The sequence below is a fragment of the Sciurus carolinensis genome, chromosome 16 (genome assembly GCF_902686445.1).
Source record: "Sciurus carolinensis chromosome 16, mSciCar1.2, whole genome shotgun sequence".
Classification (NCBI taxonomy): Eukaryota; Metazoa; Chordata; class Mammalia; order Rodentia; family Sciuridae; genus Sciurus; species Sciurus carolinensis.
In genome coordinates, this window is record NC_062228.1 from 27,931,987 (window position 1) to 27,997,933 (window position 65,947).

Here is a 65,947-nt window from a genome sequence, read left to right on the forward strand (position 1 = left end):
TAAATGTGGGCATATACATTTGTGAATTTCCCTTAGAGCACTGTTTTCATTGTACTCCAGATCATGCGATGAATTGTGTCTTTGTTTCCATTCCTCTCAAAACATTTTCTAATTGCCATGTGATTTCTTTTTAGATCAACTGTTTAAGATTGTTTTGCTTACATTTCACACGCTTGTGAAATTTATTCATTTATTTTGTTATCGATTTCTGGTTTCATTCTGTTCTGGTAGGAGAAGTTATTTTAGATGATTTCAAACTTTCAAAGTTTATTGCAGCTTGCTTTGTACCCTAACATGGTACATTATTTTAGTCAGTTTTTTCATGGTGGAGACTAAAAGATCTGAAAAGAACAATTAGAGGAGGAAAAGTGTATTTTGAGCTCATGGTTTCAGAGATCTCAGTCCATAGATGGCCAACTCCATTCCTCAGGGCCTGAGGAGAGGCAGAACATCATGGTAGAGGAAAGCAGCAGGGACATGGTAACAGGAAGGAGAGAGAGAGAGAGAGAGAGAGAGAGAGAGAGAGAGAGAGAGAGAAAGAGAGAGAGAGAGAGAGAGAGAGAGAGAGAGAGGGCTTCCCTCACAAAATACAGACCTGAAGGGCATACCCCCATTGACCTACCTCCTCCAGCTGCACCCCTACCAGCCTAAAGTAACCACTCGGTTAATCCCTATCAGGATTAATTCACTGGTTGGGCTAAGATTCTCATAACCTAATCATTTCACCTCTAAACCACTTGCACTATCTCACACAGGAACTTTTGGGGACACCTCGTATTTAAATATAACATGTATCATGGAGAAGTGTCCACATTCACTTGGGAAAAACATGAATTCTGCTATTGTTTATCAGAGTGTGCTATATAAATCTGTTAGGTCTTGTTGGTTTACGCTATTTTTTAAATCTTTTTTTTTCCCCCTTGACAGTTCTGTCTGAACTTTCTATCCACTATTGAAACTGAGATATCAATTATTATTAAAGGACAATTTCTGTCTTCAATTCTGTGAAATTCTGCTTCATGGATTTTTGGACTCTTATTACGTACATACGTGTTTAAATTTTGGTATCTTCTTGGTGATTGATTGTCCTTCTTTGCCTCTTAATACAAATTTTGTCTTAAAGTCTATTTTGTCCCACATTTATATAGGTACTGTGATCTTCTTTGGTTACTGATTGCATAGAATACCTTTTCCCACCAGTTTATTTTTAACCTATTTGAGTCTTTGTTGTGAAGTGAGCATCTTTTGGGTGGCACATAATTGGAGCATATGTTTTTATCCATTCTTCCAATCTCTGTTTTTAATTAGAGAATTTAATCCTTTTATATTTAATGGAAAAATTGATAAGGAATGATTTAATTCTGCCATTTTTCTATTTGTAGTTATGTTTTTTGTTCCTCTGTTACTGACTTATTTTGCATTAGATAGATGTTTTTTAGTGTACCACTTTGTTTCCCTTTTATTTTCTTCTATTATATTTTTTCCCTTCATTTTCTCAGTGATTTTCCTAGGGATTACAACTAACATCTTAATTTATAGCAATCTAGTTTGATATCAACTCGGTCGCAATGGTATACTAAACCTTTTCTTCTATATAGTTTCATCTCCCCCTTTGTTTATATTGTTGTCACAAATTAAATCTTTATACATTGTGTGTTCATCAAATCAATTATAGTTATTACTCTATAATAATTTATGTAGTTTGTCTTTTAAAGCATGTAGAAAAGAGAGGCATTACAGAGCACTTTAATATTAACTTTAACACTTACCTGTGTAATTAACTTCACAGGCATCATCTCTTCATGTAGATTTGAGTTACTGTCTAGAGTCCTTTTGTTTCAACCTCAAGAAATTTCATCATCATTTATTGTAGGATGATCTACTGGTGACTCTCTTTGTCGTTGTTTATATGGGAATGTTTTAATTTCTCATTTCTGAAGTACAGTTTTGTTGTATATGGACCATTTTCAGAGTTTTCAGTACTTCATGTATGTCATTGCCATTGCCTCCATGATTTTTAATAAGAAATTAGCTATTGATCTTATGGAGGATCCTTGAGTCACTCTATCCCGGTTGCATTCAGTTTTCCCTCTTTATCTTTCAACAGTTTCATGATTACATACATCAGTGTGAATCTTTCAGTTTATGCTTCCTGGTGCTTGTGTAAAGATTCATATATTTTATTAAATTCAAGAAGTTTTCACGCATGATTTTAAAAAATTCTTTGTATTTCTTCTAATTAGTTGTACACGACAGTAGAATGCATTTATACATAATTTTTTCAACTATTTTTTAATGTGCTTTTCTCTTTATCCTCCACTTTGAGGATTCTTTTTATAGGTATGTTGGGATGCTTGATGGTGCCCCAGAGCATCAAGTTTTGTTAATGTTTCTTTTCTTTCGTTTTCTCAATTTGAGTAAACTTAAGCGGCCTATCCTCAAGTCTGCTTATCTTTTTGCCATTAAATTTTATTGGAATTCTCCAGTGAAATTTTCATGTCAGCTGTTATACTTTTCAACTTCTGAATTTTTTGTTTTGGTTCCTTTTTAAAGTTTCTATATTGTCACTGATACTCCATATTTGGCCAGGCATTGTTCTTATGATTTCCTTCAATTCTGCATACAGTTTTCTTCAGCTCTCAGGGCATATTTAAAATAGTTATTCAGTCTTTGTCTTGTAAGTGCAATATTCAGGCTTCCTGAGAAAATGCTCTTACTCATTTCTGTCCCCTGCCCTATCACCTTCTTATGGGCCATACTTTCTTTGTATGCCTCAAGATTTCACTGAAAACTGGAGATTATTTTGAGTATTATAATGTGGAAGTTCTAGAAATCACATTCACACCCTTTCTAGGGTGTGTTGTTGCTGTTTATGATTGGTTTTGTTTGTTTAATAATTTTTATAAAGTAACATGGTAAAGTTTGTGGGTGATCTCTCTGTGTTCCCACACTCAGCTGGCCAGTTTATAACTGCTTTAACCTTCACTTTGCACTGTGCAGAGCTTGAAGGTGAACGAGATATGACAGCTTGGGCTTTTATAGGTATTTTCTGAGTGTTTGCCCACCCTTAACTGTGCACACAACTTTCTAGCTTCCCAGGAATATGTGGGAACTTTCAAAGTTCATCCTCCAAAGTATCTGCTTCCCTAGGCTATCCTCCCAAGTTTTTTCATAAGTGTATTATTTCCCCCAACTGGTATCTCTTGCCCCAGGTGGCAAGCATTTTCAATTTTTTTTTTTTTAAACAAAAGACCCCTGGTTAGCCATCTGTCCTCCCTGGAAGCATTCTGAGTTAGGTCAAATAAAAATAAGATTTTTGAACTAGCCCTTTGGGAAACTACCAGGGAAGTCCCCTCTGCTCTATCTGACACAAGAGACCCATACTGGAAACGTAGGCCGCCACCTTTGAGATTGCCAGAGAACTGGGGAGTGAGGAGAACGTCAAAAAGGCCACAAAGTTCCCCTACCAAGACTCAGCCACCTTTTTTTCTGAATAGATGTTTGTCTGATAACTGTAAAGCTTTTAAGTAGTTTCCAGGGCTCAGATAAAATGGATTCTGACAGCTTTCGTCAGTGCATTTAGTTTTTGTGGAAGAATGGGCCCTTGGAATCCCGTGCCATTTTCTCTCATTGTCACTCCATATCTTTTGAGAAACATTCTTTATTATTTCTTAGAGTGAGTCTGCTGATAACATATTCTCTCAGCTTATTTCCCCCAAATATGTCTTCTTTCTTTATTTTTGTAAGTTATTTCCCTGATACAGAATTTAGATAGGCAATACCTTTCCTTTCATAATCTTCTTCATCTTCCAACTTCCCGTTTCTAATGAAAATAGTCACCATTCTTAGTGTTTTGTTTTTTCTATAACTCAGATGGTTTTTGTTTCCTGGATGCTGGCAAGATTATTTTTTCTAGGTTTATTTTTCAGAAATTTACTACAATGTACTAAGGAGTAATATTTTTTCTTCATAGTAATTTTACTTAGAATTTCCTGAGATTCCTAGATATGCCAGCTGATGTCCTTCCTCAGTTTTTTAGACAATATTTTTTCATATAGCTTTGCAGCTTCATTCTCTTTTTCCTCTCTTCTAGACTTGAATTATATGTTTGATCATTATATATTATCTTATATTACTGAAGCATTTATTTTCTTTGCTATTATTGTTTTCAATTTTGCTGATCCTTCCTTTAGCTCAGTCTAGTCTGCTATCAAATCCCCTTCAATGAACTATATTTTATGTTTTATTTTTTAGTTTTGGAATTTTCATTTGGTTTCTTATAGGTTTTTAATTTCTTCATTGAAATTCTCTATCTTTTCACTCAGTTTGTCTGATTTCCCCTCTAAATTTAATGTGTTGATAGTAGTCATTTTTAATTTTCTGCTGAAACCTCAATTTTTGTCGTGTATCAGAACTGACTCTGTTGACCTTTTGATTATAGGCCACATTTTCTTGTTTCTTTTCTTGATTTTTTTTTTTTCCTATTTTGTGCCAGAGATTGCAATTAGGGCTGATGTGATCAATTTAATCAGAAGCTGAGCTGAGTTGGGGTTGGGACTTTGAGTAGTTTCAGCTGACCTCTGATTTCAAGTATCTTGAAGATGGAATCAAGTCTCTCCCTTGAGGGGGCTTTGATAGGCAGCCCTGTGAATGTACAAGATTTCTCTCTGTTTTCCAGAATTTCCTTCAGCTTCTCAGTGTCTCTTTTTTACTCAGCAAAATTCCCAAGGGGGAGAATTGGCTGCCAGGGAGCAGAATGCTTATCTTAGGCACTCTTCCAGACTTTACTGTCCTGGGATAAACCACATTATGCTTTAGAAGCTTAGATGGTTTGTCCTTTTCCCTAAGGAACTCCACTGTCAGGGCTCAATTCCCTCCTCTACCTATTTGTGACCCTAACTTGGCAATTTCTCCTAAAGATAGAATTGTATTTATCCATATTCATCAATACTCACTTAGAACAACTTGTTCCGCCTGTGAAATTTAGTTCAATTAAGGTTCTCTGTGTCCACAGTTCTTTGATGGTTTTAAAAATATATAATTTGAGCAGTTTATCCAGTGTTTTCTTCTTACTGCTGGAGGGTCTAAAATAAGCTTTTTATGTCCTACCTGGAAGGAAAAGTCCATGAATGCTTGAAGTTTTCATTTAGTTTCTTATAAAGCAGAAATATTTTTTAAAAGAAGTTTTTTTTTCAATCTTAGAAAAGCTAAAATGAGGACTACTTAAGTTCTAATATCAAGACAGAGCATTTTGTAATGCGGTAAACCACATCGATTATTTTCAAATATTAAGCCGACCTTGCATACAAGTGTAACCGAGGGAAAACCTAAATAAACTCTAGCTTCACTCACTTTTCGTTGTCTTCAAAAATCACTCATTTTGAAGACCATGCTCATGAACAAGGTATTATTGGTCTCCCACTAGTTTGGCTGTAGATGGCTCTTGTAGCTGAAGTCCTCCTATTGGTCTAAAACTATTGCCTTTTCCTATCTCTCCTCATTCTCCAGTGAATGACAGCTTCTTCATCTTAATGATCAACTTCGAGGTTAGCTGTTCCTGTAAAAAGAAAATAAAAATATATGAGTCATAAAATGTACTAATCAGTAACTTTTTTCTCTAGTTTTACAGAGTGCTTGGGCATCTGATGGTCCTCAGATAACATCAAAGTTTTGGTCAAAGACTTGCTCATCTTGTTCTTTAATATAAAGTGAAATAATGTTTAACTTTTAGGAAGATGATGTCTTTATCTAAAAGAAATTACAGGGACTTGCCTAGAAGACAAAGGTTAAGTATTGCAAGGACATTCCTGCAGAAAAGAGAAATAAAATCATCCACTGAATACAGAGATGGCTCTCAGGCCTGAATGAATGACTTAGTACACAGTCTTCCCACCCATTGGGACCTGGGTCCTCCTTTCCCTCCCTATAAAAGCCCTTCCATGTCTCTGACTCCCTAAGAGGGTCTTGGTTTTGGGGATGGTAGCTTTCAACTCCATCTTCTAAGGACTGGCCCTTGAATAAACTGATTTCCTTCCTACCAACTATTGTCTCCTGACCATTGGCTTTTCAGTGCTGAGCAGGTGGTCTTGGGTCTGGTACCAGAAATAACCTTCATTTGGTTGTGATGTGTGCTTTTATATATCACTGTGTTTGAATTACTAATATTTTAAAGGATTTTTTTACATACATTCATAAGAGATATCAATATTTAATTTTTATTTTGCCCTTGGTAGGCTTTAGAATCAAGGTTATACAGGTCTCATTAAAGCATTTGGGAAGTATTCCTTGCTTTATTATTCTCTGAAAGAGTTCCTGCAAGAGTCACATTAATTGATTTTTAAATGCTTACTCAGAATTATCTTCCACCTTTGTCTCCTCAAATTCCACAAACAGTAAAATAAAAGAATCATTTAATTTAACTCTGTTTGAAACATTATGCCGTCTCAAGCATGTTTGAACATTTCTTGAAATTTGAGATTAGGTGATCTTATTATCATTTTTTAAAACTGAGTATTTCCTGCAATCAATAAGTTCAGGTTCTTTCTTTTTTTCAGATTGTCTTAGGATACTATCTAAAGAAAGCTGTCTCTCCTTTGCACCCACCCCATCACCTTTTTTTGGTACTGGGAATTGAACCCAGGGGCACTCAACCACAGGGTCACATCCCCAGCCCCCCTATTTTGTATTTTATTAGAGCAGGGTCTTGCTGAGTTGCTTAGGGCCTCCCTAAATTGCTGTGGCTGGCTTTGAACTTGAGATCTTCCTTCCTCAGCCTCCTGAGTCTCTGGGATTACAGATGTGCAACACTGTGTTGATTTCTTTGCCCCTTTTATCCTCCCACATAGTTTATCTCTTCTCAGCCTGATGGAATGTATAGAGGAAGTCCATCCTTCTTAGGTGTTTGTAGGACTCCCACAGACTCAGTTTATGCTACTGCCAGAGGCACTTAGATGAAGTTCCTTTTAGTGAGTGTGACTCTGATCTCCGCCTGGTTGGAAGGCCATTATGATGTGGTTCTGAAATCCATTCAAGAGTCTGTAAGGAGCTTCTATTTTAAGACCAGTGTACTGTGATACTGTTAAATATATATTCAGTCTTTATCCCCCATTTCTTGACATGCAGGTCCTAAAACTCTTAGAATTCCCAGAATCATGAGCACCTTTTTTATGTTACTGAGGTAGCTGATAGCTGGTGGTTCCTGGGTAGCAAATGATGCAGTTTGTTGCCAGGGAAACCAGTCATGTAACTAGAGAGTTAAAACTTTCAGTCCTCCAACCTCTGGGGAGGTAAGACAAGCTGAATGTTGAGTTGATAACCAATGACCAATTATTTAATCAAGAATACCTGCATAACAAAGCCTCCCTAAGCCATAAAGTGATTGTACTGGGAGTATTTCTGGATAACTGTGCACATGGAAGCTTCTGGTGGGTGGCGTGCCTAAAGACAGTATGAAAATTTGTTGCTCCTTCCCAAATACCTTGCTCTATTCACATCTGGCTGCTCATCTGTTCTCTTTCTGATAAGTGGATAAACATAAGTAAAGTGTTTCCCTGAGTGCTGTGAGCAACTTTGCAAATTAATCCAAGCAATAGAGGGGGTCATGAGACCTCAGTGTATAGCTGCTTGATTGGTAGCCTAGGTCATAATCAACTACTTGTGACTGGCATCTGAGATAGGGTTCAGTCTTGTGGGACTGAGCCTCAACATGAGGGATATGATGCTATCTCTAGCTAAGTATTCGGAATTGAATTAAAGAACTTTCAAGTAGTGTCCACTGGAGAATTGGTTGGTGTGTGGGAAAATACCCCTGCATATCTTGGTGAAATATTGTGTTGACTGGTGTATGAGAGTAGAAAGGAAAAAAAATACCCAAACACAAAAACCTTGCCTTTTCCCTATTCTGTAGAGTTGTAGGAGGTGTCAGAATGAATATTGTCCTGGGTTTGGTTATTCCAGGCCACCTTGAGTAAGGCTCTCACCTTTAACTATCAAATTGGTTAGAGAAACACATTCATAATTTTAAACTTACATTTATTAAAGTCTTGCTCTGGTTCTGCACTGGTCACGGGTGAGGGGGATGCAAAGTGAATCCAAATTGTCACTGCCCTCATGTAGTCTGTACCCTGGTGAGAGAAGACGAATAGCATTATGGTTGAAACTAGAGTCAGAAAGATCCATATTTGAAGACTAGCTTTACAACCGACTCTCTGTGTGACCATCTCTTTACCTCACTGTGTCTTAGTCTTCTCATCTATAAAAAAAGATAGCAATAGAATCAACTTCATGGCATTTTGTGAAGATTCAATGTGACAATGCTTGCGAAAAGATTTTTATGGAGACTTATACAACCAATAAGTGGAAGAGGAAAACCTAGTGTGGGTTCCCCTAAATGCAGAGTCTGAGTCAAAGACTTAGGTTAGGGTGGTTTGTTTAGGAGACAATCCCCGGAAAAAGAGCATAAGGGAGGGTGAGACAGGATCATAGAGAAAAAGTGACTATAATGGTATTCTGTTGATTTTTCTGCTATTATCCATGGGGGTCATGATTACACCGGATCTATTGAGTAATTAAGTGAATACCTGCTAGAGTTGTTCACTTGAATGATAAGAAGCTGGAGCCTTTAGCCATTGGCCCAATGGCTCATTGATTAAAGATTGCCCCTAGGGACATTACCTCTTTCTGGGCTACAATCGTGTAGGATCTAGCTAGATTTCTGCAACATCAGAAAAAAAATCCTGGGACAGTAAGTAGAGGGCTGCAAACTGTGTGACTAAGATAGAACTTTTTAGCATGAAATGTCTACTCCCATGGAACAGTCTGTAACAATTGTCAATGAAATCAGAGGTGGTCCTAGGGGATGTGACATGGAAACTAAAGACATCTGTTATAGTTCAGTCCTTGCTCCACTTAGATCTGTTTATACCTCACATTAGGCTTACACTGTCACAGGTAGATAAGATGACAGAACAGAGGAAGAAGGCCCTTCCCACTTGCTCTGCTGTTTGGAATTTGACTGACAGGGATATGGCTTCATAACCAAGTGTGTGTCTGAGGAAAACTATTATATATCATTATTTGTCAATCAGAGATTCAGAGAAGCCCAGGGATCACTGGTGTAGGGAACAGAAGATATAAGGAAAAACACCTGAACCTGGCAGGGTGAGTGGTACTGTGTCACTGCAAAGTGAGGGGCAACACAAAAGAAAAGAGACACACAGTGGACAAATTTTGCAAATGAAATGGGCTCCATGTTTCTCAATCCCTAAGTGAAGAGCAGGTGGAGATCCAGCTTGAGAGGTTTATGTTCGATCTTGTTCCTATGGAAACTCAAAATCCTTAACAAATACTGTCATTCCGCCATAACCTGTGACCACACCTGGAAAATCATGATCCCAAAGCAGTTATAGAGAAGGGTGGATAAAGGGAGATTCAAGACAGGGATATAGAGGAGAATCCAATATGCTCTTCCTTTGAGCCAAGTGGTGCATGAACAATCAGTGGAAAAGGATCAGAGAAATTGTCCAGGCAGATGTGGTTAAATTGTGGTTAATAGCTGAGAGGGATAGGGGAGATCAGGTGGGCATGGTTACATTTGGACAGAGTCTTATTTGGGTGTCAGGTGGGTGACAGGAAACCTGCCATGTACCAAACACCAAGGCTGGTCTCTCACCTTGCTCTACTGATCCGTCACCACTCCCTATAAGTAGAATTCTGGTGAGATATTAGAATCCCAGGCCCCCAACAGAGACTGACATCTACTCAGCACTATGGGTGAAAGAAGTTAAGCACTCCAGACACTCCAAAGTACATACCCCACAAAAGGTCCAAAGTTCCATCTAGAACTTATCTCTAGGGGCTGGAACTTCCTACACATATTTCTGTACCATCTCAAACCATGAAGAACGGTGATATAAGATATCTGGACAAAATTCCAATAGAAGATACTTCCAGTTCTGTTACCCCTGTACTGGTGAATAGAGAAGCTAAGAGGCGTTTCAAGTTTGCTGTCCTGCACACTGATCATTCCTAGAAACACCCTCCTTGACATATCCAGAAGCCTCTTAATCTTAGGCACCTCTTAATCCAATCAATTTGACAATTCAGATTAACCATCCCAACAACCAAGTTTATTTCTGGACACCAGTAGCTATCTCTTTCACCTCTGTTTTTTAGGACCATACCTGAGAGTGGTTATTGTATAACAGTTGAGTTTTGGATCATTTTCTTGAAGGCAGCATCCTTGAACCAGGCCTATTTTCCTTCTCTATCAGTTTGTCATAGGGAATCTGCCATGAGGTGGTGGATGGATGTTATAGAGGGGGAGGCACTGGTGCAGTAGAGGGAGATGGCATGAGGCTAGCCATGTATATATAACTTACTTGTGCTATCTAGACTTGCTCAGGCACAATTTCTAATAAACCAAATGTGCTTTCCTGACCTTATTGCTTGTTCTGAAATTCTTAGCTCATAATGTGCAGCTCTGATGGTACACTCACTTGATACCCCATAGTAGGATTCTAGGAGCCATGAGAATGCACCTGTAGGCTTCCAAACACAGCTCCCAACAATTGACTGAGAGTTCCAGCCCCTGACTTCTGAAATTTGTCATCGCTTTTGCACTGAGGTCATATTTCCCACAGGCTTCTCCCAGTTAATGATTAAGTATGGGAGGGATAAAAGGAAAGACCAAAATCTGCGAGACTCAGTACTGAACTGTTGATTGACAGATTCCCTGACATACTTGGAGGAACTTCTTAAGTTTAAATGGCAGCCTAGCATGCTTTTACCCAAACTTTTGACCTTTCTCCATTCTGTCCTTTGTCTCTTCTTTCAGAGTCAATCATGCCGTGGCAGTTTTTCTGGCCTTTCCTGACTCCCTCAACATTTTCTATCTATAGATATCTCCTCTAATAAAATCTCTGCATGTTTAATCCTCTCTTAGCATTTGCTTTCTGGAGGTTGTAGAGGTATCAGGACTGGTCTCAGAAGACAGGTGGTGGGAGTGGATCACTGGAGTAGTTTGCAGGTGGGGCACAGATGGGGCACAGATGGGCACATGTGGGGCACAAGATGGTGCCATTTGCTAAAGATTTTTCTTGTGCCTATCTGGAAAAATGTCCAAAGTGGAGGGAAGTACAGTGATGCAAACATTTGAAACATACAAGAACAAAACTTACAAAAGCTAGGTACTACTAAGTTGAACCGTGTAGAAGGATAATGAGAGACAGGAAACTGTTAATCAGATAATGGTCAAATGTGAGATGAAGAGAGGTTGAAAAAGGTTTATTTTGGGGCAACCACCCTCTGACCTCTGCCAATCCTTTCATTCTTCCTCCTTTGTTGTGGATGTTAAGCAGTATCCTTGTTGATGGACTATTTTGCCTCTACAGATACAATGTCTAGTAACCATCTCCATCCCTTCCTACAGGTCAAACCCCTTGTCTGTGCATTAATATTTGGCATACATACATTTACTTTGGTTGTATCTTCTTGTTGGATTGTGCTCTTTTTCTGTATGTGGTGGCATTTTTTTCTCTTCTGTTTAATTTTTGCTCAAAATCTGCTTTGTCAAATATGAGAATTACTGTTCCTGCTTGTTTTCGGACTCCATTTGCATGGAATTTTCCCCCAATTTTTTTTTTACTTTTAGCCTATGGTGTCTTTGCCTATGAGACGAGTCTCTTGCAAACAATATATAATTGGATCTTGTTTCTTAATCCATTCTGTCAAACTATGTTTTTAAATTCGGAAGTTGAAACCATTTACATTCAGTGTTATTATGGATAGAGGTTTGCTATTTTCTGGTGTTTTATCTTGTTTGCTCTGTTTAATTTGGTCTTGATTTTCATTTAGTTAGTTGTTCTTCTAGTGAACTTGATCTACTTGGGAGCTTTGGGGTTTGGTTTTGGGTGCTTCTGTGGGTAGTATATCTTTAAGTAATTTTTGTAGAGTTAGATTAGTGTTATGAATTCTTTTAGTTTATCCTTATCATGGAAAGTTTTTATTTCTTCATCAATTCTGAAATGGATATAGCAATAATGACTGGAAATTGTTTTCTTTTAGAGCTTGAAATATCTCATTCCAGGTGCTCCTTGATTTAAGGATCTGAGTTGAGCAGTCATAAGTCTGCCCTTTTGGTTTGCCTCTAAATGTGACCTGATGTTTTTCCTCTGCAGCTTCTAATATTCTTTCTTTATTTTCTATGTTAGGGATTTTTATTGTGATGTGTCTTGGAGAGGTTCTTTTATATTTTTTGGAGTTCTATATGTATCCTGTATGTGGAAGTCTATCTTTTTTTCTGAGGTGAATAAATTTTTCTGCCATTATCTCACTGAAGAGGTTTTTAATACCTTTAGCTCATATCTCCATGTTCTCTTCTATCCCAGTGACTCTCAGGTTTGGTCTCTTCATCTTGTTCCATAATTCTTGTATATTCTGATCATGGTCTTTTATTTTTTTTCTTAATTGCATACTGAATATTCAAATTTATACAATCTATTCTCAAGGCCTGAAGTTCTGTCTTCAAGGTCAATTCTATTTTCTATGTAATATAATCTGTTGGTGATGGTTCTAAGTGAATTTTTAATTTGATTCATTGTGCCTTTTATTTCCAGTAGTTTTCATTGGTTTCTTTTCACTATCTCTATTTCTTTACTGAAATGGTCTTTTAATTTCTGTTTGCTCTCTTAATTCATTCCTTAGATCTTTTTATAGTTCATTGACTATTTTAATAATAAGTTTCTATAGTCTTTATTTGAAATTTACTTCACTTCTATAGCTGTTGTTGGGGAGTGGTAAATTTTGGGAGGTGATTTTTTGCCCATTTCCTCATGTTTTCAGAGGTCTAGGACTTGTGCATTAGACGAGATGGATTCTTTGTCCTCTTTTATATGCATGGCCTTTTGTGTGTAGTTATCTCTTTTGTTCTAGGGGTTTCTCTCTGGTTTTTATACATGAGTAGATGTCCAGAAGTGGGACCTGAGGCAAACCCTCTAGTGTTTCTCCTTTGGGCCTGGTTATTGGCTTGTGGTTTTCCACTCCCCTATTCTATATTGAAGTATGGTTGAGGCTCAAATGAGGTTAGTTTGGGGGTGGAGTGAGATTTACTCTTCCTTGTGTGTGAGTTGTGAGTATTGCTCAGTAGCAGGGTCTCTATTCTGTGAACTTGAAGTGTCCCAATTTACTTTTCAGCCTGTCTTAGAGAAAGGTAGGGAACCTGGATTAGCAATAATGTTGATAATAAATGTGAAGTCGTAAAATAAATGTCTGCTGTCTACTTTGAAATCTATAACACTAATGAACACCTGCATAGGAATGATGGCGTCATCATTTAACATCAGCACTAGTAATAAACAACCATGAACTTGATCAGATATTAAATAGCATATGTCTACTATATCACCCACTGTAATAATGATCACAGTGACATGAATGGGGTAGAAATGACCTAAACAATATAATTCTATCAGATAGTAGAATTACATTGTCTTATGTGAAGAGAAAATAGTGTAGGAAGGCAGTAGAAAGTTTGAAATATTTGAAAAGTAAACAGAAAAGAATTGGAAGATAGATGGCAGACAATGATTATGAAGAAGGAGTAGTAAATAAAAAACACAAATAATAAAATGACAAAAGAAAGGAAGAGGGAACAGGAAAATTTGGCTATTAGTGGGGAGAGTGAAGAAGGGATAATAAAAGGAACAAAAACTAAGGTATGAACAAACACGTGAAAAAACATAAGGTCAAAACAACTCAAACCCACAGGTAATTTTACCTCACTGTAGTCAAACCAAGACTAAATAATAAACAGGTGAAGAAGAAGCAATTAAAATGAAAGAAAATCACACACACATGCATCCACCTATCCATGAATTGAGAAAACACACACATGCACACACACACACATTCACACAGAATGGAAAAAAGTAAAACTTAAAATGAAATAAAATTAAAAAAATAAAAAGTAGTTAAAAAGGGGGAAGAGTTTAAAATTCTTAATGAGAAATAAAGGACTGTTTTCATTGAGGTTTTCAAAACTGTTGGCAAGGATGACTTTTCATTGCCTATGCTGCTGTGCCATTATTTGTATTTATTTTTGGGAGTCTTTGTAATCCTCGGGTCACAAGGGCCAGGAGTTTGAAGTCCAGCATCTTTGTGTTTCCTACCAAGTTGCCAGCTGTGTGTTCAGTAGCCAAAGCTGGGCGTAGTAGCTCTCAGCTTCCTGTCTCCCAGGGTAGGATGGACTATCCTGGGAGGGCTGACAGTGGTGTACTCCTGCAGCAGGCTGGGCAGAGTCCTAAAATGGAAGTTCCAGCAGTTGGGATCTGATCTTGGCTGACCTTTGGAACTCTGTAAGTGGGCATTTGAGATTTGATTCACATCCCCCATTCCTGGGGAGATGCTGATCTCTGCTGGATGTCTGGGTTTCAGGGCCTTCCCATAAATTCCACTTTCAGGTGTGGACTCTAAACCTCCACAGCTCTCACATTCACCATTATGGATGTGAATTACCAGGGATCAGACCTGCCATGTAGACACTTCTCTCTGGCTGGTGATTGGCAATATCTCTTATGGGATGCCAGAGAGAGTGCTGTCTCCTAGTGTCCCAAGTCTGGATCACCTTATTCACAATTCTTTCTGCACCTGTTTCAGTCACATTGCTCCAGACACACTCTGGAATCCATGACAGGTGACTTCTGGGTCAGGCTGGCAACTTCCCTAAGTGTTTCCAATCTCCTGCCTCTGTTTGCTGTCCAACAGCTGATTATAAATGGTTCCTGCCCTGAAGACCTTGGTTACCAGAGAACTATTTGCCCATGGACTGGCCGATTTGGTTGCGTTTCAACAGCTTCCCCCCACGTCTCTGCGTCCATTAATATAAGCCTCCCTTTCTATGCTACAGGTTCCCCCAAGCCATTACTTTCCTGCTATGCTTTCCTCTCTGTCTGCTGGTGCTCCTTCTTCCCTCAGTAGCTGAAGATGCTGCCACCACCAGCCAGCTGGTGTCCTTCAACATGTCAACATATCATTTCTTATATTGTGTTTGAAGTTTCCTACTTCCTGTGTGTCTCTATGGTTTCTTTTACTGTCCAGTGTTGACTTTCAGTGGATTCCCTTAGTTACTCACCTTGTGGAGGAGCAGTCGTCCTGTTTTTAATCTTGAGGTAAGAAAGTGCTGGGAAGGGCATCCTTCCTCTAATTCTCCATCTTCTCTCCCAAGGTTGTCTTTAAAAACTGACAGGGAGTTTTCTGATTTTCATGGCATATCTGTGTTGATAGCAGATTGACCTAAGTCTACTATTTTCTTTAAAGTTTCCAAGGCAGTTAACAAAAGGCAGCCAACACCACAATCCTTAGTATTACCATTGAGTCTAGACGTAGAAGTGCTCGAGTTAATGCACTCTTAAGTGCTTCTCTTCCATCTGGAACTCATCCCAGTCCACCTGAGAGAGTTCCATGATAGGATGCTATCTGATCCCATTTCATAATTCTACAAAGGTCTGACTTCTGGGTCTCCTTCTTGTACCAATGAACTTAATTTTGTTCCCTGAAAGCAGAACCTGGGACAGAACTTTGAGGACAAAGGTAGTTTATTTAAGAGGTGATCCCAGAAAGAAGCAAGATGTAGGACAAGGAAGATGAAATAAGGGAGAAACACAGAGATTGCTGCCATGAGCCACAAGAACCCAATTTTTCAATCTCCTGCCACTGAGCAGTGTAAAAAATGCTTCTATAGCTCTCCAAGCTCTCATGCCTTTGTGTGGAGGGTTAGTTCTGGGGACTTTAACTGTCCTGTGATTCCAGTATCACTTGAGCAAAGACAGAAGGAATTTTTGTGATGGAGAGAAGGCCCTGGGGTGGAAAAGAGAAAGTCCAATGGCTCCCACATGCTTCAGGTGGTATTCTATCAGTGCAAGGTGATGCTGAGCCTGCACAGAACTGTCCAAGGCAGCTATGACTTATACCAGAAGTGGACTGAGGTTTTGCAACACGAATGAGAGATTTCACCATTGTCATAATTATCATCATCATAGTGGATAAACCAGCTATAAAACAAGGCTAGATAAGGTATTGTTACTAATAGATACATCAAAATAGTGCATAGGAGGTAAGGAGAGGATGATACAAACATTTGGGAATGGGAAGGTCTGCATGGATCAGATGAAGAAATCAAAGCAAAATATTATCAGAGAGGAAAATCCACAAACACTGAATGTAGCGGTGGGACACAGGGATGGGTCACCGGGGTGGTGCAGGGATGGGATAGAGTGATGAGTGCAGTGACAGGATTGCAATGATGAGGATGCAGGGAGGTGATGGTTTGGAATGGTAGGCTGGAGCCAGATGAGAAAAGAGGGAAGGGAAGGTGCTGGGTAATGAGACTGACCAAATCATGCTATGTGCATACGTGAATATGGCATAATGGGCCCCACTATTATGTATGATTACAATGCACCAATATTTTTTTACAAAAAGAAAATCAAGTTGAAGTGTTTGGTTCAACATAAATGTGAAATGGGTTTGAAGATACAGATTACAAGAGAGAAGCTCTCAGACTTCACAGCTCTGGCCCAAGTCGGGTGAGAGGGTCATTTCCAGGTGACCACCTTCCATCACCATAGCCCTCTTCCATTGTTCTGTCCATCTTCATCCTGTCTCTGCCCTGAGGCAGCTGCCATTCCCTGAGTCTTCAAGTTTCCTTTAGCCTTCCCTTATGAGAATCCAGAAGTGGACTTTGATCCCCTGTGCTTATCAGCAGGGGTACATTGGTGTGAGTTTCAAGCCAAACCTTAGAGTAAGATAGCTCTTATCTTGACTTTCTCCCCTGGAGCTTCAAAAGGGGAAGGGAACAAGGGGAGGGAGGAGGAGAGGGAGAGGGGAAGTACTGGGAACTGAATTGGAGCAAATTACATTCCATGGTTTTATAATTATGTCAAAATGAATCCTAATTGTGTGTAACTAAAGAGAACCAATAATAAAAGAGCAATCTTGGAGAACAGGGAGAGTTGATCAAATCTCTCGGTCTCCCAGGGATTATCCAGTCCATTGGTCTGTGCTACTGATGGGGACATGAAGGTCCCAGGAGGAGATGTTAGTTGCCCAAAAGATGAGGTGATTTTTCACAGCCAGGAACTGCAGAAGCCAGTCCACCCTCCCTGATTTTCCTATTACTCTTTATTTTCTACTCCCTCTCCCCAAATTGCAAAGCCTGCAACTTAAGAGTAAAAAAACTGAGCTCAAGTCTAAGCTATGATTCTTCTCAGTCTTGTGATATTTAATTGCATTAAATTGGACAACAGATGCAAAACATTTAGCCTGGTGTATGATGTCTACAAGGCATTCCAAAATGATAGCTAATGTCTTTGTTTCCTGATACATCAATATGTCCTAGAGTGTAAATCCTATATATTAAGGGACATCTGAGATAATCAGAGGTGATACCGAACCAGAATAGCAAATATAAGGAATATAATTATGAAGCCATTTCCTCCATTGGTCCTCTTTCCATTCCAATTTTTTAGAAGAGATAAACTCAATTTGGTGATAACATGTCTTTTATATACATCTAGTGCTGGTTAATTTGACAAAAAGAAAATACTTATCCTTTGATTAATGGTAGATAATTGCATCTAATTCAATCCAGTAAACTCAGTCCTAGTCAGTAATTTAAACTGCCTATTTAGTAAGTACGATCTCTTTCAAATAAACCCACAGCATCTCAAATTTACTTCCTCCTCCACCAACTTTTCTTTCCAAGATGGCATCTGGCTACCCAGGTTGGAGGGATTTTATGTGTCCACATGAGTAGAAGAGCAGAGGGAACATGGACTCACTTCTTGTGGAGGTTCTTTTACTTTTGTGGTCTCCATAGCAACTTTTCCTCTGCCCTGGGGTTCCAGGGAAGATGACAAATTCTAGAAAGATGGGATCCTGGTCTGTCTCCTTGTCTTGATCAAAGTTCATTGGTTCACCCCTACCCTGATTAGCTTTCAGCACTGTGCTCCACCCCAGGTCATGCTATGGCTCCACTCTCTTCTCAAGTCCAGCAAGCACCTCTGTAGCCTGTAATCTAAATCCCTTCCTCCTCATCCAGCTTCCAGTCAGATCTGCAATCACTTCCAAGATCCTTTCAAGGCCATTGGAAGTCTGCTTGCCTTCTGAAGAATAGGGGACCCAAGGGAAGTGGGAACATTCTCTGAGATCTGTCTTGCTCCTTCCACTTCTACTTTGCTGTGGCTGCCCAGGTCAGCTCAGATGTGCTTCCTCTGCACGTTGGTGCAGCCTCATGCTGGATAACCAAGGCTTCCTTGTGCTTCTTCTGCTTAGCACACCTCCCACTTTTGGATTTATCTAGGAAAGGGAGTCAGGGTACCTCATATCAGCCCCTATGGTCCTTACTTTAACTAACTGTTTCACCACTGGACCAAAAGGCCCTATAATAACAATTAGGGGAGGAAAAGTTTATTTGGGGGCTCACGATTTCAGGGGGCTCACGATTTCAGAGGTCTCAGTCCACAAATGGCCAACTCCATTGCTCTGTGCCTGAGGTGAGGCAGAACATCATGGTGGAAGAATGTGGTGGAGAAATTTTGCTCAGGACATGGCCACCAGGAAGCAGAGAGACAGCTCTGCTCAACAAGGATAAAATATAAACTGTGCAGGCACATCCCCAATGATTCACCTCTTCCATCCATACCCTACCTGACTATAGTTACTGCCCAGTTCATCCCTGTCAGTGGATTGACACATTGATTAGGCTAAAGCGCTCATAACCCAATAACTTCACTTCTAAACTTTCTTGCATTGTCTCACACATGAGCTTTTGTGAGCTCATATCTAAACCACAACAGTTCCCTTCTCCTTTCTAAGATCCACAGTGCAGAAGGGGCAGATTTTCAACTTAGTCTTTGCTGTTTGGGGGCTCCTCTGCATATGTATGCCCTATCTATTCATGATGGTTGCCAGGGGCATGGGGAATGACTTTGTGGTATAGAAATGTAAAACATATTTCTCTACACTTCAAAACACTACTCTTATTTAATTAGGTATAAAAAGTTTTCTTTGATAATAATCGCCTAAAATGCCAATTTTTAAAAAAAATCAAGTAAATTGATAGTCAAGTTGGTAGGGAAAATGACATAAATTGTGAAGATATGAGGTCAATGACAAAGCTTTGGGAACCACTAGTATGCGTGGGAAAAACTGACAAGGACATTCAAGTGGAATGTTCTTAAATGGAACATTCCTAGGTGGAAAGAATCACATTCTTTTTAAAAGCCAGGATGTCGGTGGGTTTTAGTAGGCTAGATTTAGACTCCAGTCTAACAAACATTATTAACCATGTCTGATCAGGAAATGAGCTAAGTGCTTTGATGTCTAAAAAGCTATGCAGGATATTGGATTTGATCATTGCACTGTATGCATGTGTTAAAATATCACACTGAATTCCATTAATTGCCAATAATGCATGTTAAAAATAAAATACTTAAAAAGCTTCATGTCTGAGATCCTTTCAAAGTGAACATGTCTCTAAATACATAGTAAAATATTTGTATGCTTACTGCTGAATCTAAGCAAGGAAGCCCTACAAGTAAGCTAGAAACATTTTAGAAATTATCATACACATCATCATCATCTATTCACCCTCAAAAATCAATGATTACCTCAAAGGTGGGTGGTTTGAATACCCAATCAATATAAAGAATCCCTTTCTTTAGCTCTAATGCATACATCCTACATAGGATCTGTTGTCCACTGTTGGTCACTACACTTCAGGGGCAATTCAAGAGATTTTCAAGGTTAATTAAAATAATAAGTAATTTTTTGCCAAATTCAGAATTGAAATCTCATGTTAGATAAGATTCCTCTGAAGTCCTCTTTCCATAATTTGTGGAACTTTCAGAGTGTGTGAGAAATGGAGTTGGAATTGGTGGGAAGGGGGTTATTACTGGAGGACAAAGGTTTGTAAAACATCTGCCTTAGGAAAGTGCATTCATAGCCCCTTCTCTCTGACCTTGTGGAAGGTCTTCCCTGCTGGATGTACAGAGTTCTATACCCTGTAGACACTGAACACCAGCCATGGCTCCCCATATGATCTCTCATGAGAGGATTCTTTTGAGAGATATTCCATTCATTAGATTGATGCATCCCAAACTTATTATTGCTGTTGTCAAATTCCAGGACCCTGTCCCCAAATCTCCAGAGGGTAGGGCATATGAGTGTATTTTCAACTAGTGCTCCTGATAATTAAGACTACCAGTCCAGCCCCCAAGCATTTGAAAGCCCCATTGTGGGTCCTTTACTAAGTAAGGCAGGGAGCCTGTTGGGCTTCTGAGGGTAGGGTGATAATGCTTCTGGGTTCTTCCCTGGATGCTCCATTACCCCTCAGTTCCTTCTGAGAGCATGGACTTAAAGTGGAAAGAGCATTGCAATGCATACCCAGAATGCTGAGGACAGATCCTGGCAGAAACACTTATCATAAATTCACTTCTCTGGACCTGTTCCCTGTATTTACACTGGGAAACTTGGGTTTGATCAGAATTGCAGAGGATTAACCCATGACACAATGCAAACCAGTAGAGATGCTATGTTGAGCTCATGATTTTTTTGTTTTAAAATTGAAGATACATTTAAAAACCGAGATGTCATAGACTTCTGGTTTGACCTGCCTATACTGTCACAAGACAAAGACTTACTGAAGCTGAAAAGTCACTGCCCCTCTAGACAAAGTATGTGTGTTTTCCATAGTCACCACCATTCCCCATTATTTCCTAGCAAGCTTCATTTCATGTTCTTTCCTAGCAAACTTCATTCATTCACTGGGTTTCTGTCTTCCTCCTGGAAGTAGCCAAGTTTGAGTTCTCTGGTTTACCTGATCATAAAAGCCTAAAGCCTATCAAATGCTCTTCCCCAGGACAAGAGTTAATCATCAACTGCTTCTTACGTCAATCAGAACAGGAAAGTCTCGCTTGGTCAAATTCTTTGGATATCTTATTCTGGTGCTATTCTTTATGTATCCTCTGTCCTCTGGTTGCCTGCTCAGTATCTGGTTACTATCAAGAAGCCCTTTCTTGTCCAAACTGAAGCTTTTCAAGGCCAGCAGCGGATGTCCAGGGAGTTCATGCAGGCCAGCCAGATGATTGGTGATTGGGTATATCCAGGCCAGGCCTTAATCTGGGCCATTTGGATCCTTGCAACAGTCATCAGGGGTGAGATGTTCAGTGGGAGAGGAAGGTTCTGAGAAGATGGGAGAGAGGGATGGTTTTCCACTGGTGAAAATGAAATGGGCCCATGGTGGATCAGGTAAAACCTTTGGTCTCCAATGTCCTGGTGTTGCTGGAAGCCTAGAAGCCTTCATCTTAGGCATAGGTAGAGCATGAAAGACTCTGGTCCTGCCTTTGGGTAGCTCACACTCTGCAAAGAGAGACACCATTCTGGGAATTGGGGAGGGATGTGGTACAGAACCTGTGCTTCTGGAGTCTTGACTGTGAAGACGGGACTTTCATGAATGAAATGACATCTGGACAAGTGGTGCCAGGGCACCTGGGTCCTGCCCACTGAGTACTAGGCAGTTTCCTCCCCATGGTTCCAACTTCTTGCAGGAACTGAGATTCTTGCACACCCAGTGTCCCAAGGTGCCATGTTCAAGCATCTAGAAATCGATAAATTGATTTCAGGTGGCATCCACATGAGGTATTTCTTGTTTTCATTAGTAAATATTTATTTTTGATGTATATCTACAGCATCCACCTAACTCATCAAAACCCCAATTCTATAGATGTCATCACTTAGGATGCCTCTAGTTAAATGTTAAAAGGAGTTTTGAATTTTCAGAAAAATAAGCAGCCATAACTGTACAGGTGATACATAGACAGGCCAGCCATGATGCCCTGGCAGTGGAGATGATGAAAGTGTGGGAAACCTTGGGCAGATGATTTGGTTGGGTTCTGGCATCTACAAAACCCAGTTTGTGTTAGTCCTACAGAAAAGAAAAGCTTCAGTGCAGAAGAAGGGGAACACCTGCACCCAGTTCTGTGGCTTATTGGTGGACTTCAAGAAGAAACTGAGTCAGTGCTATGGTGGTGGTGACTTCTAGGCCAGTCTTGAAGGAAGAGGAGGATGCAGATTCTTAGAGAGGGCATCTGGCTACTCCTGTTGCATGAACCCTGGGTGGAGAAGGATCATTCCCAAAGGGAGCTCTGGCTTGGATCAAGGCCCTCTCTTCCTGCCTAGCTCCTCATTCTTTCTACCTGTTTCCTAGGACCCATGGCTCAAATGCCAGAGAGGGACACCATGCTGGGACGTGTCCAGGGGAAGCAAGTCAATGTGATGGGAAACAACGTGGCTGTGAATGTGTTCCTTGGGATCCCTTATGCTGCACCCCCTGTGGGGCCCCTGCGATTTAAGGACCCTCAACCTCCAACTCCCTGGAATGACTTGCGTCAAGCCACCACCTACCCTGATGTGTAAGACTAGGCTTTGTTCAATGGGTGGCTTGTGATTCTGGGATTTGGGGGAAGATCACTGACAGGATGATCAAGGTCATGCAACCCAGGGGACAGCGAGGGTGAACACTGGGGAGGAGGAGCCAGAGAGGGCCAAGACCTGGACCTTTGCTTCAGTATTCTCAGGGCTTCCAAACTGGGTGATCACCAGAAGCACTGAAGGACTGTTAAAAATGTATGTATTCCTGGGTCTCCCTTCCCAACTGGCGGAGTCAGAATATCCTCAGTTGGACCCAGAAACATGTATTACCTGAAAGCTGTCTAGGGATTCTGAGTACCAACCAGAATTTAGAAGTCTTACAGTGAGCTCCCTGAGTCTTTGGGTCAGAAGGAAACTGCCCAGGTGTTTCCACATGATCTCCCATAGCCTCTAGAGTCAGACTGTGTGGTTTCAGAGGGAAGAACTACACTAGAGGGATTTTAGCTCCCACAGTCAAAACTGTGTCCGATGCAATGCCTGGTCCACAGCAAAACTCCATAAATACCTGTGGGATGATCACATGAATGGCATTGAAACAGAGTTTTGAGCTAGAGTGGGTAATCAGTTACCAGGTTAATTGTGGATGAGATGAAATGTCTGAGTGGGGAGTAAGACTCTAAAATTCCTAAGAATTTTCTGATTCTTCAGATTTTATGAAGTTCTAGGTTGGACCACATTAGTTCCCGGCATTAGGGTCCCAGGCCAAAGGAATGCCTCCGTGCCAGACGCTCCCTAAGCCACAGAAGATGACCTCATGTCGCCCACGGACTGAGGACATTAAGACAAAAGTCATTTGTTAGTTTATTGATTCATTCACTTAATGAATAAATAATATTTAATTAATGAATAATATACATTGAGCACCAACTCAATAATTGATCCTCCATTTTACTCTGGGAATGCCAACAGTGGATAACAGATGTCCCTCAACTTATGGTGGGTTATGTTCTGGGAAGCCCACGTAAGTTGAAGATGCATTGGCTATACCTAATCTACAGAAGGTCATAGTTAAGCCACACAGAACACTGAGGAGTTCGGTTTGTTTACCCTGGTGAGTATGGGGCTGAGTGGGAGCTGTGGCTCATTGGCATGGCCGAATTGCTTACAGCTCACTCAGAAGAGGATCAACCTGAAGTATGATTTCTCTTTAATGCATATTACTTTTGCATCATTGTAAAGCAGGAAAATCACAAGTCAGACATTGTGAGTAGGGCATTGTGTTGCCACAGTTTTCCTCAAGAAGACCAGTCGTGGTTGTGGGGTGATACAAATAATAGCTGATGATTGAAATAAAAGGTGACAAAGCAACTACAGGGGTTAGAGAAGGGTTTTGAGGGAGCATGGAGAACCACCTAGCCTAACTTTGAGGAAAGCCTGGAGATGGCTTTGCTGAATGCAGTGAGGCCTGAATTTGTGATAAATGGCATATGAAGAGGCAAAGACGGGGTAGACTGCAGTGATGGTTTCCCATCACCCATATTGTAGACAATTCTATTAAGAAAACAGCTAATGTTAATTGAGCACTTAACGTAGTAGAAATGTTCACACTTGCAATTTTACTTAATCTGTACAGAAGTGACTAATACAGAGTCTTGGGCTTTTAGCTGCTCCCAGTTGAGTTGGGAAAGATGATAATGCTCATGGACAAGCCTAGGACAAGTTCTAGGTCAGAACACACATAATGTGGTTGCTTCCAAAGAAAAGTTATGGTCAGACTGGAAAAATCTCAGAAAGCTCTCAGAGGAGGTGGTACTTGGCCTGAATCTGAAAGAGAGAAGAATGTGAGCTGGCAGATATGTCCAGGCAGAGGGAACTTGAACAGAGCCTGGGTGCTAGGGTCCCTCTGCAAATCTACCTTAGCTGGTTCCTGGAAGGAAGGTCTGGAAATATCCCTTTGCTCCTCTGGGGGAAAAAGAGGCAGTTGTGGAGCAAAACCTTTGATACTCAACTCACTGTCATGCCTGCTACCATGTGGTGACTTGCTGAGCCAGCTTATTTCTGTATGTCCATATCATGGTGGTGGGAGTGTGGGGTCAATGGTGCTTTCCTATTCAGGAACCAGATCAAAGAGAATAATAGTTTGCTTTGAAAACTATGGGAGTTGAGGACCATCAGACTTTGTACCAAGAGCTCCTAGGTGTCTCTCTTGCTCAGAGAAGATGGCCTGACCTCACTATTGTCCTATGAACTGGTCCGTCCTAGGCAGGGTTTGCTGATATGGGGGCTTTCTCTCCTTTTTCCAAGGTGTTACCAGGACAAAGAGTGGATGGCATCACATCAAGACCTTCTCAGGGTGCACTACCCCAAATTTGGAATGTCGGAAGACTGCCTGTACCTTAACATCTACGCGCCATCGCACGCCGATAGGGGCTCCAATCTCCCTGTAAGGCTCCCTGCGACACTTGGGGCTCCAGCTGGGTCCTTGTTCTGGGATCCAGGCAGGTTGACTGGGCATCTGGAATCTAAACCTAACCTCCTACTGTCCTGAAAAATCATTGCCATGATAGATCCACGTAATCATCTTTTCTGATTGGCAGTGACTTGGCCTTGGATTTCTATTTCTTTTCCTCTCCATTGATTATTGAAGGATCCATAAACCTTCTCAAAAGACATATCTTAAAAGCATTCTTTCTTTAGAGAAATCTTTTTCTTTTTTTTTAAAAGAAGGATTTTTACATCCTCCAACTTATCTGTTTGCAATTAGGACAGTCAGGTTAAATATTTCATTTAAGAATGTAAAAGATCCCTGTAGAAGGGAGTAGGGTGGGAGGCTCACTGCATGTTTTTAGTCACACCTGCCCTTTGGTCATCCTCTGCACCCAGCACACTCCCTGCAACCCCCATGCCTCTGCAGTGGGAGACTCATTCTGCTATATGGTAACAGCAACATCTAGCGAGAGCTTCCTATGTGCTAGGCACAGGGCTTTACGTCACTTCACTCCTACAATAACCCAGTGCATGAGGACAATTGGACTCACTCTATAATGAAGAAGATGAGGTACAGGAAACGTGTCAGTGATTTACACACACAGTAGGGCAAGATCCTGGCATCAAGTCCCTATACTTTGTTCAGCTCTACCTTTCCCTCCTTGGTTTTCTTCTCTTTTCCTGCCTAAGAGTTACAGTCTCTGACATGAACTGAAGAGAAAGGAAGGAATAAATGTATAAATAGTGATAACACCAGTTGAAGAATGTTTTCTGATCCATACAAGACGTCAGACCCTACTTAGAAAGGCAAATGAGGTTTTCATAATTCCCTGAAGAAAAAGTATCCCAACATGCATGGGAGCAGATGTGGGTGGCTGGTGGCTGACTGGAGTATTTTGCTCTCTTCTTTAGGTCATGGTGTGGTTTCCAGGTGGTGGCTTCCAGGGTGGCTCGGCCTCCATCTTCGATGGGTCTTCCCTGGCTGCCTATGAGAATGTGGTGATTGTGAACATTCAGTACCGCCTAGGAATATTTGGCTTCTTCAGGTGAGTCTCCGTAGGTGATTGACACCTCAGATCCCCAAGGGACAGCTGTGCTGTAGCCATGAGCAGTGTCCAACAACCTAGGGGGAATGAACAAATTTAGCCCTAATTTGTTAGGTAATTTCAGCAACTGTAACACATAAAACCCTCACAACTTAGTAACTTAAAACAACAAAAATCTCTGGCATTCAAGTAAAGTGCAAGTGAATATTCATGATTGACAGACATCCTTCTGATCATGTGGGTTCTTCTTGTGGCTCTGATACAGATTCTCTAGGGCCCAGTTCTGCATTGGCCAGCAGATGGAGAGAGAGAGAGAGAGAGGGAGGGAGAGAATATAGAATCCCATGAGGGCAGTTTTCCTGGGTCAGCCTGAAGGTGGCGCTCATCATGTCTGTTCCCATATCACTCTGTCCTGTGGTGACCATATCCAACTGCCAGGGAGTTGTGGAATGTAGCTCAACCCCGTGACGTGGAAGACAGACAAGTTGTGTGAGCAGTTAGTAGTGTCTACGTAGGACATCCTTAAATGCTCTCCTGAGAAGGATTCCTCCATTGCCCTGGCTTTCCTTCCCCACAAATATATCTACCGTGTATTTGGACTCTCACTGTGAGCCAGGCAGGGTACCATGCATCTGCCATGTGTCATTTCAACTCACCCTCAAAATGAAGCACAAGAAAGGTTCTGATGTTATTGCCATTTTGCAGCTGAAAAATGAAGGTCCAGAGAAGTTACAGAACAGGGCTGGGTCTCTTAACTGCCTCTATTATCCTGCCTCAACTCTAGCAGTATAAATTCAGGATGCAACCTGAGGAAAGAGGGGTAGTGAGAGGTGGGGCCACGATCCTGTTTGGAGGTAGTAGTCACCTACTGCGGAGAAGGCAGCACGGATTCACCTATGAGTCCTACCCCCAGGAGGCTCACAGGAAATGCAGGGATGCTCATACCCACACATGCGGAACAGGAGTAATTGTCCAAGAGTGCGAGCAAGGGTGCTGGAAGTGAGGAGTGAGGTGCCAGGGATCTGGGAGCTTCTGCAGAGAGGTGGCATTCAAGCTGTGCCTTTAAGTTGTAGTTGAATTAGGGGAGGAGGGGGTGGGTGCTTAGCAAAGGGTGCCATGGAAGATTGAATCATGAAAACCATACCAATGCACTTATGACACTGTGAACCTGGCACTGGCCAATCTTCCCAGTAACCACGTGGAGCAGGCACTATCATTCTCCCTACTTTTAATGTGGGAACATTGAGGTTAAACCAGTTAAGTGACTTGCCCAAAGTCATCCAGATACTGAGCCACCAGGCTCTGACTCCTGAGACCTCGACCACTAAAGTAAAGTGCTTCTCAGGACACATCGCCAGGGAGGGATGGAGACCAAGGTGGAACCCACCGTGGAATGGAGGTAAAATTGCCGGGGCTTGGAGAGGTCCGTGAGTGAGAAGGTGTAGGTGGAGCCATCCCAGAGGTCATGGGCAAAGAAACGAACCCGAGGGAAGGATCAGTTTCCGGGATTGGAGAAGACTGGGGAGAAGGAAGTGATCCTGAGATTACTCAGGTTCCTGTGTGGGCAGCATGGAGGTTTTTGGTCTAGGAATTTCTGTGGTTCTGTGGCATTTCCATTTGTCCCCTCACAACAATTCCCTCAGAATGAATTGCTCATTCATTCTGGGAAACAGGCCCTACTGCAGGGGCAGCAACATGGGGAATGTTAGGAGCATGGACTCTGAGGCCAGACTCATTGACTGCAACTTTCTGGCTGTCTCTAGCAAGAGGATTTAACCTCCATGCCTGAATTTCCTAGTCTGTTTGAAAGAGATTACGTATCTACCAGTATCCTGATGGCATGCTCCCAGATTTAATTAAAGACAATCAGCATGAGCTTTGGCTATGGACAATATGGTACTGCCCAAGCCACTCCCAGATGTGGAGGGAACAAGGTGGGGTGAACATCCACATCTCCCTATTGCACCCTCAAGCACCTGCCAGTGTCTCCCATTGACAGCACGCAGCCGAAGTCTGGTCTGTATAAGTCCTAGCGGTCCTCCTTAGGAACAGGACAGAGAAGGGTAGAGAAGGTCCGGAGAGGCAAAGGGAGAAAATCCAGAACCACCTGACTCTCAGATTGTGATCTGAATTAGCCACAAACCCCGTGGAACAGTGTCAGACACATCCTGCTTCTGTGGTTTTTGTTATATCACTATTACTAACTTTGTCATTCATTGGAGTCTCTGTGCCCAGGAAGGCCTTGCTCAATTGGTATAGACCAAGCTCAGCAGCAGGCATCTTCTGGGATCTGTGGATTCAAGGAAACTAAGGAATACCCTGGAATCATGCTTCAATATTGTATGTTGCTTTTTTTTCATAGTTTTTTCATCAAATTCTCACAGAAACCCAAATCCCAACAAAGGATGAGAGCTAAACCTGTTTTCCCCAGTCCCTCCCAGCTGACAGCTGCCCACAGGCTCTGCTGAGAACTCTGGGCTGCAAGAAACAGATAGTGACCGACTAAAAATTCTCAACCTGCCTCTTGTCCCCTCAGCACACATAACGAGTACGCCTCAGGGAACTGGGCCTTCAAAGATCAGGTGGCTGCTCTAACCTGGATCAAGGAAAACATCGCCTTCTTTGGTGGGAACCCCAACTCTGTGACCATCTTTGGAGAGTCATCTGGAGCCATAAGTGTTTCAAACCTTGTGAGTTTTCTGCTTTGGACTTGAATGAACCTTGGTGGGGGAGGTTATGAAAGTGAGGACAATGACTGATTTGATCGGTGACTTCATTTTGAACAAACACTTTTTTATGCATCTCCTCCCTCGTGCCTCACATGTATATTGTGAGTTAAGAGTGCATTTGTTTCATTAACGACACCGTTGTCATGGGGAGGGTTTAGATGAAGTCCCATAGTGAGTAATAATTTGAGGAAAAATCCCCTATATTTGTAGACTTGAAGCCCCAGTGTCCTATTAACAGGGCAGGTAATTACTTGATGTATTAATCAGTATCTTTTCTTTTTTGGGTGTTCTGGAAGAGGGTGGCTAAATCCCTTGGGGTCCTACACCTTCACGGGAATATCAATTCCACTCTGATCGGGAGCACCAGTCAGATTTTTGTTACCATAACAAACAACCTGAGACAGGCTAACTTATAAAGTAAGAGGTTTATTTAGCTCACAGTTTCAGAGGCTCAAAGTTCAAGACCAGGCAGCCCCGTTGGTTGGGCCTTTGGGGAGGATAGTGGACAGCATCACATCAAGGCTGAAGCACATGTAGGAGGAAGTCTTACATCTCAAACCAAGAAGCCCAGACAGCATGGTGGGTCAGGCTTGCTCCATTATAACAACCCTCTAGTGAGAATGGACTTAATTCCTTCCAAGGGCAGGGCCGCCAGTGACCTCCCATTAGGCCCCATTTCTGAAAGCTTTCATATGATACCAGTTTTTTGATATTGCTATCCTGGGGACCACGCTTCCAACACATATTCAACTATGTTCCAAACCATACCCAAACCATAGCATTGTTCAGCAGAAAAACAGAGCTAAGCATGAAATTACAAAAGATGCCTGTAAGGATATATTTTAATCTAAAAGACAAAAATGTACATCCCTCACCAATGGTTTGATGTAGGGTATTATTATTAGTATTATTTATATATTTATATCTGTATTTATTTATACAGATTTTGTGTTTATATGTATCTATATTTTTATATTATTGTTGTATTTGCAGTACTGGGCATTGAATCCAGGGAGCTCTATGACAGCTACATCACTAGCCCTTTTTTTATTTTTGATTTTGAGGCAAGGTCTCACTGTCACTGCTGAGGCTGGCCTTGATCTTGTGAACCTCCTGCCTCAGCCTCTCAAGTTGCTGGGCTTATGGGTGTGTACCACCATGCCTGGGCAGGGTGTGACCCTTTCAGAGTTGGTCTGCTGACTAGAATTCCAACACAGATCCTCTTGCATAAGCCACCTGCAGAGTTCATGGTCCTCTACTTTCAGTGTCAGTTTCTTTGATCTTTATTACTTTTTGGTATTGGACTTTACACAGGCTGGATAAGGCCATTGCCCCTGAGCTACAACACTGAGCCCTTTAAAAAATTTTTATTTTTGGACAGAATCTTGCTAAATTTCCTAAGACAGGGTCTTGATCAAACTTGCAATCCTCCTGCCTCAGTTCCCTGAATCTCTGGGATTACAGGTGTGTGCAGTTTCCATTTATTGACAATGAATACAGAATTAGAAATGTTGGCGAAGAAGTCTTATAGCAGCACATTCTGGAGTTTTTCACTTTCTTCCAAATATTTGACTCTTATCTTGTCCGATTTGACAGAAATACTTTTTAGCCTCTCATCTTTGTCCAGGTTTTATCCCTAGGTACGACTTCTTCTTTTTACTTGCATAGCCCAGTGATTACCATGATAGTTCATTGATTATGGAATTATGATAATAGGTGCAACTGACAAATGTGGAAGCAGACACACCTGAGGTGCAGCAAATAGAAACATATAGAAGGAGGCCCATTGGGTCTGAGTGGTCAGCATTTCCTTGGCATGAATTAGCATGTCAACTACAGAAATTGTTTACATGGTAGTGGGTTAAGAAAGCTTCTGCTGGATAGCACTTGACCATATTATTAAGGTATTTTATAGCTTCAAAATCACCTTTCAATGCAGACTATATTAACCCAGCATTATCTATATGATCACAACCACCCTTCATGAGTGAAATTTGACCAGGCACTACATGAATCTATACTGTCTACTTCCCCTATTCCTCACAACAGTTTGGTAATCCAGGCTCAACATTTACTCCAGTTCACTTAGAAATATTCATCAGTTTGCCCGAGTGACTCTGCTGGGAAGTGAAGGAGCTGGCATTTTTATACTGGAATGTTTGACTGAAATGTTTATGAGGAATCAGGGCCCCAGAGAGGTTAAATAACTGCCCAAAGCTTCACAGCTAGCCTTGAACTCTGACACCAGGTTTCTTTCCCCCACACTGAGGTTATTGCCCCTAAGGAGGGATGGGTGGTGTGCAGCATGGGTGAGGATTCTCAGGATGTCATTCCCTGCATGTCCTGTGTTCTCTCTCCAGATTCTGTCCCCCAAGGGCAAGGGCTTATTCCACAGAGCCATCATGGAGAGTGGGGTGGCCATCATCCCACAGCTGAAGTCCCTGGAAGTTGAGAAGAAGGAGGATGTAGGTATATGGTAAACGCCTCGTGCCCCCAGCCTAATCTGGTGTGTGTTAAACCACCTTCCCCTGGTGTGCCTGGTTCTCCTCATGGACCAGGCCCAAGAACCTCATGCTGGCCACAGTGGGACCTGTTCCTCTATGGAAGGCCTGACTCAGCAGCAAGGGGGCCCAGGCACTCAAGGTGACATCACTGTCTCACCTGAGAATATGTGTACGTGTGTTACAGATCTCATGTCTCATGTGTTGTTCTCTGCCTGAGGATGTAACTCAGTCCCATGAGTCTGTGCAGATCATCTTCTATACTGACTCTCCTCTACAGGGAATGGCAGCCTAGATGACTATGTTAAGAAAGATTCTGAGGCTCTTTCCAGTTCAATGGGAAATAATGCTGTTACTGACCATTGGTGTCTGACATGGGATTTTGAAGGGGGTGGGGTGGAGCCTATGTCCTTGATATTTGTTATCTGTCACCTTGCCTAATAGACAGTAAGAACCTGAAAAACAAGGTTTATCTATCCTTCACACCTCAGGCATAATGCCTGGTATATACTAAGCAACCAAAATGTTTGCTGGATGAATGAATGAATGAATGAATGAATGAACTGACGCACTCAATGCACATTAATTAAGCACTGGGCTGCAGAGCTGTCTCCCGAGTATTAATTGTTTTGGAGGTGCATGTCCCTTTTTATTTTATATATTTATATATATTTTTTGAGATGGGATCTTGCTGGTCTTAAACTCCTGGACTCAATTGATCCTCCTGCTTCAGCCTCTCAAGTAGCTGGAACTCTAGGTGTGTACCACTGTGCCCGACATATAGGGTGCATTTTTTAAAAACACCATATAACCAATAACATTCAACTTAAAAAACAGAAATGTGGAATCATAAAATTGTGAAAATACCCTCAACACACAGGGAACACTGATTTTGGTAACAAGTTTTTTTTGTTACAAGTTGATTTTTTTTTTTTAACCTGGAGTCTGAGGGTAGGTATGGGAGATGGTCCTTGAATACTTTACAATAGCATGAAGACTTTAGATGCTTGTGCATTCTCCCCAGGGAGAGGGTTTATAGCTTATCTCCAATTCTCAGAGTATCCACGACTCCTAAAAGAGTAAGAAAGGACAAGTCTACAATTATGGAAGGTTCAATAACAAGGAAAACAGTGGTTAGCGATGAGCTAGGTAGGGACGTGGGGGGATCACTGGGGTGAAAGGAAGTTGTGGGAAGAAGGGGTTTGTGGGGGATGCAGTGATCTGACAGGACATTTCAAGAGGAAGGACTTGCCCCTTAAAGAAAGAGTGACTGGAGAAAAGTAAGTAAAAAACAATTGTGAAACATGGAAAAAAAAAAAGAAGAAAGAGTGAGACAGGAAAAAGATCAGGAGCTGCAGTCTGTGGGTGTAGCAGAGGCTTGAGCAGAGTTGCCAAACCAAGCATTCATCTAGAATTGTACCTTGGCTGATGATGCATCACTTTTGGGGCTCCTGGCTCCATCTGGGGTCTCCTGCCAATGCAGTTAAGTTCATAAGACTGATTTCTCTGCAGACTGGGAAGCTTAATTCCAGTCCATGGCCATGGTCTGACAAATCCCAGTCTCCAGCTCTGATATTTGCTAAAGAGGACAGGATGGGCAGGTCAGAGGCTAAAGATTTACTTAATTGTACTTTCCAAATAAATGCATAGGACTGGGGAAAAGAGCAGGCTACTGCTGGTCAGAAGGCACTTTCCAATTTCCATTTTGGTAGATGCTTTCAGTGCCACACTCTGACCTGCTCCTTCTTTGTAAATAGCTTCAGATTATTGCAGATGACTGTGGCTTCGATATATCGAACTCCCAGGCCCTACTGAATTGCCTCAGGTCAAAAACCGCCAAGGAGTTGCTGGTTCTCAGTCAGGTAAGGAGGGAGAGGTGAATTTCAGGGTTGGATTGTCCTTTGAATGGAGTGATGGAAAATCCTACCCCTCTGTTATTTATTTTGATTTGGGGCTTGGAAAAGAGATGGTTTGGGATTCATGGTAATAATTGTAAAGAACAATGTGGGGGATAGAACACTTATAGGCAACTTAAAGAATTTGGACAAGGGTACTGCTTAGCCTGGAAAAGATCCATCAAAAGGGTCATCATTAAGACATTGAAGGTACCTGACTGGGAAGAGGGACCACTCTTGTTTCACAGGCTTCTAGAAGCTAAAGTCAACCTCTAGAGCTGGAAGTTCAATTACAAAGTCATTTTGGCTTCTTATAACTGAGAACTTTCTAAAACCTCAGTTGTCTGCAAAAGGACTAGGCAGGAGGCTCCCACCTCTGAGGATGTTCATGCCAGATCTGGCTGACTGTTGGCAAACTTCCATCGCTGGATGATTAATTGGACTAGATGATGTTTCATGTCCCTTCCAGTTTTGAGAATCTTTGCTAGTCCTTGAAAGACCAAGATCATTTTCTGTCAAATTTAAACATAAGTCAATTATTTGTCATGTATTGAATATCTGCATGCTAGAGTCCATAAAATGGATAATACAGCCTTGACATGATGCTACTGAACTTTTTTGTGTTTCTTTTCTATCCAACTCCCCAAACAGAAAAAAACAAACAAAACTATGAACACAGCCAGCTGTTGCTTTCTGAGACCCAAGAAATATCCACCAGGCCCACAGTGCAGTGCTTTGATACCTCAATAAATTGTCTACACCAATCCCACTGTCCTGGCCATTTCCTTCCCTCCCCATTTTACTCACTGAAATTGGAAAATGGTTCTTAAATTTGAGTATGCCTCAGAATCACTGGGAAGATTTGCCACAAAAAGTTTGCTGGGCTGCTCCTCCAGACTTACATATATGATAGGCCTGGAGTGGGGTCTGCGAATTTGCATTTCTAACAAATTCCCAGATGATATCAGTACTGCTGGTATGAGAGCCACACTTTGAGAACCTCTGGGCTAAGCCATTATTTGTCTTAAGTACTATTACTATTTCCATTTAACAGATGAGAAACTAAAACAGAAAAGTCCAACCTTCTGCCCAAGTAAGTGGCAGAGCTGGCCACTTACAAACAAAGGCACCTGACTGGGCCAATAGTAGTTATTTTTCCTTTTCTTTTCATGCACTTTGACCACTATTTGACTGAATTGGTTCAGTGTGGCTAGGATTTGGGGGACAGCAGATTTTGTGAACATAAGTAGCCACTAATTTTTCTTCTCTTATTGCAGAAAGCAAGCTATTTCACTCGAGTGGTTGATGGTGTTTTCTTTTCTGAAGATCCTATACAAACACTGACTAAAAAAACATTTAACCCAATTCCTTGTATCATTGGAGTAAATAACCATGAATGCGGTTTCCTTCTGCCCATGGTGAGAATTCTGGCTGTCATCCCTGTTGCTACCTCAGCAGTGATGCAGCTATTTGCTTCCTCAGCTGGCATTTCCATAGATGACACACAGTGTTATGAGGGCTATAGTTCATCACTGTGCACATGGTGATAATCTTCCCTCTATCTGAAAGAGGATTTCTTAGTCAGCATTGTGTTACTATGACAAAATGCCAGATGCTGGGTAATATAAATGAAAGAGGTTAATGTGGTTTATAATTTCAGTGGATGGAAAGTCCCAACAGTATGGTGCCAGGATTCTACATTCGTTTCCCTGGCTGTGTCACAACATGGTGGAGAAGTAGAAAGGGAAATGACTGTATGCAGACAGTCCAAGCAAATGAGGTGGACTTGCTTTTATAGTCCTCTCTTTAGAGCTAACTGGGTCCTGTAAGAGTCCAGTGGTGAATCATTTTTATGCATTTAGGCCCTGTCTTTAAATGCCTAGTTCTCTGCTTACCTATTTTGTGACATTAGGTGAGTAGCTAAGCCTCTCTGATCATTTTGTTCTTTCATCTCTAGAATAGGGTTGATTTTAGGACTTACCTCACAGGTAGCCTGGAACATAGTAAGTGCTCAGTAAATGCTAGCTATTGGAATTGTTTTAGTGATGGAATAGGAATTTGTACCCATTTCTGTATAGCTCAAGGGCCTACATGGGTATAGATATTCCATATGGACTTGCAGTTGAACACATTCCTGGTTCATGGAGACCATAAAGAACATTCCCCAACCAAATCCCAGCTCCTTACCACACACTGAGGTGTTTTAGTATTTAAAATATGCTTGTGAATGTGTTCAGTGTCATACTGGGTGTTCCCTCAGATTCCTGAACAAATACCTTCCTGGTGAATCATTCCCCCAAGATTTTCAACAGCAAAGGTACCAAGGAAATTCATTTAAACAGTAAACTGTGTTTCTACCCCCTGATGTTTTAAGCTGTAATATTGCCAGGAAATAATCATTTAACAAATTATCATACAAATAATTACACAAAGTTCTTGCTACATACCAAGCATAATTGAAAATGCTTTATAAATATTAACTTACTCAGTATTGATCACAGCTCTGTCCTATGGGCGCTTTGCTGTCTCCATTTTTATAGACAAGGCCTCTGAGGTAGAAAGGGTTAAGTTAATTGCCAATTCACAGCAGGCAAGGAATTCGAATCCAGGCTGTCCAGCTGAACTGTAGGTGAGAACCGTGTTCTCGACCAGCAATCTCACTACCTCCTACCAGTGGCTTCTCAGAGGCCCTGGTTGTGCAGCTCTTTAGAAGGAGGATAATAAACCACTAGCTTTGAGATTTTCTGACTTTTTTTGGAACTTGGTGTCAAAGCCAAGTTGTGGCCCATATTAATCATTTGTAACAAAGTAACTGTAGTCTCAGGAATTTATCTCACAGTTCTGGAGACTAGAAATCCAAGATCAAGGTGTCAGTGGGTTTGCTTTCCTCTGAGACCACTCTCCTTGACTTGCAGATGGCTGCTTTCTAGCTTTTTCCTCCTGTGGTCTGGTCTCATGTGTTCAATTTCCGCTATCTCTGTGTGTCTGAAGTTCACTTCTAAGAATCCTGGTCCGGCTGCATAAGGGCCCACTATTATGGCCTCATTTTAACACAAGGACCTGTTTAAGGATCCTATTTTCAAACATGGTCATGTTCTGAGGTACTGGGGAAACTAAACCATATGACTTAGAGGAGGGATAAAATTCAGTCCGTAATAGGGGCTTTTCTACAGAGTGGCCACTTGGGTCCCATAAGACCATGGGTAAGACAGGGAATGGCTGCCTTTTATCAAATGTGAGGAGAAGAAGAAATTAATTGCCTACTTCACCAAGGTTGCTACATAGCTCCTGGGGCTGAGAGGGTTCCTGCTTTTCCCACCCTACTCAGAAAGTCAGGTGTCCAGGACCTGAATAGACTGGTTTACTTCTGGATGAGCAAATGGCTCACAGAAGACACCTTGTTTCTCTCCTCAGGCGGACACTCCTGAGATCTTCAAAGGCTACAACAAGACTCAGGCCATTAACATACTTCAGTCTTTCCTGGTAAGTGAACTGGGATGGTGGTGGCTCTCCAGAGATTCATTCATTGAACAAACATTCTTAGATCATAGACATTGGCATATAGATGTTCTTCATTCACTCAATTATTCAATAGAACTTTACCAAGTATATGCTCCCAATCCCTTATCCACAGTCTCCAAATCCGAAGGGCACCAAAGGCTTTTTATAACCCACATGGCAGCCAAATCTGACCTAGACTCATCTATGGCCACTAGCCTTTTCTGTTCTGATATGCTAATTCACTTTATTTACCTCCCTATTTATATGTTTCTCTGTGGACATATTAATGTGGATGTTGGGGTGTTGCTCCCCCACTCCACGTTACACAACACACTACATATGTACTGAATTATCTATCTATAATTTGAGAGGTTCTGAATTCTGAAACCACATGAGAATAGGGACCCATATTCACTACATGCCTTCTAGGCCTTGTGCTAAGTTCTAGTCATACCATCATTGGCTCATTCATTCATTTGTATCACTCAATCATTCCTTCCTGCCTACACTGCAAAAACATGAAGCATCAGGTCTTATTCTAGACATTAGGGTATGGAGACAGATTTCTCCTTTCTCTCTTCTCTCCTTCCATCCATCTTCCTTCTTTCCAGAAATGTTTATTTAGCACGTACTCAGTGCTGGTTCATTTCATTCATTGATTCAAGGAACGAGTATTCATTGACATGTCCTGGAACTTCCCTAGGCACAGGAGTGCAAAGTTGGGTGGATGGACATGACAGTGCATGTGAAGAGCAGAACCCGAGTCTTGTGGTGTCCACAGGGGCTCCACTGAGAAGAATTTTGGAGGGTCATGGGTAAGAGGAGCTTGGGAAGAGCCTGAGGACCAAATGGGGATGAGGGATATGAAGAGATCAGCTGAGGGACTGACAACAGAGGTGACAATGCTTGAAGCTGTGGGAAGTCAAGAAGTAGTGTGAGCTTCATCCCAAGGTCTGGGAGCAGAATGAAAAGTGAAGTGATTCCACTTCCATTTCAGAAAGTGCCTTCTGGCTGCAGAGTGGGTCCAACTGGGAGCAGGAAATCCCTTTGGCCCTAAGGCTTGGTGAGGGATGTTGGATGAGTCTTGACTGTCTGATAATGAGAATTGAGACTAAGTTTGGTTTGACAGATATTTAAAATACAAGTTAGATGGTGAAATTTCTCTGGCTGGATAGGAGATGCCTCATGGAGTAGATGGTTATTTATCCATTTCTTAGAGCAGGGGACTGCTGGAGAAGGAGGACCTTTCAAGTGGAGATGGTATCTCACGCCAAGTCCCAGGGCCATGGAGTAGGTTGTGGGGAAGGTGCAAGAGGAAAGGAAGGGCGCGTTATCTCTCCTACGCCTACTAATATGCAGGAGCTGCTTTGTAAATGGCAAATAGTTCTCTGCTGCAGAAGATATGCCTTTCCCCAGAACCCTAGGGTTGTGTACCGTGAAAGTCAAGTGGCCAGGTCCTTGCATGACAGCCTTCATCTGCTGCAGAGCCCTCCCTTGCTTTAGCCTGGATTAAAAATGATCCTCTTTCTAAGGACCTGACAAATTATTCTGAGCAAAACTCTTCCCCAAATTCCAAAGAAACCTACCAAGGGTCATGACACTGAAGTATTGGTAATGGTGTAACATGCGACAATTTTTCCAGCATCCCATACATCATCAGACCCCTAAAACCATCACCTATGTGGGAGACCCTTGGAGTCCTCAGAAAGTTTACTTTCCACCTTCTTCTGTTTTTGCTTGGGGCAAGCTGAGGAGGAAGACTGAGGTGGGCTGGTGCCTTGTCAAAGAATGTGTCAAATGCTGTGCTAAGGCACTCAGTGATGTGTCTCAGAGAACCAGCAGAACTGAAGACCCACATTATGGCGGGCAGCATGCTTTTGTCTTCACATCTCATGTGATCCCTCATATATATTCAAGAGACCATCTAGCTTAAGTAAGATGCAAAGGGCTGGAGGAAATGCTGGTCCTAGAAGCAGGGCCTATTTCATGGATGTGTGGCAGGTGTAGTCGTAAAAGGCATTGTATCCAAATGGGTCCTCCATTCCATTTAGTGCTCTGCTGTTGCCATATTGAAATTCTTAGTCATTTTTGAACAAGGGTTCCCACATTTTCATTTTTCACTAAGCCCCAAAAATGATGTAGCCATTTTTGCTCAGGACTCACTCTGGAAACATGGAAGAGAGGCATGTGCATTGTGATTAGGAGCATGATATTTGGGTGCAAATAGACTTCTAGAGGAATCATGGTTCCACTCATTTGGACCAACAACTTGACCTAAGTGTCAGTCTCCTAATCTGTGAAATGGAGCTAATTTTGATACTTACATCATAGGAGGGCTATGTGGATTCAATGAGGCAATAATTTGGAATGATGCCTTCTTGGGCTAATGCTTAATGTGTTGGCCATTTTTGTTGACCTGAATCTCTTACCATGGCTTTTTACAGCACATCTCTTCCAAATATATGCACAATGTGACTCAAGAATACTTCGCTGGCAAGGAGACCATGACTGAAATCCGAGATAGTTTTCTGGACTTGCTTGGAGATGTGTTCTTTATGGTCCCTGGAATAGTGACAGCTCGACATCACAGAGGTGAGTCTCTGAACCACACCCTCCAGGCACACAGCCCAGTGACACCTGTGGCCGCAGGGTTCTGTGTTGTCTGCTCTAACTCTCTGTTTCCTGACTGAGGGACATTCTCTGATATGTCTGTGATGGTACCACACCTCCCTGACCTTTGCAATTCCCCTGCCGCACAGAGTTTTGGAACATTGATCAGTCCTTGTTCTATTCCTTTCCCTTCTTCATGATCTTGTAGAAAATCTCCATCTCCCTATAAATGTTCTGGCTTCCATCCACTGTTTTTTTCTTTTTTTCTCTCTCTGAAATTGTTTTCCTAAACATCTTAGCCATAAGGAGTAATGGGAAAATCAGAAAGAGAAGAAAGATTATGGTGTGTTTGGGGGGCAAACCTCTGCTTCCCTTCCACCTTCCCTTCTATGCTTCCTTCTTTCCCTCCTTTTTTCCTTTTCTCCTTCCCTCCTTCCCTTTTCCCCCCCCCTTCCTTCCCTTTTAACAAACACTTGTTAAGGGTTTCTTATTTTCCTGGCCCTGTTCTATGTCCCAGAGATTTAGTGAACAAAACTGGTAACAGATAAACAAGAACATGTATCATATGTTAGATGATGACAAATACCATGGAGGAAAGGCAGGAGAGGCGTTACCAGTGACAAGGTGCTGTGGGAGGCCACTGTTGTAGGGGCTCTCTTAAGGTGACAAGTGAGATGAAGACTGAGAATTGACAGCTGAATTTGGAAACATGAGGGTCAGTGGTGACCTTAAAGAGAACTACTTGGATGGAATGATAAGGGAGTAAAGGCCTAGGTAAAATGGATTTAGGTGGAAGTAGGGAAGTTGATCTATAAATTCAGTGCAATCCCAATATCAATCAAAGTCTTTCCAGTAGTTTCGGAGAAATGAATTAATTCTAAAATTTATATGGCAACATGAACAGTCTTGAAAAAGAGTAATAGAGTTGAAGGATATACAATTCACCTGATTTTAGGACTTATCTTTGAACCACAGTAATTAAGAAAGTCTGATATTGGTTGAAGGATAGACAAGCAGAATGGAATCTAGAAGACTCTCTTATACAGACCAACTCTTCACAGTTAACAATGAAGCTGAGACTGGGCACAATGTCACACACCTGTAATCCCAGTGGCTCAGGAGGCTGAGGTAGGAGGATCACAAGTTTAAGACCAGCCTCAGCAACTTAGCAAAACCCTGTCTCAAGATAAAAAATAAAAAGAGTAGCTCAGTGGTTAAGTGCCCCTGGATTAAATTCCTGGTACCAATAAAAAAAAAAAAAAAAGAGTAAAGCTGGAATAACTGTATATATATGTGAAAAAAGTAGAACCACAGCTCCTAACTCACTCCATACATAAACTGTAGTTGGAGATGAATTGTAAATCCAAATCTATAAGCTAAAGTTTTACTTAACTGTAATAAAATTATATTGCTTGTCCAAAGATGTTATTAATGATGGCAGTAAAAATAGGGGAGTAGAGAACTTCAAAAGGCCATTCTCCCACAGAATTAGTGAATAACGGGCAAGGACTGACTGGGTTAATTTTGTTAGAACTCTAGAAAGAATCAAGGGTTTATAGGCAGTAGATGAACATTTAATTAAGACATAAACTCCCAAGTCTCAATAACACAGTTTTGTGTCATTTTTACTTAATTTTGAAGCATCCCACTGCTACACAACAAGGCAGTGAGTGGCCTTAAACCGTCCATATTTATGGCATAGTACCTTAGTATTGGAAGGGGAAAAATGGACTTTATTATCAAATCATCGTGGCAGTCTGTTTTGACTTGTCTAGTGGTTCCCTAAATGACTAGATCAAAATTACCACCTAAGACTTCCCTTTATGACACTGAAATCAGGATGAGGCAGCTAGCTGAAAGGTATCATTCATAAACATTTGAAAAGTGTATTAGTTACTGCCACTAGGGGCAAGGGACATTAGTTGGAGCAAACAATAAACAAACTGAAAAGCTTGGGAGAAAAGGCTCATCTGTGTAAAACTTTGGGTAATAAAGGCTTGAAAAGCTCCCAAGTGTTCCTAGGAATCTAGAAAGCTAAGAACAAATATCCAGAAAAAAACTCCAGGAGGCCCATGTTCTCTCCTCAGCCCTGACCCTCGGGTTCTATTAAAGCAGAAAGAAAAGGCTAATATAGACTAAGGTTGACTTGACTAAGGTAGACTACCTGACTAGGTGTTAAAAGTGTCTTCCAGTGCACACACACACATACACACACACCCAGACAACCTGACTGAGAGATAGTTATTTTATTTATTTATTTCATTCTTTGGTTTTTTGGTTTCAGGCATTTATGGACATCTTAGCTGATCTGTTAAATCATTAGCTAAACACATAGCTAACAGAGTAGAGATTTCAGTGGCTCCACATAACACAGAGTGCAGACTTTATAAAATTAGTGCAGAGAAATCATCAGTAAACAAATAAACAACAACAACTACCACAATTAATAAAAACCCTAGGGGGAGAGAAAAATCTGAAGTCCCTAATTCTCATGTTATAATACTAAAAATCTCCTTTTTTGAGCAAAAAATTACAGCAAACAAGGAAGAAATTGTGGCCTATATCCCAGGAGAAAAAGGATAAATTAATAGCAACTGTCTTTGAGGAAGTCCAGACATTGTAATTACTGGGAAAAGATTTTAAATTAACTATTTTAAATATGTTCAAATAGCTAAAAACAAAAAGCCCATCACCACTACCAAAAAAAAAAAAAAAGTACCAGAAAAAAAAAAACCTAAAAAAAGTCTTGAGAATAACTGACCAACAAATAAGGAATATAAACAAGAAGACAGAATTTATAAAATTATGGAAGAAACCAGAGAAAAATTTTGAAGTGGAAAAGTACAATAACTGAATGATACATTTGCTAGAGGGGGTAAGTGGCAGAATTGAGCATACAGAAGAAAGAATAATATATTTGAAGACTTAGATTCCCCAATCTGGGAATCATAAAGAAAAAAAATAAAAATGGACAAATCCTAAGAATCCTCTGGGACACCATTGAACATCTCAGTATGTCTATAATAGGAGCTCAAGAAGGAGAAGATAGAGAAAAGGGTCATAACGAATGTAATTATTGCAATATCCCAAATTTGATGAAAGACAGGAATATACGTACCCAAAATTTCAGCAAACCCCAAGTAGGAAAAACTCAAAGACTACTCAGAAACACATTACAATCAAACAAGTTGAGGTTAAAACAAAGATCAAGTCATTCTAGCAGTAGGAGAGAAGATTCTTGTCATGTACAAAGTAACTTAAATAAGATTAACAACTGCTTTTACATTAGAAAAAATGAAGGTCAGAAAGCAATGGATTGACATTTAAAATGGAGATAGAAAGAAAGAACAGAAGGAAGGAAGGGATGGAGAGAAGGAGCACAGGAAAACATCCCCAAAGTCTGGTAACCAAGGATTCTATAGGTATCAAAATTATCCTTCACAAGTGAAGGAGAAATTATACTCCCAGTTAACACAAATTGAATTTGTAGGTAGTAGACCTGACTGACAAGAAATACTAAAGAGAATCCTGTATACTGGAACATATCTCAAGTCCACAGGAAGGAAATAAAGATCACCAGTAAAAGTAACTATATAAGTAAATGTAGAAGTCAGTATTAATATATTTTTGATTTATAACTCACCTTTTTCTATTTGACTTAAAAGGCAATTGCATAAAACTATCATTATAATCTATATTAGTGGCACACAATGCATAAAGATGTAATTTTTTGATGTTAACAACATAAAGAGGGTGTGGATCTATTATAATTACCGACTTATCTATATAAGTCGGTAATTATAATACCCACAACAATCACTTTAAAAACTTTAAAAAAAAAAAGTAAAAGAAATAAAAAAGGAACCAAAATAATCCACTAGAAAATCTCTAACACAAAATAAGACAATAATGAAAAACATAAATGATGAACAGCATATAGAAAATAAATAGGAAAATGACAGAAGTAAATCCTACTTGTCAATAATTATAGTAAATGTAAACGGGCTAAATTCTCAAAAGATAAATTATAAATTGATTTAAAGAAAACATGGTATCTACAAGAGACTTTAGAACCCAAGATATAAATTGCTTCAAAGTGAAAAAATGAAAAGCATATTCTTCACAAAGAATAAACAAAGAGAGTTGGAGTGGTTGCATAAGTCAGACAAAATAATTTTGGCAAGGGGTGTTACCTGGGATTGAACCCAGGAGAACTCGATCACTGAACCACATTTCCAGTCTTTTTTAAATTCTGAAACAGGGTCTCACTGAATTGCTTAGGGTCTTGTTGAATTGCCGAGGGACAAATAGACAGTTTTATAATAATTTTTGAAAACATCAACACTTCGCTTTCAATAACAGGCCAGTTATACAAAATATAAGCCAGAAAATAGTAGACTTGAATAATACTATAAACAACCAGATCAAACAGGTAAAGAACATTGCATAAAAAAAAATCAGATTCCATATAATTATCAAATGCAAATGGAGCATCCTACAGAATAAGCTCTATATTAGGCCACAAAGCAAATTTCAATAAATTTAGAAGGATGAAAATCATAAGAATATCTTTACTAGTCGCAGTGGAATGAAATTAGAAAAAAATAACAAAAGAATCTGGAATATTCAACAAATTTACCAATATTAAGAAATTAAACAGCATACTCTTTTTTTACATTAAAAATTGTGGTCAACTATGCATGACAAGACATTTACTATTTTAACCATTTTAAAGTATATTGTTCAATGGAATTACATTCACATTATTGTGCATCCACCATCATTGTACTTCTCCAGAATGTTTTTATAATCCCAAATTGAAACTCTTTTTCTAGTTAAAATTGTCTCCTCATCCCTCCTCTTAGCTCCTGATATCAAGATTCTACTTTCTGTCTCTGTGAGTTTGATTCTTTCAGTTACCTCATTTTTTGTCCTATGTGTCAAAATTTCCTTCCTTCTTAAGGTTGAGTAATATTCCATTGGATGTATATCCTTCCCACATTTGGTTTTTCCACTCATTTATCAATGGGCATTTGGTTGATTTCCACCTTTTGGCTACTGTGAATAATGCTGCTATGAACATGAGTGTACGAATATCCATTCAAATCCCTTCCTTCAATTCTTTTGGGTATATGCCTCAGGTGGAATTGCTGGATGATATGGTAATTCTCTATTTTTTGAGGGCCACCATATTGTTTTTACAGTAGCTGCACCATTTAACATTTCCACCAGCAATATATTAGAGTTGTAATGTCTCCATATCTTTACCAACATTTATTTTCTGTAGTTTTTTAAGTAATAACTCTCCTAACGATGTGAGATTGTATTTCATTATGGTTTTATTTGCATTTCCCTAATGATTAGAGATGTTGGCCATCTTCCCATGTGATTTTTAGATACCTGTATATGTTTTCTGGAGCAAGTTCTATTTGTCTTTTGCCCATTTTAAATTGAGTTTAAATTGAGAATTTTTTTGTTGTTGAGTTTAGGAACTCTTTATATATCATAGGTATTAATTCTTTATGAGATACATGACTTACAAATATTTTCTCTCCTTCTTTGGGTTGCCTTCTTTTCTGTTGATAATGTGCAATCACTGTGCGATAGGTTTTAGTTTCAAAAAGAAGTGCAATGTAGCTTTTTTTCCGTTTGTTGATAAGGGGTTTAGTGTTTTATCTGAGACTCTATTGACAAATACGGGCAAGGGAAATTCTATATTATGAGAAGTTTACTGCTTTATTTCCTATATTTAGGTCTTGGTTCATTTTTTTTTTAACTCTTTATTTTGAAGTAGTTATAGACTTACAGGGAGCTGCAAAAATAGTACATAGAATACTTGTACCCCTTACCCAGCTGCGCCTGAGAGTGGCATCCTTTTTTATCTCATTTATTTTATTTTTTATTAATTTTAAAATTTTTCTTATTAGTTATACATGACAGTAGAATGCATTTATGCAATTTGATACATTATACATAAATGGAGTATAGTTTCTCAATTTTCTGGTGGTACATGTTGTAGGATCACATTGGTCTTGGTCCATTTTGACTTAGTTTTTATATGGCTATGAAGTAAGAATCCACCTTCATTCTTTTCCATGTGTTATCTGCTAAAGTGGCTATCATTTAGACAAAAAAAAAAAAAAAAAAGGAAAAAGGGAAAAGGAAAAGCACAAACATTGTTGTGGGAGTCAACTTTCTGTTATTGTAAAAAAAAAAAACTCTAAGGTAATCAACTTATAAAGTTGCAAGCTTTATTTTATAAAACAGTGTGGGTTTTCTTCAGAAAGTTAACATATGCTTGGCCATCACTGGCACATCCACCCTAGGAAACTACGCAAGACAATTGAAAACAGGCATTCATCTAAGAACTGCACGCGAATGTTCATAGCATCCTTATTTATAACAGTCCCTAATGGTAACCCGAGTTCCTATTGATGCATGGATTAAAAATGCCATCTAGTCCTATAGCGGACTATTATTTGGCCATGAAAATGACTGAAATATTGATACATGCTACAACATGGATGAACCTTTGCAACTATGCTAAGTGAAAGAAGCCAGGCACAAAAAGCAATGGTTTGTAGGATTCACATGAAATGTCCAAGCTAGGCAACCGTACAGAAAGCATTGTGATCTCCGAGGGCTGAGGGGAGGGGTGAGTGGAGTAACTAATTAATGGATGTGGGGTTTTTGTTTGCAGTGATGGCAATGTTCCCAGTCTAAAAGAGTGGGGATGGTCAAACGACGTTCTGAATGTATTAAAAACCACTGAATTATAGACTTTAAAATGATTAAAGTAGTGAATTTTATGAATTTTACCTAAAAAAAATATACTGCCAAGAAAAGGCATGCCACGGGCTGGAAGAAAATACTCATGATACAATTCTCTGACAAATAATTCATATCCAGAATAAAAAGAAGAACTTTTAGAGTTCAATAATTATTAAAAAAAGTCTTTTATAATAATGGGTAAAAGATTTGAAAAGACACCTTACAGAAGTAAATATATGAAAGCCTCAAAATCTGTGAAAAGGTGTTCAATATCATTAATCATCAGGAAAGTGCAAAATAAACCCAAAATGAGGTTAAAAAAAAAAAAAAAAAAAACCACCAACCATACCAAGAAGTATTCCCAAGACTGTGAAATGTTCAGAGCTCTCAAATCTTTCTTGTGGGAAAGCAAAATGGTACCACCGCTCTGGAAAACTGGCATTTTAAAAATCTGGTTCAACACACCTAGGCCATTATTCAACCTTTCTGCTCCTTGCCACTTACTGAAGAGAGGTGAAGGTATATGTCCATTAAAAAAGACTTGAACATGAAAGTTCATAACTGCTTTAATCCTAGGGGCCCCAACCTGGAAACGACCCAAATATCTATCATTGGATGAATGGATAAGCTAATTGTGGTATATTCGTGCAATAGGGTAATACTCAGTGACCAAAGAATCAATCTGTACACACGGCATTCATGAGGAACATGCTGAGCAAAAGAAGCCAGAGAATGCCCAATAGCGTCCCTGTTCTATCATTCTAATTATGAGAGGCTCGTGAGTAGGAAATTATGTAATAGGAATAAGAAGACTGGCGGTCTCTTGAGTGAGGGGCCAGAAGGAATCTTTCTGGGGTGAAGGAAATGCTCTACGTCCTGACTGGTAGCGGACTCCATTTGCAAAATCTCACCAAACTCGATACTTAAAATCTGTGCTTTTTATTGTCCACAAATAATATTGGAAGAAAACAGAGTAAGAGGAGAGGAAGTGGAGACCAATACTGGGTCTTGCTGGAAGAGTTGCAGAGATACAAGCCAGTGACTGGAAGGGATAATGAAACCAAGAGTGTGTGTGTGTGTGTGTGTGTGTGTGTGGTGTGTGTGTGTGTGTGTATTGGGAATTCCAGAGGGAGACCTTTAGTAGAAGAGAGGTGAAGGAATTTAGGATGCACGTGCCTGGGTTGTCTTGGAAATAAGGAGTTAGCCTGGCTCTGTCTCCAGACATTTGAACCTGTCACTGAGAGGAAGCCATATCGAGGTAAGTCTTGGCTCAGTAGGGAGGAGTGGAACTTCTGCCTTCTTAGGCTGCCCTGAGGGGTAGAGGGTTCTTTGCCATTGTGGGCATGAGGGCTGCCATAGCAGCAAATTCTAGCCCCAAAGGAGAAGGGGGAAGCTAGGCTACTTTAGGTCACCTCTTGTCTGAGCCGTCCCACGGGTGGGACTGTAAATCTAGGACTTGGTAGCAGGGATGCAGGGCCAGCCCCTGGCTCCACCTGATGCAAGCCTGACCTTCCCTAACCTTCTACAGATGCTGGTTCTGCGGTATACTTCTATGAGTTTCAGCACCGGCCTCTGTGCTTTGAAAAAACCAAGCCAGCCTTCGTCAAAGCCGACCACACGGATGAAATCCGCTTTGTCTTCGGAGGTGCCTTTCTGAAGAGCGACATCGTCATGTTTGGTAAGAAGCTGGCTGCAGGGGCCCCTATTCTTGCAGGAAGGTGGAATTTAGGATGAGGCGGGAGTAATCTGCTGCTAACAGAAAACCTTACTCATCCGAGCGCCATGCAAGAGCCGGGAGGATGGAGGGGCTGGGATTCCCTCACCTTTATAGTTTATAGACCTTTCTCTGGAAAAGGCCCTCTTGGATTTTTAGAAACCAAGGTGAAAAAGAGCTGCTACCAGTGCTTACCGAGTGTCTCACTGTGCTAAAGCCTGTGGGGCAGGTACTTTGGGAAACAATCTGATTTTGGGAAGGTAGTTAGAACCTTTTTCTTCCTTTACATGACCACTGGTCTCACCCTCCCTGTCTTTCCTGGAAGTTTCCTGAGGCTACCATTCGGGGTTTTAAAAGGCAGGACCTATGTTTTCTTTTACCCCAGTGCTGGAGAGTGAACCCAGAGCTCAGTACTTACTAGGCAAACACTCTGTCACTAAGTCACATACCCAGTCCAGGACCTGTGGCTTTTATAATGCCTGCTCCAGACAAGCTTATGAATGGTTACTAGCAATGTTAGCTTATTTATTTTTGAATTTATGATGTATTCAGTGCATAAAATAAACCAATCAGATAAAGTTATCACTGAACAAAATTAACAGGAAAATTACATGCAGGTGCTATCACTAAAATATTTACTTGAAAATATTACATAATTCAGGCTCATAACTAACAGTAATAGAATGGATTATTTGTGGACTGTGGTTTATTCATTGTTTCATTTACTCACCCTCATCGTATAATTCAGATCATGATAGATCTCGTAGGTCGTCATGAGAATGAAATGAAACAATTGCCACAATGCAAACAGTGAGTGCTTAATAAATGTCACTGTTCTTACTCAGCAGTCATGACTGAGCCTGTACTTTGTGATGGCACATGGATTCTTCAAACTGGATAAATAGTAACCTATGTGTCAAATGATTAAATTCCTTGATATCTGGAGAGCTACTAAAATTAAAAAGACCTAACTAATTGATAATTGGGAAACACATAAACAGATTGTTTATGAAAAGGGAAATAAATGGCTTTTAAACATGAAAATCCACTCAGTCCCACTGTAGATTGAGAATTGTGGACTACCCTTGGCTGAGAAATCATTTTTCATCCACCAAGGTGGGATAAACAATGTATTTTTAACAGTGTGTTTCAGCAGATAAAGGAAACAGATGACTTCATGCATTAATAGAAAACTCTATTGACATTTAAAATGAATGCAGTGTTTAGTGTGGCAATTCCAAGAATTTTTATGTAATTATACCTCCATATATGCAAAAGTATATGTGCACATTAAAGTATTACTTTAACAAACAAAAGATTGGAAACGAAATAAAGATCCATCGATAGAATACTGGTTGTGGCTGGGCGTGGTGGCACACTCCTGAAATCCCAGCGACTTGGTAGCCTGAGGCAGGAGGATCGCAAGTTCAAGACCAGCCTCAGCAATGTAATGAGGCCCTAAGTAACTTAGTGAGACCCTATCTACAAATAAAAAGGAAACAAAAAGTGCTGGGGATGTGGCTCAGTGGTTAAGTGTCCCTGGCTTCAATCCTGGTAACCCCCCAACCCCGCAAAAAAAAAAGAAAGAGAAAAAAACAAAAGAATATAGGTTGCATGCATTATGTATTTAAATATATTTGCATATGAATACATATTTTAAATTGTATACTCAGTAGAACCACAAATAGCAGTTTTTAGGTGACAATGTAGAATTGTCTCCTAGATACAATTTCAGGAAAAAGATGTAATCCATGTGCCCAATATGTGTAGAAAGGTGTCCACTTACACTTGCATACATTCTGAGCCTGTCATCAGGAGGGGCTAAGGAAGCCTGTGACAATGATTAGTGCTGAGACTGGTCACTGGGTCTCTGGAGGAAAGTGACAGAGATGAAATTTATCTTTATTAGATAATAGACACATTTGCATGTAATCGGGTATTACCTTTCCAAATAAAGAAATACACTACCACCAACCTTCCTTCTCTGTGGTTGAACCAACTGCAGATTGAAAATATTGGGGAAACAACTGTATCTGTACTGAGGATATGCTGAGTTTTTCTTGCCATTATTCCCTAAATAACACAGTATATCAACTATACATGATTACATTGTATTAGTTAGGGTAAGTAATCCAGAGATGATTTAAAGTGTAAGTGAGGATGTGTGTGGGTTATTTGCAAAACAATACCATTTTATATAAGGAATAGAGCATCCTGGGATTTTGGTATCTGCAGGTGTGTCATGGACCCTGTCCCCTGGGCATACCAAGAAACAGCTCTAATTAATTGTTGATGTGTGTATTTGTGTGGGGATGGGATGGGGAGGAGAGAGGTTTCTGTGTCCCCAAGTAACCTGTAGCCAGATGGTTAGCCTAGCCAGACTTTCATCACGATTCTTTGGACAAATCCCAGTTGCTCAGATCCCTGGTATCGGCACAGAGGAAATGGGTGGCATGACTTGGTGAGGCTGGTCGGGATCCAGCAGGAGGGAAGGTACGAATGGGATTGGTCACATGGGAGGTGCCTGGGGCTCTTGGAGAGTCCTTGTGAGCACCCGGATGCGTGTTCGTCTCTTGCAGATGAAGCTACCGAGGAGGAGAAGAGGCTGAGCAGGACAATGATGAGATACTGGACTAACTTCGCTCGGACCGGGTAGGTGAACCTGCTGGCCTCCCCGCCTCCCCACCCCAGGACCTGGACCATGCAAATGTCACTCCGTGTCTCTTTTCACTTTCAGGAACCCCAACGGGGAAGGTGTGCCCAACTGGCCGGTCTACGATAAGCAGGAGCAGTACTTGGTACTGGATGTGAACCTGAGGGTCGAACAGAAACTGAAGGAGTCAAAAGTGCAATTTTGGACCCAGAATCAATCCATGATCATGTCTCCGGGAGATCTGATCAGCCCTCATTTCTCCTTAATCTTCTTTTCTCTGCCAGTGGCTGTCTTTTTCTCTTTAACTCCTTAGAAGTCATCTTTGTGTGATTCTGATTTTCCTCCTTCTCAGATTCTTCCTCAATCATTAGCTTCTTTCTCAGATTATCTGCTCTCTGTGGAGATCTTTGTGGAATAAGCAACTTTAGCTGATGTTTTATGACTTGGGAAAGGTCCTTATGATAGTCTTTTCAACATCACACAATGCAATTTGTCTTGGATCTCTTCAATAAGTCTGGAGAAGAGCCATTAGTTGTTATAATAATGATCTTGTTACTCCTATGAAATAAACTTGGAATGTGAAATACACGAAACAGAATGATTCTGTGCTGATAATTCTCCCTCTGCCCCCAGCATCCAAGATGAGTTGAAGTGTCTGTTGTTGTCTGTGTGGTACCTAATGTGTGAGTCCCCCAGTGCCAACCAGGGTAGCTTTTGCCACAAGCCAAGAATGGATGTCCTGGACATCTCTGGGTTTGAATTGGGTCTCTTTTTCTGACTTGGCAATTATGTGGGGAGGTGGGGATGTTTGGGAGAGCATCTTTCTCAGCAATGGAAACTAGATATCATCCAAGGTCAAGGACTTAGAACACTGGGCAGCCAGAGGCAAATCAGGGATGCCAAGGAGAAACCAGGTTTCCCTGAGGGGTCAGGGTGACTCACCATTCAGTAAATGTACACTGAGTACCGATAAACACCAGTCATACCTCCCCTGGGGATACGGTGGTGCACAAAAGCTCAGGCTCCACCAACAGCAAGCAGACAGCCATGAGGAACACAGCTGAGTATCTTTGGGTGTGCATTTGTTAAGTGCTACTTGGGAAAAGCAAGTGTTTAAGAAACTATAACAGAGGGGACTTTATTTAGATTGAAGTCTTGGGATGCTCTCTGGAGAAATAGCATTCATATAAAGAAAGGATGGATTGAAGTTATCCACACAGTATGTGAGGAGAATGTCATACATACCATTATCCAAAGAATACACTTGTACTTTGTGTATCCATATAATCCAAATAATTCCTTGGGGTGATTGTTTTTTCTTTGTTTGCTTCAAGATCACACTGGAGATGCATAGAATAGGAGGGTTTCTAAGAAGCCAGTAACTTCAAGTTTATCTGCCTCAGAGAGTTAGAGAACTCAGCCTGAATCTGTTGAGTTAGAGATTAGCTGCAGAGTGCTAATCCAGACATCAATATCAAGACAGACAGACAGATAAACAAACAAAATGAATAGCTACAAAACAACACTCATCTCATTTTTAAAACACCATTATATTAAAGGACATCACACACATCTTTCATATGCTGCCGGCAGTCTCTGCATCCTCAAATACATTTCTAGTTTTGGCAAGTATCTTGCTGGGGGAAGCACATTTCCAACTCACCTAGAAATGGGACCTTTCCCTCCTTCTTCCTGTCCACAAGCAATTAGATGCTCTATGAAGTTAAAGTATATATATATATATATATATATATATATATATGTGACTTTTTTTTTCTTTTTCCTTAAGACTTTTATATCTGTGATGTAAGAAGAAGAATCATTTGCAGGAATTTTTCAAAATTCCAAAAGCCAACTTCCCAGTACAACTAAAATATAATCTTGGATAGGACCTAGACCTATATTTTGTTTGTAGGCATTGTGATGTCCACCTTTGATTCAGAACCACTGAGTTTTAACCCTTTGGGATGTGTATTTTCCAAGTTGCTAAATAATTCTACTTTAATATTCTGGACATTTATAGACACAATTTGATAAGCAATTTTGGAAAGGACTCCTTTTATTTTTAAATGTTATTTATGGCGTCCAGTTTTGGACTGGGCCAAAGTCGAAGTCCTTTTAAAATTACTGTTCTTATACCCTGAAAATTCCCTTTCCTAAAGAGCCGCATCACTTCTTACCAATAATCTGAGGACATCATATGTGGCAGTCAGGTTTGCTTTTCAATCATTGTAAAAATAGAAAACATACAGTAACTTTATTATTGTAAAATAAATAATTTATTTTTAAATACACACTCTTCCCTTTTGTCCCAATCTTGGACCCAAATCATTAAATCAAACCAAAACCAAACAGGGACAAACCACATCCATCTTCACCTGTGAACTTCCCTGTGTCCAGCAGAGGGCAGCACCAAGTCAGGGAAAGGGTGCCCTCTCTTCTCTTGGAGGTTCCTGGGCAGCTGGTAACAAGCGAGATGTTGAAGAAGGGGGACAGAATAGAATAGAAACCAAAACAAATAGTTAAATCGGAAACCAGTATCATACCTTGTTGTCTTTCTCTCTGTAAAGTCAGAACGGGGAAAAGATATCATCCGTGACCTAAAAAGACTAAACTCACAGGCAGGACAGAGGTTGGACCTGCAGTTAATATCTTTTCTAATCTTTGCACCTCCTGGCAAATTTCAAAGGAGCCTCAGATAAAGGCATAACGTAGTCCCTCCTCCTAGGGCTCCTGTACCTTCTATTCCCTTGAGGGCCTTTATACTCTGGACCTCTTGCCCAATCCCAAAGCCCACCTCTGTCTCATAGATTCTGGCTGTAGCTGAAGTCACCACTTCTATCCAGCTTCCCCGGGGCAGAACTGGGGAGAGGGTCCACACACAGACCTTGCGCTTGGGAAGCTGCCCCACCTGTTCTGCTCCATAACCCCTCTAGATGAGCCTCCCTTCCCTTTGCAAAGCCAGATCCCACTTCGTCCCAATCTTGTGCTCTGCTAAAAGTTTGTGCTTAAGAATGTGACTTGTTTCTTCCCGGGAAGGTGGGCAAAGGAAAAACAGGTAACCTTGGCACTTGATTGTGTCAAATACCAGGGGACTCACTGCAGAGGTGCTTGCTGTGCTCTGTGTGGGGGTTGGAGCTCAAGGTTGGAATTAAGGGGTGGGTAGGAAGCAGAGTGGCCAGCAACAGTGACGCGGAACCATGGCCTTGAAGTGCAGGGTGCTGAGGGGTCAGCCCAGGTGGCAGCAGGGTTATGTTGATAAGTTCACTGCAAACATCTTGGGGACCTAGAGGTCAGCATTTATACATTTACCTGCAGGAAACTTTTATCTGATTTTTTTTTTTTTTTTTTTTTTTTTTACTGGAGTGATCCTCCTAGTTCTTTTTCTCATTGCTATAACAAAATACCTGAGGTCAAGAACTATGTTAATGAAAAGAGGTTTAACTAACTCACATTTCTGGGCATTGAAGAGCATGGTGCTGGCATCTACTTGGCGGTGGTGTAGACTTCTTGGCAAGTGGCATCACAATGGTGAGAACACATTCAGAAGAGATTACACAGAAGGACAGGAAGCCAGAGACCTGGGAAGGGCTAGGCTCACTTTTAAAATTTTTTTGTAATAACAAACTACTCTTACAGGAATTAACCTGGTCCTGCAAAAACTACACCAATCTCTTCTGAGACTGAGACTCCCCAGTGGAACCTCATTACCTCCTGCTAGGACCACCCCTTAAAGATTCTACCCACTCTCAATGAAGCCACACTAGGATCTAACATCCATCATGTGAACCCCTGGGGAATACACCGAAAGCCAATCCAAACCAAACCACAGCAGGAATGATAAAAAGAAAGGTGAGTCTATCCATCTGTCTGTCTATACTCACTTATCTGTCAGTCATCTTTCTTTGTCTCTTCATATAATTGTACTTGGAGTTTTATTCACCTCCCAGAATTTTCCCATCTGAAAAGCAGTTTATTCAATAAGTGCCTTAGGTAAATTTAAGTCGGATCTGTTAGAACATACAATAGAATCTTGATTAAAATAATTGCCACATCTGACCATTTTATTCTACCCTATAACTATAATTTACATGATCCACAGTAATTTTATCTGTTTTGGTATTGCCTCCTTTATCAGATAATAAATTCTTAGTGCCTGGTACAAACTTGCAAAATTTTTAAATGAATAGAGTACACTTAGAAGAAAGTATATATGTACATATTCATTCGTGCAATATATTATGTTTTGATGAATGTTCATGAACTGGTTGCACTTGTGTAGTTAGCAGATTGAGAAATGGAATGTCATTAGCCAGAGGTCCTCCAGACTCAGCTGCAGACAGGCCCCGCCCATCTATCCAGAGCTCAGCCCCAGGCCCTGCCCTCTCCCCGCCCATCTGTTCAGAGCTCAGCTCCAAGCCCTGCCCTCTCCCCGTCCATCTGTCTTCAGTGGTAACCACTGTCCTGACTCTAGCAGCGTTTACAAGTTTTTCTGAGTTTTGTGCTTTATATTAACAGAATCGTATGCTCTTGCGCCTGGCTTCCTTCTCTCCGCACGGGATCTGTAGACTCACCTGTACTGTTGTGTGCGCTCAGAGTTTGTCCTTTATCAGTGATATAGAGTCATCCATCATGTGAACGTACCCTGGTTTATCCATTATACTCTTCTTGGGCATTCGGATAGAATATTAATCTGCTCAGATTGTCATACCAAACTACCATACACTCACTGGCTGGTGTAAACGACAGAATTTTATTTTAGCATAGTTCTGGAAACTTGAGGTTCCAGGTGAAAGTGCTGATTCCAGTCCTGGTGAGGGAGCTCTTTCTGGTTGGTGGATGGCTGCTTCCTCACTGTGTGCCAACATCTGGGCAGGTAATGTTGATGAGGTAGGACGGGCTAGTGTCTCTTCTTATAAAAAACACCAATTTTCCTTGACTAGAACCCTGCCTTTATGACCTATTTAACCTCCTTTAGCTCCACAAATGCTGTTTCCAAATATAGTCACGTTGGAGGTTGAGCATTCAACCGAGGAATGTGAGGGGGTTGGGTAAAATTGAGCTCATTACAGATAGTCTCTAGTTAGAGGTCTACAAATATTTCTTACATGAATATTCTAGAACATGTCTTCCTATGAGAACATGCATGCATTTCTCTTGAATATATACCTAAGAGTAGCTTTGCTGGGTCATTAGGATTCCATATACTGACTTTAGTAGATATTCCAGAAAAGTCTCCTGAGGCGTGGCACCAATTAGCTTTCCTGCCCCAGAGCAAATAGAGTTCCATCATGGTGTCAGTGCATGTTTCCAGAAGGTCAGCTGCACTTTGGTTCTTTACTTATGAAGGTGGATTTCCTGCTTCATTTTACTTTATGAAACAGTTGATTTACACAAGTGCATGCTTCCAAATAGGTCACTCACTGGGGAAAGAGGACCCCAGAGGGTTGGTTGGTAATTTTAGAACCAGGACACCCTGGTCCATCATCTTGACCACTATTAAGTGACCAGCATGGACTTCATCTGCGCCATTGTTACTTCATCCATGTCCTTGAGCCTCAGGAAATTTGAAACTCAGATCTCTGGACAGAAATCACATTATGTTGACCCCTGCCAGTGACCTCCTGATGCTCAGATGTATTCTAGTGTTAAGAGTCCAAAGAACCAGTTGTAGGACTGGAGGTGCAGAGAGCCTGCCGGAAGCTTTGCCCTGGTGGTAGGTCTCAAAAGGAAAGCTGGGCTTCTCATCACTGTCCGTGGGGGCCACTTGCCAGCCTACTAGTATGGGTTCCCATTACCTCTCAACCCAGAGCGTCCTGTACTATCTCCATTTTAAACTTGTATTTGCTCAGGGTCTCCCCGCTTCATGCGCATTGATTTCCACTGTCTCTGCTCTAAAAGCAGCTCTTGTTGCTCTGTCAAGGTCCAAAGTCAACCTTCCAGTTTCCCAAGGCTGTCATCTCCTCATCTATTTATCCACATTGACTTGTCCCTTTAAAAACTTTAGATTACCATCTTTTTTAAAAAAAAAAAAAATCTAGCGGAGAATAGAAATTGCCTAATCGGCTTTCATTCACAGGAAATAGTAAATTGCGATCCATAAAGCCTGAATATTTAAAAATAATATTCCTCTCCTTTTTTGACAACTACATGACATTCCAGAGTGTGAATACTCAATAAATTATTGAACTATTTCCTGTTGTTGGTCATTCAGAATATTTCGGATTGCTTGCTATTGTCACCTTCCCTGAGGTGAATATCTGAGGTATCACTGGGCTCACTCAGAATAATTCTTCTCAACAGGTTTTGAAATGTAGGTTTTACTATTTGTTTAGGTATGGCAAGGCCAAGGCCATCAGCTTGGGTGATGACTGCTGAGTCCAGTACTCTCTGAGCACATGGGGAGGGGCCCGGGGAAGCACTGGGGTTATTCATCAAGTGGAGGGGCTGTCAACCAGAGGCTCTGTTGTGAGGCAGGGGAGAGGTGAGATGGGGTCAGCAGGGTAGGGATGGGGAGTTTGAGGAATCACAGTGGGCTCTGGGACATAGTAGCTGTGCCCACTGGCACCTGGTCCTGGAGCGATTAGGACAGTCAGTTAGTGGCCCAAAGGATAAGAGTGAGCAAGGAGCTGGTTGGGTTGTAGGTTCTGGGTTGGTTAGTAGGAGGGGAAGGCTCACAGGTAAGCAGCTGCCTGTCTCTAGGAATGAGTCGAGGGTTCAGATGTCAGAGTATCAGAAGAGATGAAAAAACAATGCGGCTGATACAAGTAACTAGGGCAGAGGATGTGCCCCTTTTAACTGTTAGGAGAGATTTGACCACATCACCCCATATTCTTGCCAATTCAGTGGGTGCAGTTTGGGTATCTGGGTTGAATTTGCACACCTTGCCGTGTATGCAAGGGGCTTGTTGAGGTGACATTTTAACTGAATCCACTGGTGCAGGCCACAGTCCCTGCTCCTTGGGAGGCTGGGCAGGAGGACAGCTTGAGTTCAGGCGTTCAAGGCCAGCCTTGGCAACATGGTGAGATCCCGTCTCTCTCCCCTCCCTCCTCCCCATTCCCCTCTTACACACACACACACACACACACACACACACACACACACAAAGACATTTTGTATGTGAATAGCTTGAAGACCCATTGGAAGCTCTCAAGATTGACAGGATGGAGGGGGACAGTGTAGTGACCCATCTTAACCCCCACCTACACATGTGCATGTGGCCTGTTTCCATAGAAGAAAAAGTAGGAACAGACAACAAATCAGCAAATCTGAGAAAAGCTGCAATTCTTCTCTAGCTGCCAATCGGCCCAGGAAGCTTTAGAGAGATTCCATCACACCCATGACCTGCCAGTGTGAAACCAGGGTCAGCATCAGTAGCACCTGGGATTGGGGTAAATCTTTGCGCATTTCAGCTTTTTGGAGAAGTGCGTGTTATTTATTCCTGTTGAATCTTATGCAAGACCCCAAAGCCAAGCTTCCCCAGGCAGAGGACTCATCTAGCCCTCCCAGTGAGTGTCTAGTGCTTCTCTAAATCACTCTGCTGGTGCTTCCAAATGGCTCCCTGCTTCTGCCAGATTCTACTTTCGGAAACGCCCTTTTTACTTTGCAGGTTCCTGGATGAATGACTTTCAGTGGTTCCCCATTGTCTGGGCATGAAGTCTGTTTGTAGGTCATTGTTCAACTCTCTTCAACTTTCCAGTTGGGACACCCTAGGAAGCGCCCAGGCCTGCCTGGCACAACAGCTAATGTCCTCTGTCCTCTGCTCCTCCAAATCCTGTCCATCTCTCCATACTTAATACCCTCAGCAGACATAACTGATGGTTTTGAGCATGAACAGATTTAAAAATGGAAAATTTTCAAATCAGGAAAACCACGAAACACTTTCCTATTTTGAGATCACTATTTTCTCAGATACTTATAATCTACTGCTTGACTTTTGTAGAACACTTTCTGGACTATTATTCAATCTTAATTTTATGCATCTAATTTTATACTTTTCTTTCTGAATTTCCTTTTTCCCTTTCTTATTAAAAGGCTGAAGAAAATCTTTACAGAATATCCCTAGCAAACAGGGACTAATTTTGCAATCAGGCTCTTGTGATTTGATTCAAACAAACACAAAAGTGCAGTGCCTTTATTCCTGGTGTTTGGCAGGGTCTTCCTGATGGTGCACAGATCAAATAATTAATATAAGGAATATGTATTTATTTTGTTGTATACTAGAAAAACAATTCCTAATATAAAATCCATGATTTAATGTATTTTATTTGTGGCAGGGATTCCTCAGATGCACTAAATCTGTCCCGATTTCTTTGGCCACAGACAGACCACACTTCCAAGCCTCCCTTGTGATGGGTCCCTCCCATGGGATGTGATTGGCAGGCAGGAGAGCCTCATTCAGACTGGACCCTGGAGCCCCCAAGGTCGCTCCTCCATGTTCCTCTGCTTCTAGCTGACTGCAGTGACCACCCACAACAATGGAGGAAACAACAAGTTAAAAATGGCAAAGCCACCAGAGTCGAGATTGGGGTCAGCAAACTGCAGCTCAAGGGCCAAATCTGGCCCAGTGTCTATTTATAAAAACAAAGTTGTATGGAAACACACCCTGCCCATGTGCTAGCGTGCTCTCTAGGGCTGCTCGCACTTCAGTAGCAGAGCTGGGGAGTGGCCACAGACTCTGCATGTCCCGCAAAACCTCCATATTTACCACCTACCATTTACAGGAAACCGGCCAGCACCCAGGTCAAGATCCATGGATGACCCTCTAGAGGGCACCACTCCTTTGATGGGAACAGCACTCTAGTTCTTCATGTAAGCAAAATAAGCCATTGAAATTTGGGCCTATTTGTTATTGTAGCTGACCCTCCTCTCGCTCATACCGTCTTCTCAGCAGTCCCAGAGGGATTGCCTTATGTGGACAGCCTGAATACCAGGAGCTTGTGCCATTTATGTCCATGGGGCATACAGCTCTCTTCTCTGGGATGCACCTATAGTCCAAAATGTCTTTCAGATACTCTGACTCGGTCAGTCTTAGTACTGGAGTTGTCATGGGAGAAGAGATGTCTCTGAAAAAGGGTCTCAGGAGTCCCCAGAGAGGAGAGATTTGAGTCAGGACCATTGGGATCCATGGCATATGTGACGGAAAAGAATTTCAGCACATGCCAGTCAAAGGCATAGACAGAAGTTTATCTGGGAAGTAGGTACACTTTCAAGTAGGGCCATCTAGAAAGTGAGCAGACCTGCCTCGGGTTGGGGCTCCAATATTTATAAAGGGGAGTACTTAGGGGCCGAATGAGAGGAGCAGCCAGGGTGGAGCTGCACATTTCAAGCCAGCTCTCTTTGTATTTGCATATTCTCCTCATTTTACAAGGGGTTGAACTGAGCATGTTGCTCAGGAGTTACGATTATTCCTGAGCACTTTTTGCACCTCTATAGCTCACAGGTGTTTCCTTTGATCAATATCTTCCTCTCTTCATCCTGAATCCCTATCCCAGATTGAGCCCAGGTGATCTGGCCCCCTTTTTACAAAGCAGCGTCAAGAGCATTGGGGGTATAAATGCTGTACAATTTCACCCTGATAATCTGAATGAAGAAGTTCCCCAAGGCTCAAGGAAGTGACTGACTGCAGTGATGAGGACTCTTGACAGATCCAGGCTTGTCACTTAACGGGCAGCCTTGATGGTGGTCAAGGTCACCACTGTCTATGTTAATAAATGACCATCAGCAGGTCCCTTTTCACACTGAGTGACTTATTTTCAGATATACCTTTCTGTAAACTAAATATATCATTACTTATAACTCCATGTTTACTTTTATTTTACCATGATTTTAATTTTGAAAAAATATAACGACACATTTTCCATGCTAACCTTAAATTTATTGCAAGTAATACACATCTTCCACCTCTGGAAATGGTATAAAAGTCTCTTTTTGAATCAGTTTGTTAAAATAAGAAACAAACATCTACTTTTAGAAACTACTAGCCATACCACGGACAATACACTGACATGGTGTCGTCATTCAAATAAATAGACAGCGAGACTCTTAAATGAATGACGTGTACTTGGCACAAGTGGGCGCAGCGCAGGGGGAACCAGCACCACGTGGAGAGCGTGGCGTGTGGAGGCTGGTGGGGGGAGACTCAGGGCCACGCCAGGAGGGTTGCGCACGCTCTCTGGAAGCACTGGTCTTTGGCCACAGCATTAGGAACAGAGGTTTCAAGGCCAATGTCAAGGGCGGCACCAGGGCAGGGCTGGGCAGACAGCAGCAGGCTGGGATGCTACAGCATATTCTGTGCGTGAGGTTGTGGTGGCCTTTGGGCAGCCCTGTGGTTCTGGAAGAGTTTTCCTGTTAGCCCTCGTTGTTGGGCACACAGGCGTGAGATCCCTTCCTCTCTTACTAACCTCCCAGATTTATTTATTTGATCTGATTTAGTCAGAATGACTCCATCTTGATTCTGGCAACTTGAACAATGGCAAAAACAATGAAACCTGTGACACAAGGATGAGAGTAACAGAGTTTCCAGAAACATGGTCTGTGTCTAGACTGCCTGGAAAGATGCCTAGGATTCTGGGTTCCCAGAGCTTGAGCCATGGTATATATGAGAGAGCAGCTCGTGCAGAGCTACCCTCCTCTAAGCTCCCGATTAGAAAAGATCCCCAAGTGTCACCTGGTGGGTTCCCAGTCTTCTGGTCTTCACCTCATTGACCCATGACCAACAGCAGAGATGGCAAAGTCCCAGTAGGACATGGGCTTGCCGGTTTTGCTGTGTGCGCTCATGTATCTGCTGAGTTGGTGAATGTGAGAGGTTTGTTCTGCCCAGCTACTTAGGACTTCAGGCCCATTCCTAGAATTTTACTCTCCTGTTCAGATAGTTCCACCTGGGAAAGCTCAGAGATCCCCCAAAGGAAAAGCACAGACCCCAGCCAACTGCAACTTCACACAGGGACGAGTCGCCTGTAGCTCAAGTGACTCAGGGGAATTAGGCCTGTTGAGGGACAGTGAGAGCTGGCGTGAGGCTTGGGAGGCTCCCGCTCAGCCCTCATTTCAGCAGAGTCATCATGAGCCAGCCAGGGCATCGGGCTGCAGCCAGGGCTGGCGAGGGCGAGGAGAGGCTGCCTGTGTGTGCTTGAGCCACCAGCAGGCCTGCATTCAACAGGAGATCCGGAGAGTAATCCAGTCCTGCCTTTGATGTTTTGCTAGGAAAGCACCGTACAGGGTTCACAGGCTGAGGGTCAGGGCTGCTTGCCAGGTTCCAAAGGGCAGCTGGCTAGAGAGAAAGTAGGATGGTAAATGCGTGTGTGTGTGTGTGTGTGTGTGTGTGTGTGTGTGTAAAAGGTAGGATGGTAAATGTGTGTGTGTGTGTGTGTGTAAAAGGTAGGATGGTAAATGCATGTGTATGTGTGTGTATGTAAAAGGTAGGATGGTAAATGCATGTGTGTGTGTGTAAAAGGTAGGATGGTAAATGCGTGTGTGTGTGTGTGTGTGTGTGTAAAAGGTAGGATGGTAAGTGCATGTGTATGTGTGTGTATGTAAAAGGTAGGATGGTAAATGCGTGTGTGTGTGTGTAAAAGGTAGGATGGTAAATGCGTGTGTGTGTGTGTAAAAGGCAGGATGGTAAATGTGTGTGTGTGTGAAAGGTAAATATGTGTGTGTGTGTGTGAAAGGTAGGATGGTAAATGCGTGTGTGCATGTGTGTGTGTGTGTGTAAAAGGTAGGATGGTAAATGTGTGTGTGTGTAAAAGGTAGGATGGTAAATGCGTGTGTGCGTGTGTGTGTGTGTAAAAGGTAGGATGGTAAATGTGTATGTGTGTAAAAGGTAGGATGGTAAATGCGTGTGTGTGTGTGTGCGTGTGTGTTTGTGTGAGTGTGTGTGTTGTGCTCAGAAATTGGAAACAGCCTTGTTGTCTACTTAGAAGGACCCATCAGATCACCCCACGTGGACAGGAATGGGGAGCTTTTGATTAGGATTTTTTATGAACTATACCTCTTTCCCAGATAAAAGTAAGGGAGGAACCCCTACCCAGGTTAACCTCTGTAAGAGTCAGTCACTTCTGGGGACACATCCTAGTGTCCCAAAGCCCTCCCCCCCACAGAGGGTTTCCTCACCTCCTGCCACAGGGGTGGAATGAGCATCTGTGTTTGAATCTGGGTCTCCAGAATCTTGTTTCGGCCTGGCCTGTGGTGTTGGGCAGGAGCCCAGGAGCTGATCTGGGGCTGGCGTGTGCTTTCTGATTGTTGGTTACCCAGCGCCTCTTATGTCAATATTGGTCTGCCCTGGGCAACGGTGGGCTTACTAAGTGAACTTTGCCTAGGTCCTGTCACCTGCTCTGGCCTTTTGTAAACTTTCAACCCTGCCAGCCTTATCCTGGGTCAATGAACTGATAATGCCACTCTGTTCAAAATCCAAGTATTTTGCCTTGTGATTAGGCTGTGAGTTTGAACAGCTCCCTGGTGCATTAAACCTGAGAAGTAGTTACTGGCCCCCAGCCAGTAGAAGTGAAAGGCCTGAGCTCTCGTCCTGACTTTCACATTGAGTTGCTGTGTGAACTTAGGCAACCTTACTCCTCTCTGGACCTGAGATTCCTCTGAGCAAGAAGAAAAGGGTTGGGTTGGGAGTAGTCTGCCTTTTGTAGTCGTCTGCTTTTGCTGCTACAACAGTGTATCACAGCCTGGGTGACTGAGGTGGATGACTTCAACACGTTTATTTTCTCATGGTTCTGGAGACTGATGGGTGCCTGCAGGGGAAGTTCTGTCTGAGGCTTTCTTCCTTGATTTGCAGAAGTCTGTCCCCTTGTTGCCTCTACACTCTGTATAAGTCCCCTTGGTGTCCGCCTGTATGCCGAGTTTCCTCTTCGTATGAGGACACCACACATGTTAGATTAGGGTTCACCTTAATGGCTTCATTTTAGTGGCATCTGCTTTTAAAGACTCTATCTCCAAATAGAGTCACATTCTGAGGTACTGGAGGTTAGCATTTCAAAACTTCCTGCTGATCCCTCTGGATTCTCCAGGGTGAATTCTCCAGACTAATGAAATTCAGTCTATCACAGTATACGCTCAGTGCATGGCCTGGATGTGGGTCATTTGGAAGCAGACTCGAGATAAGGATTCAAGTGCAGGTAGTTGATTTGGGGAGATGTGGGAAATAGCGATGGGGTGAGAGCGTGAGGTGGAGAAGAGAGAGCTGCCCGTAAGGTGTCCTACTGCTGCCACTTCTCACTGTGGCTCACTGGAGCTCAAGACGAGGGGAAAACTGTGGGGGAAGAACATGGTTTTGAAAGTTAGTCTGTCAGAAAGGTGAGGGCGCTGGGTTATTTATACACCAAGTGCATTCAGCTGTCGACTGAGAGCGACTCCAGGGACAGGAGGGTCCTTAGGTCCCGGGAACTGCTGGCCTGCCATGCTTTGCTTCACTTCAGGAGATCCTTGAAGCAGAAAGGAGCTTCCTGCAGGAGGCAGTCATTGGATGCCATCTGAGGCTCCTGAGCTGTGCCGTGAGGCCCAAGGGGAACGGCATCTACTGCGCATTCTGTTCTGAAGGCCACGCTCAGGTCTGGGCGAGTGTGTGCACGCCTGCTTGGGGAAGGAATAGAGATGCGATTGGCAAAGTCCCTCTGTCACTGATTATGAGATTTTGCGATCTTCCTGCCTCTGTCAGGGTTGGCTACCCAAAGCTGCGCAGGGGCTCAGACATGATGGAAATGTATTTCTTGCCCACATGAGGTCCAGGCCACTGTTGTAGATCAGGGAGCAGCTGTCATCCAAGTACAAATCACAGTTGTGTACCTTCCTGGTCCCCGAGGGCCTCGGAGCCATGCCTCCAGCTGGCTGCAGGGGGAGAGCCAGTGTGGAGAAGCCCAGCTGCTTCTGCGCTGTGCTGGCAGGGACAAAACCCTGCCTTATGTGCCCCTACGCCACTGGCCTCAGCCAATCTCATGACTGTGTTTGAATACCAGGGGGACCGGGCCACTCAGTCATTCCTGGCTGGGCAGTGCTGTTGCAGCACGAAGTCCCCAGTGGGGAAGGGAAATCATGGAGTCTGAATGGTTGGCCAGCACCACGGGCTCCTCCATGAACCCTGGGGCTCCTCCATGAACCCTGGGACTCCTGCTTCCAGCCACCTGCCACCTGCCACCTTCAGAATAGTGCACAATCTGCCAGTGTCCTTCCTCCTTGGCACCCCGGAGAATCCAGAGAGATCAGCAGGAAGTTTTGAGCACTTTAAAGGGGTTGAAGTGAAGAAGATCCTGGAGAGACGGGCCACACCATATCTCCCACAGGCCCGGCAAATGTGTGCTTGGTGTCCACAAAGTTGGTTTGTCAAAAGTATTTGGCGCCACACCAGAGTGGTTAAGAGCAAGGGCTGGGTTGGCACCCGGGTTTTGTCTGGTGCTCAGCTCTTCTCTGGGTGATGCATGAGCCTGCCCCACCTCCTCAACCACACCGAGCCTCAGTGACACCGAAAGTTCCATTCTTGTCCCCAGAGCCCATCTAATAACAAGGACAAGGTTTTGAGAAAAAGGAAAATGAAGTGTTACTGATTTGCTAGCAAAGGAGAACCCAGTGGACTTGGGTCTCAAAGTGTGTGATTCTCACTGCCCCGGGAACACAGGGTTTTCACAAGAGGAATGCAAGGACTGGGATCCAAATATTATCAGTAGATAGAATTAATTAATGACCAGCTGGTGTCCTTGAGCAAACCATTGCTTCAGTTCCCAGGTTTGGAGTTTTTATTCTTGTGGGCGGTGAAGGACAAGATAGATTGACCTGGCTTGGGAAAAGGGTTAGTCTTTTCTTCCTGCTGTTAGGGAGGGGAAGAGCAGAAGGAGTTTTAAGACAAGCCACCTGACGCTGAGCAGCAAGGTTTGTACGCAAAGTGTAAAGTAGACCCCAGTTACATCAGGAGCTCTGAGGATGCACCCCGGAGTTATATGGAGCATCACTGTGCACACAGCTACCTGAGCCCTCTGCTGCCCTACAGTAAGTGCTCAAGAAATGTTGGTCAAATGATTGTGTCAGTAAATATAAGTGGAAAATACTAGCAACTAAACACTCACTATCACAGTCAAGAAATTGCTCTTGTAATACCAATTAGATGTCAATTTTCCATCTTTTTTCCTACGCAAATAAAGATGTATATTATTACTAAAATTGGGTCACTTTTTACAGAACTGGACTTAAAATTCTTATTTTATTGAATGACGTTAACTACTGAATGAAAAAAATAAAAGCTGGTCTATCCTCATCATGGAGTGCTGTTCCCCATAAGAACGACTCGTGGGCTGTCATGCATGAGGCCCTGTGTTCCCTCCTCAGCACCGCAAAAAACAAACAAAGGAACAATCACCAACAGAAGAACGGCATGCTGCAGTGTAGATACAGCATAAAAACAGTGCGCGCAATGAAAGAAGCCAGGCATAAAAAGCCGCAGGTTGGATGATTCTATTTATGTGAAATTTCCAGAGAAGGCAAAATCTACAAATACAAAAAAAGATTCATGATTACTAGGGAGCAGGGGAGAGGGAACGAAGAGACAGGGAATGACTGCGAATGTGAAGAGGTTTCCTTCTGGAGCCATGAAATGTCCTAGGACTGGAGAGTGGCCATGTTTGC

The 65,947-nt window shown here is 41.8% G+C and overlaps 1 protein-coding gene across 1 annotated transcript; it reads left to right on the forward strand.

The window, feature by feature from the left end:
• The first annotated feature begins 21,002 nt into the window (after positions 1 to 21,002).
• Ces5a (carboxylesterase 5A) lies at positions 21,003 to 50,920 on the forward strand. Its single transcript, XM_047528629.1, has 13 exons — positions 21,003 to 21,209; positions 22,262 to 22,466; positions 24,730 to 24,868; positions 25,825 to 25,958; positions 28,495 to 28,648; positions 31,048 to 31,152; positions 32,946 to 33,050; positions 34,361 to 34,501; positions 36,498 to 36,566; positions 39,029 to 39,176; positions 47,494 to 47,643; positions 50,259 to 50,331; positions 50,417 to 50,920. Exons 1-13 carry the CDS (start codon positions 21,107 to 21,109, stop codon positions 50,643 to 50,645), a joined length of 1,755 nt encoding a protein of 584 aa, XP_047384585.1. The 5' UTR covers positions 21,003 to 21,106; the 3' UTR covers positions 50,646 to 50,920.
• The last annotated feature ends 15,027 nt before the right edge of the window (positions 50,921 to 65,947 follow it).

Coding starts and splice junctions, on each gene's coding strand:
- Ces5a (XM_047528629.1), top strand. CDS start 21,107: ATGTCCAGGGAGTTCATGCAGGCCAGCCAGATGATTGGTGATTGGGTA. Junction 36,567..39,028: donor ACATACTTCAGTCTTTCCTG/GTAAGTGAACTG, acceptor GGCTTTTTACAG/CACATCTCTTCCAAATATAT. Junction 47,644..50,258: donor GAGCGACATCGTCATGTTTG/GTAAGAAGCTGG, acceptor CGTCTCTTGCAG/ATGAAGCTACCGAGGAGGAG.